At 41.5% G+C, this 72,089-nt stretch overlaps 2 protein-coding genes across 2 annotated transcripts in view; both read left to right on the forward strand.

Annotated features, from left to right (window-relative positions):
- Window positions 1–1,445, forward strand: part of LOC147892513 (uncharacterized) — a 4,620-nt gene extending 3,175 nt beyond the window's left edge. The window contains exon 3 of the mRNA XM_087387503.1: window positions 1,044–1,445. Within this exon, the coding sequence (XP_087243629.1) occupies window positions 1,044–1,191 (148 nt within the window). The 3' untranslated portion in view covers window positions 1,192–1,445. The remainder of the gene's footprint in view (window positions 1–1,043) is intronic.
- A 39,362-nt stretch (window positions 1,446–40,807) lies between these two features.
- Window positions 40,808–43,035, forward strand: LOC147892514 (uncharacterized). Its single transcript, XM_087387447.1, has one exon. The coding sequence runs from the start codon at window positions 40,816–40,818 to the stop codon at window positions 41,929–41,931; it is 1,116 nt and encodes a 371-aa protein (XP_087243573.1). The 5' UTR covers window positions 40,808–40,815; the 3' UTR covers window positions 41,932–43,035.
- The last annotated feature ends 29,054 nt before the right edge of the window (window positions 43,036–72,089 follow it).

Below are 72,089 nucleotides of genomic sequence, written 5' to 3' on the forward strand. Positions count from 1 at the left end.
AATGGCAATCTTTTTTGTGATGTAGAGGAGTTCATTACAAGCGGCTTATCTGATAGAGCCTCAACAGTTGCTTCATTGATGGTTGCCTAGGCTAAAATGCCAGTTCATTACGTCTTAACCCTAGATTCATTGATGTTAGCCTAGGCTAAACTGCCAGTTCTTTTGGGAGTGGTAAAAGGACATGCTTGCACATTCGCATGGGCAGTTTTTTGGGTGGTATATTCAGGTACAGATAATAAGGTCAATATTTTGGTGTAGAAAGTTTTAGCCACTCCATCTTGATCTCGTGTGTTTTTAGAAGGTTGTCTGTAACCGCCACATTCTTGGACTACATTGTGGCATCACATGTCAAATGAAATCGTGCATGATCTAGAACGTTTGGTTATCACAATGGAAATTAACAGCAATGCTGTTTTGAATTTGAGCAGACTGACAGTATGTGTCGTTTGTGTACATAGCCCATTCGGATCATTTCACATGTTGTGCACCACTCTTAACAACAGCACAGTAGAAAACTATCAACTACATCTCAAACAGCACACGCTTATAGAATTGAGTCTGAGATGTGAACTTGTTCTGCAACGTAGACAAGTCTTGATTCAGTCTTCAAATCTACCTTGCATACATTGTGCATGCTTCTACAGGATAATTGTGACAATGTTAACAGCGCATGCACTCATGCATGCATGTGCACATGCACTTGCACGTATAACATCTTCATGGTGAGGAATGCAGGTGGTGTGGTCTGATTGGTAAGTTTACCTTGCAACTCTGCGGCATGTGAAAGCGGGGAAGTTTGTTTATGTTGGCTTGTCAGACACAGATATCCTTAACCACTTTTTGCTGTTTTAACAATGAGTGGGCTTGAAACATCCTGTGGGAGAGATCTTCAATTTAGTTTGAATAAGAAACCAAGTATGTGCCGCTGCATCTTGAAGTAATACTTTAGCACTATTATTGTTCACACATTTCTCCCTACAACTAAAGATACGTGCTAGGCAGGGCCTGATTATTTGTTGTGTGTGTGGCTTCTTGACTCGAAGGATTAATAAGATTGATCGAGCAGCAGGATATCTTGAGAATTACAAGGAAGGTGAGCATTTTTATCAGAATACTTTGAGGAAGTACGTGCAGGACCGACCTCCACAAATCTTTCCTGGCATCAATAAGCAGTACAGCTCTCCTAAGTGACGGCTAATGAGAAAAAAGGAATGTCTTTGTCTGGTTGCTGTAAATGATAGAAGTTTGACCTATGACAATGTTAAAGTCTGAACTTTGTATACAATGCTGTTGAGGCTGAGTTTGAACATTGTATATATGCTGGTGTGTCCTCAGCCTGGCTTTTGTGCTTGAACTTGGAAACTGGAAGTATCAACTTTACACGACGACAGATATCAATGTGGTAGTATATTATGGCCTTCGTCATAAAAGTCGTACTTTCTGAAGCTCTGTTGTGTCTTTGGGTGCTTGATTCTAGATGGGGGGACTCTTCACGTGAAGGTGTTTTTTGCTGTCCAATTGCTCAGTCTCTTGGTTGTTTCAAGTTGTTGATGCTGTTTAGTATCTCCTTCATTTTTAGTTTTTTGATTCATGGAGTATGCTCATTCTGTTGAGACAGACTTGAAGCGGAGAATTCAGCAAATTGGGCATGTTTCTTGTAGATCTCCCTTTAAATTTGTTCGGGTTTTCGCAATGTTACACCTGTCCCTATCCAAAGTCACTACGGTCAATAAGACTCGCTGGAGTCTGGACAAGTCAAAGCATTTCTATGCTTCCCCTGTTGAATACATGATTTCGTTTTAACGAGAGCATGCCATTTTGTGTTAGATGAAACCCAAAATGGTGGGAGCATAACTCAGCACTAGTACGCAACCCGCACGTTGTTGCAGGAGAGAGAGAGAGAGAGAGAGAGAGAGAGAGAGCTCCTTTTGGCACGTGCATGGATCGGTTCTTAAATTGCTAATCAATTAACCTTGATTGGAACCCGCACGTTGTTGCGGGATATACATACATATATATATATATATATATATATATATAGAGAGAGAGAGAGAGAGAGCTCCTTTTGGCACATGCATTGATCGGTTCTTAAATTGCTAATCAATTAACCTTGCATACTTGGATTGGCTTTTGAATATTTGGCGAAGTCTTAACCCATTTATCTTCTCCTTCCTCCCAAAGGTGAACTTCCATCTCCTCCATTCCATTGACCTTCTATCTTCTCCTTCCTCCCAAAGTTGCCTCTTGTCTTTCCACCTCCTCTCCACTCGAAGTCTTCCTCTTATCTTTCCACCTCCCCTCTCCCAACCTCCATCCAAGGGCTCCTTCTTTGTGACACGTGGCAAGCTCTCCTCTTTCAAGCTACCACGTGTCCTTGCTTTTTTTTTTTCTTTGAACATGGTTAATAGGTTAAAGATAAAAAGAAAGGGAGAACACATGAACAAGAACTACTGTAGCATAATGTTGTCAGGAAAATGAGGACTAGACAATGCTCAAAGGTAGCAACAAGGAACCCAATTAAAATATCCCAAGGCATGCTCCCTACTAAACAGCTCATAGCATCCCCTCCTATTGAACAACTGTCCAAAAGTGTATGTCCTCCCACAAAAGTTAATTTATAATATTGTCTTTCAATAAAAGTATCATTTCATCAAGAGGAAATAAAGACATGAACTTTTGAGGTTTAAGCAAAATCAGAGGTTGTGAGTTATGTCCTCTTGGTAATGCAAGTTGTCACTTTGTATTTATTAATGTACTTTCAATTTCCAATGGAGGAGGGTGTGAGACCATGTTTAAGGTTCGTGTGTGGGGCTTAAAATCTTTGAGTAAAGCTCTAGGGGGAAAAGGGGGTATTCAAGACTCAAGGGAAAGATGTGAGATCTGTGTCTCACTTCCTTGTGAAGTGTTGTGACATAAAGTAGTGATGAGTCAATTAAAAACCTATCTTGAATGTATTGAGATTTTTTGTGTTAGAGGTTTTTCGCAATACTGAGCAGCCCCAAATGGGAAGCAAGGCATGCACATGTTGGATATTGGTCAAGGATGCACACTCCATGAATTTCTCCAAGCAAGTTGCACCCTACATTATTGTAGAGGCAGTTCTAATGTGGCATCATTCTCAAAACATGCAACTTCACTATCATGTGTTAGTAGAGCTAGCAAAGCAATAGTTTCACAAATATTAAAATAGCTCGACACATGAGCCAAGATGATATATTGACATGTGGCTTAATTTTAACTTTTCCACTAAATCTTGTCCTTCCAATAATGAGTTGTGTTTACAACTCCATTTGCATAGACTAGGTCACATGTCTGAAGATACTCATCACAAACTCGTATAACAACACATATAGTTAAAACATACTTTGTAAAACCATAAAATGTTTATGGAATAGGGAAGTTCAAAGATGTTGCCCTTGGTATCAAGGAAGGGACTTACATTTCAACCATTTTTCCTTTGTGGTTGGCCATTGTATTATTATTCCATCTAGGACTTAATGGATTATCTTGTTGATAAATTGATGAAGATCGGCTTCCTCAATATCTATGATCATAACAATAGAGAGAGAAGAATTCTTTTATGAAAGGAATTACTCTCTTGAGCTCCTGTTGCTAATTCTTGGATAATTGGAGGAACTTCAACATGGTGGAGTCACCTATAGATGAAAAGGAGGAAGGGAAGGAACCTCTCTTGAGAGAACTTTGTGGGAGCTTTCACTTTTCAGGTCTGAGGTACTTGAAGCTAGAGTTCAGCGGGAAATTCTATGGATGTGTACAAGCACATAAATTGTGGTACCTAACTAATGGTAGTTAAAGAGAGTGAGCCAAGGTGATGATGAGTGCCAACCTAGGTAGCTTTTAGAGAAATCTAGGGCAAACCATGAGACTTGGACTTGAACATCAAGTGATTTCTTACGGTTAAAGGCTCGTTTAACTAGGTGAGCCTAGTAAGAATAACATGAGAGCCTAGTAGGAGTGATGCGTGGGTTAGCTTGGACCTACGATTTGCACCGGTGCATGCTCGATGCCTCTTTCTTATAAACTTGTGGTAGACAAATATGTCCTCCCTTCACTCGTGGGGGGTATGGTTGCAATAGTGTAGAAAGAACCGTTGGTTGACATTGGATGGGGGGGACCAAGAAACAAGAAAAACGAAAAATAGAAGAGAAAGGGGGAGAAAACACAATGAGCTAGTGGGGTAAGAAGAGAGGAATTAGTGGAGGGGTAGGCTTGGGCAATGACAATAGAGCAATAGAACTTAAAATGTAGGTAGCGAAATTGAGAGGCTAAGAGAGGGTTGACTATAGACACATTTGTGGCATTGATATTCCTTGAGGCTTCTAGGATAGATTAGCGTCTACTAAATTATTAAAAGCAAAAAGAGTTACTGAAAGGCATGGTAGCTAGAAAGTAGCTGCTAGTTTTGTGGAGTGTCAAAGTGACTAAGAGTGAATAGAGTTGTAAAATGAACCTTTTAATAAAGTAGACTTCAGCTAATGTGAGCCTCACAGAATGAATATTCTAGAGGGAAAGTTTATAGAATTCAGCCAATGTGAGCCTCATAGAATGAATATTCTAAATTGAAAGTTTATAGAGTTCAAAGGGGCCATTGCCCTGCTTAAGACCTTGGAAGGTATACGCTTGATGGAAAAGGAGAGCGTGTTGCACATAATATGAAATGCTATCTCAAATAGATCCAGTTAGCCTTTGAAAGTAGTCAAGGTGGAAAAGCCATTGTAACCTTGTGAGGGGATGATATAAAGCACCTTCAAAAAGAAATTTGCATTAATTAATGAAAGGGGAAAAGAGTGGAGATAAGAGGCACCCTCTAAGTTTCCCAAATCTGCCTTACTAGCTATTTTTCTAAAGAGATACTTCTTGATTTGGGAGCATAGGCGCTCAAGCAAGCACCATAGTGCATTGTTGTAACATTATGGAGTATTGAGCCACCAACCTGGCAACCTAGCAGAGATGGGGTATTCGAAGAGGCGAGTGTAAGCAGTTGAGAGCAAGATTTTCTCTTCTTCCACTCATTGCAATTATGAATACAGCTGATGGACTTGTACAACTTCCATTATGTACGCTTTCTTGTCTCGTATATTGAGTGTTGTGGTGCTACACGAGAGAGAGAGAGAGAGAGAGAGAGAGAGAGAGAGAGAGTCTTTGTGTTTATAAGTGGATGTGTAAGTGCGTTGAGTGAAGGGAGATTACTTAAGAGGAAGCTTAGAGATACATGAGAGGTTGCCGACACATATCATGAAATAGAGGAGGCATTGGTTCTCCCAATCGAGAATCAGACCAAAGTATAATTTTGTCCTTTTTATCTCATTTGGTATCAGAGCAAGGTTGAGATCTAGCTTTGACAACTTGTGACAGCTCGGTGGTGATTGAGTTGATTAGTACAAGGATTTTGATAACTATAGATTGAACTAGCATGGATCCGAAGAAAGCAACGCAGTAGCAATAGCTTGATGAATTGAAGGAGCACATAAGATCCAATATGCTAAAATCTAGGTGCAAATATATAAGGTGAACCCTCTACTAGCAAACTAGACACTACAATACACAAAAGGGACTATAGATATAGAAAAGAACAAAGCGCTTGATAGAAAAGAGGTGCATATAGATCTATTACAACATCATAATAGTAGAAATCTCGAGGTGAAGGAAAAGGTAGAGATATGATGGCTTAGTGGATGTTGATGTGCTATTGGATTGGTCATTCTTGTTAGAACAACACTTTGATGCCCAAAAACTAGATGACTTGGATAGGATTCAGTTTGCATGGAAGATGAAATGGCATGTGGCCACATGGGTGGCAACACACACAGTAGGAGACAAGAAATTATCTAGAGCCTCCGATGCCTCAATGGCAAGACTTCTATAAATTGTATATAACATTGGATGTACTGGGAGCTAAAAAGATGTAGACCATTGAGTCCATCAATGGGCTGAAAAAGTCAATACAACGAGAGATGGTTTTGTTTGAGATAACTACCCTAGAGAAGGATATCAGATGGCCTTGAGAGTAGAGGAGAGAATTTAGCAAGAAGCAAGCCCAAAAGGCCTTAGTAACTAACATGGAAGGAATCATCCAGTTAGTTGAGGTAGAAGCTAACAAATTGGTTATGAAAGAGAGGAGGACACACAATAGTCCTTTTAAAGAGGCCAAAAATTCCAAAGGACTAGGGGACGATATGCATCCTATGAAAGAGGCCAAGGAAGTGGCAATAATAGTATTATTTGCTACAAGTTTGGGTTACAAGGTCCTTTGAATGCCTAAATTTGGAAAAAGCTAAGACAATGGACAGTAGAGACAATCAGCAAGAGAAGCTGAAAATGGAGCCCAAGACTAGAAGAGTGCCTCCATCACAATAAACATTGTGAAACATACTCATAGAAAGGAATATGGTCTTCCAGATGCGATGCAACATTAGGAAAAAAGGGAGCTCATTTTGGAGACTTTTAGGGTTTTGGAAAAATGTATCTCAACCAATGAGGAGAAGGCCAATGTAACGTAGAAATTCCATTAAAAAAGGCAAAAATATGAAACAGAAAATAGTACTTTATGTTGTTGCAAGCGTGTGGCATTAATGAGAAGATTTGTTTTTTATTCTTTTACGGTTCGCCTGTCGTATCAAGACATGTGGACCTAAAATCGAAATAGAGCTCCATTTTGAAACCTTCCTGCTTGGTGACCCAAAACAACCATCCACTTTCTCTTGTTCTCCGGTGCCATTCTCTCTTCAACAAGCATTCCTCTACTTTCACCACGACGAGCCATTCCATTCTCTGTTCGACAAGCATTTCTTGTTGCATCATTGTTGTTGTGATGCTCTTAAACTTTCAAGACAATAAGCTCCTTTCACCTTTTATTCGCTTGTTCTCAGTTTCGTTCATTTTTGTTAATGTCTTACTATTTTGGTGTGGTATTAGAGTGAGGATTTCAGATGGCAACCAAAAACTTTGGTCGTGCCACTAGGAAACAGTCTATCGCTCTACTTGGCAAAGATGTGGATGTACAAAGTATCTCTTTGCCACGAAGACCTATCTCACTAATCTCATGTGTAGAAGTTTCTAATCCTATGAATGTGGACGGTAGCTAGAAAAGGATAGTAGTGGCGAAAGGAGATTGGGTTCTAATGCAACCCAACAAGCGGAGAAAGCAACAATCAACTAACACTTTTTTGGCTTCTTGGAAGGGCAGAGTGAAAGATTTTAGAGTAAAAAAGGAAGGCACAAGATGTGTTAGAGAGGTTCGGATACAACATGTCTACATGCACCGAGAACTTGTATTATGAGATTATCCTGCTTATCTTCCACACCATAGACCCAATTGTAAGTGTATTTGTGTAATGAAATACTTGAAACGAAATAATTGTTTCTTTCTATGATAGACAGTCTCTTTGTTTTGGTTCAAACATATATCCCTCATCATACGAAGAGTGGCAACCAATGGAGTGCATAGTGGGATTCTTTGATGCTTTACATGGTGCTATTGGGGAGCTATAGTACAAAGGTAGAAAATCAACAATGCTGGCTGAATTGGGTATATTTTTTTATGATCACTTTTATCAATTGATGGACAATGCTCACTCACACGGTTTATTAAAAAAGCAAGATCTCCTAGCATGGAATACAATTAATTGTCCAGTCCCTGATGGCAGCATCACAATCATACAGAGCTAAACTATTTTCGAAAGTACAGCATTCCTTGAAACCAAATATTGGTATCAAGATAGTTAAAATCAATGTTTTCATGCCACTTACAATTTTTGTAGTTTTTTTTAGGATTATCCAATTAAAATTTGTAAGACAATGTTGAATTTCAGAGCAAAAGTGTATGATGAAATTCCAATTCCAAAATTTTTGGATACTAGTTAGGATAGAATGGTGGCCAACAATGTGTATTATGAGGTTGCTCATAACTCCATCAATATTAAGTACATGATTGCCTCGCAAAACTTTATTTTATCTTTTTACTATAAACACAACAAGATGATAGGCACAAAAGTTGTGGCAATGGACCAAGACGAGAGGTCATCAGGTCCAATAATTGAAATCAATGTTATTGAGAATGACATCCTTCTAAAATCCATCTCACTGGGACAATGCTGCACTCTCTCTCAGTTACGCAATGACATTATTATGGAGATTGAGAACAATATCCATAAATAATTTTCATTCATTTTGAACAATAGGAAAGTAAGTTGGTTTCCACCTTGTGTTTCTCCTAATTTGACCACCCTATATTTCTCCTAATTTGATTCTCTTTACATTTGCATAATACATTTACATATTGCTAAATTTTTGCAGATACTTCAAAGGAGCAAAAGAAAAATTCAATGCAAGGACATTGTAAATAGAACAATTCAGATGATACAAAGCTATTGACTCTAGGTATTACTTGTAACCAAACAAAGAAAGTTGACATTTGATGTATTAATACAAAATGATTACAAGTATCATCTGTTTTTCTATTATTACTCAGAATCTCTCTTGACTTTTTTGCAGTGGAGACTTCTTCTGAGAATCTTCCACATGCTGCTCAGGTTGTTGATGTGGATCTTGCTACTGTACATCTTATTGCTACACATCCTCCTTCGGTACTGCCTCCTTGTGCATCGACTCCTCTTGCTGCTTTGGTGTCCCTACCTCCTCATCCATGGACTCGGGCTCCGAGCTCATGCTGCTTTGATGTCCTTGCCTCCTCGTGCATAGGCTCGAGATTTTGTGGTAGCTCTGCCTGGAAAATATCAAGTGTAGGTTCTCCTTCCACATCCTTCGAGAATTGTTCGAGTAGATCATCAACACCGACACCTTCTAGAATATCTTCTAGATTGCTAATGACAGAGACATTTTGAGCCTCTTGTTCAACCTAGAGATCCTCAGGGTCTTTTGAGCCCTCTCCTATATGGATTGTTCGGTCTGGTGTTGGACAAGGGAAAGAGACCTCTGAAGCTTCAAAATTGTCTTTGCTATGAAGCTATGTACATATTCAGAGCATACTCTAAACAATATGGGAGGAGAATCATATCAACCACATCCAAATTACAAAAATGAAACCACTTGGAAATGATTTCGGTTGATGTCTTGTTATCCTTCAACTTGAAAGATATAGCTGGATCAACTATATACACAGAGTCTGACCATGGCACCACATTGATTAGATGGAGTGTTTAAAAACCTTGCACACAAAAGTTATATCACATTTTGATGTAACTTACAAGTCAATAAAATGTTGTTTGCCAAGTTTGGCCATTCCAATACATATGTAGAAGGGATTTGACCATGGCACCACATTGATTAGATGGAGTGTTTAAAAACCAAAATTTGAGATTTTTCTACATCACCTTGTAAAGGATATCAGGCAGAGAAGGAAAAGTTGGTCAGGACATCATGGGGTGTCCAAAAATGCAAAAATCCACCACGGCGCGAATCGGTGTCCAAATGGCCAAATTTGCACTGTGGTGGTTTCTTGCATTTTTGGACACCCCATGACATCCCGACCAACTTTGTCTTCAGTGCCGTGGTCGAATTCCTTCAACATTTGCCAAAAATGGACATTGGAATGGCCCAAATTGTCAAATTCCTTCATCTACCTAATTGAAATCCATGTGTCTTTATAGATGCATCAACTTCAACATAGATAAACATGGAAAAGAAAATATTTACAAAGTAACTTAACAAATGATGGTTGGTCAATATGACAACTTATGTGCCTTGTAGCACAGCTCTGGTAAGACCCTTAGTTAATATATTCTCTATATAATTTCTTGTGCTTTGGAGGAACCTTGTAGGTTGGCTATGTCAATGTAATTTTTAATTTAATCCAAAGGACTTTGATCTTCCACTACATCACCTTGTAAATTTTCATTTTCTTTGTTTATCTTGCCTTTGGAGCCACCTTTTAGGTTAGCTATGTCAATGAAATATTTGATTTCATATCACTAAATCACCTTGAAATAATTTGATGCATTACATGAGAAAATATATATTTTGAAGAGGAATATAAAAATTTCATTTTCTATGTTTTCTTAGTCATGGAGGTTGGCTATGTCCATGTATCTTTTATTTTAATTTTTAGGTTAGCTACTATATCACCTTGTAAAGGATTGATGCACTTCATGATTTCCTATGAAGAAATATAGATTTTGAAGAGGTAGATGAAGGAGTTTGACAATTTCAGCCATTTTGATGTCCACTTTTGGCAAATAAAGGAGGAATTTGACCATGACACAGAAGGCAAAGTTGGTCAGGACATCATGAGGTGTCCAAAAATGCACAAACCCGCCACGGTGCAAATTTGGCCATCTAGAGGGTGTCCAGATGGCCAAATTTGCACCGTGGCGGGTTTGTACATTTTTGGATGCCCCATGATGTCCTGACCAACTTTGTCTTCTGTGCCGTGGTCAAATTCCTCCTACATTTGCCAAAAATGGTCATTAAAATTACCAAACTTGGTCGAGAGTATTATTTTGACTTGGAATATTCATAATAGTTTCCTAAATTAATTTTACAAAAATATATATACAAGTAATAGAACTTAATTGCATGGAATATGAAGAGAATAGTAAAATAGCTATACCTTTTGCGCTATAACTCCGATTGTAAATTTTTTAATTTCAAAATCGAGAGCATGAGTAGCTCTAAGATATTTGACTGGAAAAATAGGGTCTACCCCAAATGTTCAAATTCAATGTAGAAGACCTTCAAAAATCAATCACAAGTTCAAATTCAATGTAGAAGGCCTTCAAAAATGTAATTACTTTAGATACAAATGAAGGAAAAGAGACAAGTTTTCATCTAAAAGGTTCACCTTTCTACACAACAAACTTGGAGATGGTGTATTCAATACTCTACAATTCAAGGCGACATTACCTTATATTAAATTAACAACACATTCAAAATTCCAACCATGACTCAATCAAAATTATTGCTTATGACATGGTATCTTGCAAGGAAGAGAATGTGATAAATTTTACATTTTTGTATTATAATCTCTCCATTAAAATACAAAGACTCTTCATAGCCTATACCTCCACTTTGCTACCTCTAATACATAGAAAAAAGAGGCTTTTGAAATCCCCAAGTAAGATCCTAATACTAATACCATTAAGGACCTCCTCTCAGGGTAGCCAGGCACAAAGTTTTTTACACCATTACCAATGGGATACAATGCAATAGGGGAAGCCATGTGATGTGGATCACAATGATCAAGCTGTCAATACTTTGATACACTTCAGTAGTTAAGTAGGCCATTCTAAAAATTGGATGCGAAAGACCACAACGTATCATCCTACTCGACTAATATAGTGCACCAATGAGAGATCTCAAATGCCTCTTGCATCAATTCAATAACCATTACATTAGCAAACCTAACAAAGCACATTACATTAAAAGACCATAAAATATAAATCAATACATAGGATGCTTACCATCATGGCATTGTCTCCTTTAATGATGCAAGCAAGGCAAATAGGTATAAACTGTAAACTTTAGAATGAAAACTTTATACATATTACCTGAAAACTTTGGACACGAAACCACACAATAAAACCATCAAAATAAAATTCATCAATGCTTTTAATGTCCTCCAAGTCATGAAGAAAACCTATGCAAATTCTAAAATGCCCAACCTACAATTTATGGATAGCTTGTACTAGTCAAACACATTGTTTGATGTTGCACGAGGGATAAAATGGACATTTTCATGCATTTCTCTAGATTCTTGCCTGCTATTTCACCATTTCAAGTAAAGTTGAAGGAATATACATTTAGTTTTCCATGACTAAAAGGTATTCCTGCACATAACTTATAGACAGTCCATTGTCAGTTATATCAAAGATTCCATTACTTCCCACTCCTATGTTAAAATAGGATCTTGTAAAGAAGATAGGCAAGGAAGGTACATAGTCTAAGAAATACATCCTTCCTCTTGGGAAGCATCCAATGCATTTTTCATGTTCTAGAACACACTAGAGCTTACAATATTGTCAACTTCTATCACTTTCTTCTTGATCATGCCTCTAGAACACACTAGAACTCACAATATTGCCATCTTTGGCCACTTTGGTCACTTTGTTCTTGACCATGCCTCTAGAACACACTAGAGCTCACAATATTGCCAGCTTGTGTCACTTTCTTTTTGACCATGCCTCCAGAACACACTAGAGCTCAAAGCATTACCACCTTGTGTCATTGTGTTCTAGGCCATGCCTGTTGGGAAAACAATAGCTGTAGGAGAGGAAAGAGCAGTTGTATCCTATATGAGAAGGAAAAGAAAGAGGGAAAAAGCTCCTGTAGGAGAGCAAAGAGTTGATGTAGCAGAATCATAGTGAACTTGCCTATGAATGATTCAACTGGTTCCCACTCCTCGAGGTCTGAAGGGAAAACATCTACCACCATGAATAAGAGCTCTTAGAAACCAAACACAAAATTTCCAAATGGACTCATTACACTTATAGGTGAAAAAGGTACATAGATAGAAATGCTCACAGTGTAATGGTATCCTAGATTGATTAAATGATGGAGGAAGCCACATATCTTTTCCCATGTAAACATGTTGCACTTTTGCAAGCCATCCTTTCTTCCCAAACTTGAACTTCAAGACGAGCCCCTTCCACTCATGCAAGATGTCACCTCTCTTGCTCTTGGGAAGCTTATGTGGACCTTTGGCCGATCCTTTCATCACTATCCAGTCATTTAAGCTGTAGATGCAAGGGATCCACTCATCCAATCCATTTCTGGTGTTGTGGAAGACACAAGAGGTCACAACATTGTGGGTCTTGTAGCCTTTCTCCTCACCATGCTTGCAGAGGTTGCAACAGCAAGAATGGGACTTCTACACAAGGCAATGCAGCTCCAACATAGGCACAAAAGAGGGAGAAGGAGAGGGACAGAGTAGCAGCAAGAGGCACAAGAGAGGGAGAAGGAGAGGGATAGAGTAGCTCTAACAGAGGCACAAAAGAGGGAGAAGGAGAGGGACAGAGCAGCAACAATAGAGGCACAGAGGAGGGAGAAGGAGAGGGAGAAGGAGAGGGACATAGCAACATCAACAGAGGCACAGGAGAGGGATAGAGCAACTCCAATAGAGGCACATGAGAGGGAGAGGGGAGAGAGAGAGGTGCTACAGCAAGCAGGCCAGAGCAAGAAGGAGCAGAGAAAGAGGGGGAAGAGGGAAAATGCATGGGATTTGGCTCAAATCTGAGTGATTTGGTAGGTTGGACGAGAACAATGGGGGCAGAGACCCTAGAAAGAGGGAGGGGAGAAGGAAAATTTGCCAGAAGGGCCCTACCATCCCATTGAAAGCAGTTTTGGGCTCATGTGGGGGAGGTACACTTGGTAGGAGGGTCAAACATGGGTTAAGAGGGGGGGGATGGTTTGGGTGTCCCTAGTGTAAGGGGAGCAACCAATAGGGGCTCTCTGCAAGCCTACCCACCCTCCACCTCAACATACCATCACCCCACACCTTCTAGCACTCTCATTGGTACACCTCAAATCACTCTCTAATACCTTGAAATTAGGAAACACTAATTGGAGGCCCTTTTGAGACCCCAATTCTCCCCTAATGCTTGCTAGCATGTGCACAAGCTTCCCCTTCTTTGAGGATTTTGATCTGGATGGAGCTGTGGTAGCCCTTGCAATGTTAGGTCCTTACCCTTTCCTTCTAGCTATTGCTTTGGTTCTTGCCATAGTCTATTGTGTTCTTCTTCTGGAAAAAATCCCAAACATAACAAGGAAATAAGCTACCCAAGTGTTTGCTTGAAAACGCAATATGGTGCAAAAATATGGAGAAAATGTTGAAATTGCATTTTTCAGCAAATATTATTTTACATACTTCAGCAACACACACCATGCAAAAAATTTGCTAGAAAATGCAATATGGAGGAGAAATATAAAGAAAAAGCTAAAATCACATTTTTGAGCGAATTTAGTTGAAGCATAATCTAATCAATTAGTTGGACTCCACCATCCTCCTAGACCCTAGAATGTTGATGAGATGTGCAACAAAAGCAACTCATATAGTGTCTTTGAGAGAAAGCTATGGAATGGTCATTTCACCTTAACAATAGGAAAAACCAATGATTGGTGACAGATTACTTACCTAGGCTTGTGTGTAGAGCTGGAGTTAGTGAGGTTGGAGCTGGGGAGGTGTGAGATGGAGCTGGGGAGGTTGTGGTTGGAGCTGCAGTGGGTGATGGAGTTGGTGAGGTTGGAGCTAGAGCTACAATGGGACTCTGTGATAGAGGTGGTGAGGTTGGAGATAAAGCTGGTGAGGTAGTGTGGTTGGAGCCACAGGTGGTGAGGTTGAAGGCAAGTGAAACTAGAGATAGGGATGAAATGAGGGGTAACTTTGCTTAGAGGTAGTTTGTCTCGAAATCTATGCAAGCAATGATGAGGAAATAAATGCACAGGTACCTAGAAGACCATTTTCCACACGTGTGGTTGACAAGACAGATGTGACATGCATTGAAAACTGTGCCCTTTCATCTTATCTACACTTTTTTCCATCCCTCTAGTAGTTTTGATCTACACTTTCCTCCATCCCTACTCTACATCCTTATCTGCATCACTGCCATCATCCCCCCCCCTTACTCCCATCATCCCCCCCCCCTCGCCCCCCCTTACTACACCTGTACAAGAGCCACAAAAAAGTCACCAGGGCCATGGACAAGTCACCAAAGCCAGCCATGGACATAAAAAATCTAGGTATTCATATATCCCATTTTGGAATCTGCTATATTTGTGGGCAGTAGTGTTTTATTGATCTGTGATTGTCTAGACCTTACCTTTCCTTAGATCCCAATCCTTGCTCCATAGATGACAATAATATTTTCTAGAAAATGCGATTTGAGGCTCTATTTGGATAAAAACACCCGATATCATGTTTATTCACAAAACATGCTATGTGTGCTAGTATTTGATAAAAAACACAATTTGGAGCAGTTTTCTTGAACAAACATGAATATCGTGTTTTTGAGCAAATTGTTTCTGCGAGAGTCTATAGAATGTTTGAGAAAGACCAATTTACAAAAGGTACTAACCTTATTAGTATGTAGATAACAAGAGCTTCATGGGTGACAACTTGATGGTTGTCAACTTGATGATCTTGAGCTATAGTGGGTTAGTGTGATAGAGCTGGTGAGGTTGTGGATAACAATTTAGTGGGTGTCAGCTTGATGGGTTGAGCTAGAGCTGTGGTGGGTCTCAATGATGGAGCTTGAGCTATAGTGGGTCAGTGTGATAAAGCTGTAGGATTTGGATGACAGTTTGATGGGTGTCAACTTGATGCGTTGAGATAAAGCTATAGTGGGTCTAGGGGAAGGAGATGGAGCTATATTGGGTCAGAGTAATAGAGCTGTTGAGGTTGTCTATCACAAGCCTATAGGGAGGAAGATGAAACTAGAGATGGAGAGAACAAAGGGAATGATTAAGTGTGGCAGCTTGGTCTAAAAATAGGTGCATGCAATTGTGGGGGTTAAAGGTCACTGTGCCTTTACCCCGGTTATGTACAATACTCAAACACATATATAAATGAATGAAAAAGAAGATTAGGATGGTTCTGCACCCACCAAAACTTGTGGCTCTCTGTCTCTCTCTCTCCTTCTTCCGTTCTTGCTTCCGTTGAGATCACTCTCAACTGGTATCAGAGCCCGGGTGATCTAGCTGAGCGTGCGTGAATGCTTGAAGCTTAGCAGCTCTGTGGGAAGAAGGAGAAGCTCTGTGGGAAGCTTTGTGGGTGACTTTACTTGCATATGAGTGCAGAGACCTTGTAGGAACCTTTGGAAAAGTCACTTTGGCTTTGCGAAGTGGTTTTGAGAGCCTGTTAAGTGGTTTCAAAGAAAAAGTCGTTTTTTGAGCTTTTCCCTGTTTTGTTCGATGACAGAGACTCTGTATTGACTTGTAGAGGCAACTATTGCTTGCTTTTGGTGTCCACTTCACTTCAGGAGCTTGGAAACACCTTCATTCTTGAATCTGGGATCATTTCATTGGATTTTTGACTCACTGTGTCAGTTTCTGCGTTTTTTGCCTGGGTGTTGGAACTCAAGTTTGGAGCAACCATTTGCAGATCTATCAGTTTCGGTGGACTCAGGAGGTCCTAAAACTTCTATGTTGCTCATCATTCACACTCCAGTGGAGTTTACAAATAGCTCTGTTTCCAAAAACGTTTTTTAGTCCGTGTGTTGGACCCAGTGATTGAGACCACGGTTTCCAAAACCGTCTGTCCCATTGCATTTCGGACGCCTAAAAACCCTTACCTGTCAGTTCTTACACGATTCGGTGGAGGGTTTTCAGAGTTATAGATCTCTGTGTATTCGATTTCGTCTCTCTGTTATGCATTTTTCATTCTAAGGTTTTGAAACCTTAGATTTATGCCACATGGCAGTGGATAAGTATTGACTCCCATTTCTCACTCATCGGTTGGGATTTTGGAGTTCTGGCAGAAGAGAGATATTTGCAGATTTTCTTGTTGAGTCCGATTATGCAATGGCGTCCATGTTTTGAGGCATCTCAGGTTCTATTTTCAGTAGCGGTCATTACCGTGGGACTATGATTTCTTGAGCATACCTTATGCAGATCACTCTGGTTGCAGAGTAGTGTGCGCTCATTCGTGGTATGCATTGGGTTGTAGTGGATGATTTATAGGCCATTTGGATGCATTACGGTCCTTATTGGATGCGCTGATAGGCCTAAATTGCCTTGTGGAATGCTATTTTTTATGGATGCTTTGCACATGGATGCTATTTTATGCTGAGGGACAGCTTTGACAAATTGTAGGTGATGCATTGATAGTGCTATGCTCTCTTGGATGAGATATTATTGATGCATATGCTAGTGGATGGTGTTTATGCTTGAGTCATTTGGCACTTATTGGCATTTTCTTTTGGGCCAGATTTGCTCATATGGATGCATAGTATATGCACATGAGTCAGATGCATCTTTTGATGCTTTGAGCTTTGAGTTTTGGTGATATTTCACTCTATTGTGGCATACACATTTAAGTGCACCTAGTATTTGGTGTGATTCTCTCTTGCAGGCACTAGCATTTGGGATTTTGTTTCATTTGCATCATGGCATCCTCTTCCACGTCTGAAAAGGAGTTTTTCAGCATTAAAAAGTTTGATGGGACAAACTTTTCTTTGTGGAAAGAACAAATAAGGGATGTGCTTATTCAAAAGAAGCAGATTAAACCCTTGGCAGGGATTGAAGCTAAGCCTATGAATATGTCTGAGGATGATTGGAATGAGTTGGATGCATTAGCAAAGTCTACTATTAGACTTCATCTTGCAGAGTCAGTTTATTTCACAGTAGTAAATGAGCAGACTACGCAAGATTTGTGGAAGAAACTGTGTGCCACTTATGAGAAGGAAACTACCTCTAATAAAGTTTACCTCATGAAGAGGTTGTTTGAGCTGCAAATGAAGGAAGGGGTCTCCATTGCTTCTCACTTGAATGAATTCAATATTATTTTCAGCCAGCTTCAGGCTCAGAAAATAAATTTTGATGTGGAGACTAAGGCAATATTTCTCTTATGTTCATTGCCATCCTCATGGGATACCTTCCATACATCTGTCAGTAACTCTGCACCTAGTGGAGTACTGAAATTTGATGATGTTGTGGGTAGCTTGTTGGTCGAGGAGATTAGACGGAAGTCTATGGATGGCAACAAGTAGGATGCAGCCTTAAATGTGCAAAGGGGCAGATCACAGTACAGGGGGAAGTCCCAAGAAAGAGGGAAGTCTCGTAGCAAATCCAGGGCACGGAACATTGAGTGTTACCACTGTGGCAAGAAGGGCCATATGAAAAAGGATTGCTACAAGCTAAAAAGAGAGCAAAAGGATAAGAAAAAGAATGCAAATTGGGGTGCAAATCAAAAGGAAGAGAGTCCAAGGGAGGACAAAGGAAAAGTGAAGATCGAGGAGATCAATGCAGTCACACATGATAGTGACAATGATGTTCTCTTCATGTCTAGTTTATCTGCAGAGTTGCTTACCACTTCAGATGATGCATATTCCCAGGATTGGATTTTGGATTCTGGTGCTTCATTCCATGTTACTCCCCATAGGGAATGCTTCTCCACTTATGACAGTGGAAAGACAGGTTGTGTGCATCTTGGAAATGACTATGCATGTGACATAGTGGGAGCAGGTGACATAAAGTTGTCTTTTGCAAATGGGTCTGCATTTGTTTTGAAACATGTGAGACATGTGCCTAAGCTGACCAAGAGTCTTATTTCAGTGGGTCAGCTAGATGATACTGGTTTTCACACCACTTTTGGCTTTCGGAGTTGGAAAATTCAGAAGGGCTCTATGCTTTTGGCCAGGGGTGCCAAGTGTGGGACTTTGTATCCCTTACATGTATCAAGGGTATTTGATCATGTTGTTGCAATAACCAAGCAGCCAAGCACTTCTTTGTGGCACTGCAGGTTGGGGCACATGAGCGAGAATGGAATGCAACTCTTATGCCGTTTGGGTTATGTACCGCATTTGAATTTCTCTGATTTTGAATTTTGTGAGCATTGTCTCTATGGGAAGCAGACTAAATCAGCCCATAAAAGAAGAGGAAAGAAAGAGTTTGAAATGCTTGATTTGGTGCATTCAGACATATGTGGTCCCATGCCTACACGGTCATTAGGCGGGGCTGAATACTATGTGACATTCATTGATGATGCAACTAGGAAAGTGTGGGCTTATGCTATAGCTCGGAAGAGTGATGTGTTCCAGGTATTTCAGAAATGGCTGGCCTTGATTGAGAATCAGTCAGGTAGAACGCTTAAATGCCTACGAATTGACAATGGTGGAGAGTATCTCTCTCATGACTTTCAGCATTTCTATGATACACGTGGGATTAAGAGGGAGCTCACATCCCCTCGGACTCCAGAGCAAAATCCAGTTGCAGAAAAGATGAATCGTACCATTCAAGAAAGGTTGCAATGCATGCTTTCCAATGCAAGTCTTTCTGGTGGTTTTTGGGCTGAGGCAATGAAGACTGCAGTGCATGTGATCAATAGATCACCTAGTAAGAGTTTGGATGGTGGTATTCTTGAAGAGGCATGGAGTGGCAAGAAGCCCTCTTACTCTCATTTGCGTATATTTGGGTGTGAGGCATATGCACATGTGCCAAAAGAGCTTCGAAAGAAGCTAGATCCTAAGTCTAGGAAATGCATCTTTCTGGGTTATGGTGAAAGTGGAGAGATGGGCTATAGTCTCTCGGATCCAGAAGCAAAGAAGATCATATGCAGCCATGATGTGGTCTTCAATGAGAAGAAGATGCAGAAGGCACCCATGAGGGATGTGGAAATGAGGAGAATCACTTTCCAGGATGTGAATCCACCTACATATGTTGATAGACAGCAAGCTGTCCATGCACCAAAAGTGCAAGAAATGGTACCACCAAGTACTCCCACAGGTATACAATCAAGGGTAGATGATGAATCATCTATTGGTGGAAATAATGAGCCAAATATGGCTAATATGCAAATGGGACAGCAAGCTGAAATGCCTTTGAGAAGATCATCTAGAGTGTCTAGACCACCTGATAGGTCTGTTCTAGGGGTAGACTATGTGATGCTTACTGATTGCGGGGAGCCTTCTTGCTACAGAGAGGCTATGATGCGTGAGGATCAACGCAAGTGGGAGTATGCTATGCAATCAGAGATGAGTTCACTTATGAAGAATAAGACTTGGGACTTGGTTTCTTTGCCACATGGAAAGAAAGCATTGCCATGTAAATGGGTCTACAAAATGAAGGTCACAGGTGATGACGTGCCTAGGTACAAGGCCCGTTTGGTCGCTAAAGGATTCAAGCAAGAGAAGGGTGTGGACTTTGATGAGATATTCTCTCCGGTTGTGAAGATGACCACACTTAGATGCATGCTTGGACTAGTGGTAGCAGAGGATATGGAGCTTATGCAGATGGATGTCAAGACAGCTTTCTTGCATGGGGATTTGCATGAGGAAATTTACATGGTGCAGCCGGAAGGCTTTGAAGAAAAGGGCAAAGAGCATTTAGTTTGCAAGCTGAAAAAGAGTCTCTATGGTCTTAAGCAAGCACCTAGAGAATGGTATCAAAAGTTTGATGCTTTCATTCGATCCCGAGGTTTTAGAAGGAGTGAAATCGATCACAGCCTGTACACTAAAAGGGCTAAGGATAATAGCCTGATAATCTTGGCACTATATGTGGATGATATGCTATTGGCTAGCAAGAATACTTATGAGCTAGATGCATTAAAGGCCAAGTTGCATGAGGCCTTTGATATGAAGGATTTGGGATTTGCAGGTCATATTCTTGGTATGCGCATCACGCGTGATCACAGTAGGAAACTCCTTTGGCTCTCACAAAAAGAGTATGTTACAAAAGTATTGCAGCATTTCAATATGGAGGGGGGGAAGGCAGTGAGTACTCCATTGCCTCCATATGTGAAACTGAGTCATACAGATAGTCCCAAATCAGATGAGGAAAGGGCCATGATGGCCAAGGTTCCTTATGCATCAGCAGTTGGGAGTCTTATGTATGCTATGATAGCTACTAGACCAGACATTGCATTTGCAGTGGGAGTTGTTAGCCGGTATATGGCTAATCCAGGAAAGAGGCATTGGGAGGCAGTTAAGTGCATCATGAGGTACATGAAGGGTACCAAGGAGATGTGCATCTGCTTTGGTAGAGGAGACATGCGTGTACTTGGGTACACAGATTCAAACTATGCAGGGCTTCTAGTTATGTGTTCACCTTTGCAAGTGGTGCAGTGTCGTGGATGTCTCGCACACAGAAGTGCGTTGCTTTGTCTACCACAGAGGCTGAGTATGTTGCAGCCACAGAGGGTTGCAAGGAGGCTATATGGCTTGATCGGCTAGTGGGAGATTTGGGGATTCATACAGGTGTACCGACATTGCATAGTGATTCCATGAGTGCTATTCAGCTAGCACGGAATCCGGTCTTTCATGCAAAGACCAAACACATTGAGGTCAGGTACCATTTCATCAGGGAGGTACTTGAGGACAAGCACATAGAGCTTGTCAAGGTTCATACAGATGATAACCGTGCAGATATGCTGACGAAGAGTCTACCTAGTCAGTGGTTTGAGTATTGTCGTGTATTGATGGGCATTGGATAGTATGCTCACTGGTTGTTCTCCCTTAAAGGCACATTGTCCTTTAAGTGGGAGGTTGTGGGGGTTAAAGGTCACTGTGCCTTTACCCCGGTTATGTACAATACTCAAACACATATATAAATGAATGAAAAAGAAGATTAGGGTGGTTCTGCACCCACCAAAACTTGTGGCTCTCTGTCTCTCTCTCTTCTTCTTCCGTTCTTGCTTCCGTTGAGATCACTCTCAGCAATCACTAGATACTTAACTCACTAGTACCTTGAAGACCATTTTTGGCATGTGTGCTTGACAATTGTGACTTGCATAGATATCTGTGCCATCTCCTCTTATCTTCACTTTTCTCCATCCATTCAACAATTTCGAATCTTCATCTTCTTTCTCATCTTCATCTGGACAACACATTAGACTTTGTCCTTTCTCCCATCATCATCCCCACCTACCTATACTTGTGCAAAAGCCATGGAGGGAAAGGATACAGGTACTTAAATACACCATAGTTTTGATCTACCTTTCCAAGTGTCTTCTTGATCTATCTAATTCTACTGCATCAGCTATTAGGCATTTGCTTCATCTTCTGAATGATCAAGACAACTATCTTGAAGATTTACCTGAATTTGTCTCGGCCTGATGTTTTATATGAAGCCTGGAGATTAATACTGTGTGGCCAAGGAGTTTTCTTGAAAATGCGATTTGAGCCTTCTTTAGCTTAGGATTATCCCATATCGTGTTTTTGAGCAAATTTCTCACTGTTGCTAGAATTGTTTTTGTATCAATAGAACTTTTTACTAGAAAATATGATTTCAGTGTATTTAACTAGAAAGATAGTCATATCACGTTTTTATGCAAACTTTCAAAGAGGAGGAGCTAACCATCTAGGTGATGCAGGTGATGCAGCAAGACCTGTCAGGGAGACCATTGACCTCTCAGCTTATCCTGTAAGTGAGGAGGAATCTCCTGGTAAGAATATCTTTATGAGTGCTTCTATTTCTTTTTAGCTATATGTGTAGGACTCAATTTTAATTTTGTATGATGCAGTCAAGAGAAGAAAGCCCAATGACAAGGGTTCAGACAAAGGTGGATAGTTAGTTGTTGCTAAGGGAAAGGAGAAGGAGGAAAAGAAGTCAACCCAATTGTATCTCTTTGATTTTCTACAAAGGTTAGAATGCCAAATGCACTATCACAAATACCATGAGATGTTCAATAAGGAGATGGATTTGCAGTCTCTTCAGCACAAGGATTTTCTTTTAGAGGTGTATGAATCCTTCCACAAGCTGACAGTTGAAGGATCAAAAGTTGTCAATAGCAAGAGTTTTTTACATATCAAGGACATTGTTGCAAATGATAGGATGAGGTATCAAATGCACAAGCTATTTGACAGTTTTGAAGACTTCCACAAGGGAATTTGCACTATACACAAGGGCAATTGCAGGATACTTGAAGAGTCACTTGCATTTGCCATGTATGTACACTATGCTAATGGATAAGTTGAGGACCCAAAGGATAGCAATGAGGAAGAGGAAACAAAAGATAGGTAAGACCTACCAGAAGCAGAAGAGTAGATCAACCCAAAAGAGAAGGAGCTTGCAGTTGCAGCATTGGACCTAGTGTAAAAATGAGACCCTAAGAGATGCTATCATAGTGAATGACGTTGAGGCTGAGAGCTCCAACCTCATTGTGCCCATTCTTCCCTCGTTCAATATTGAGGAAAAAGAGTATGTCTTGTTGTATGACATACAGTACCTGTTTAATTTGAGAGAAGATCATGCAATTTCCCTTATTGCACAATCTTGTAGGGTTGAAAAGGAAGTAAGGATTGATGACAATCCTTTGTTAGAGCTGGAGGACAAATTCAATCCTTCGGAAGCATTGTCCATCTGTTTTGAGCAAGCCAAAATGTATGAAGAGGTGGATGAGATTATCTTCTAGGAAACCCAAGCACGAATGAACCTCACAGCAAGCTTGGATATTAGTTACAGCAAAATAAGTAAGAGCAACTGCATTGTTGCTAAGCAATATGCTAAAAATCGGTATCTTTGTAGTAGATAGGTCTTTCATATAATGAGAAAGGCTTGATAGTTTACCAAGCCTAGGAATTCTACTTCCAGCTACCCTCAGGAGGAATGTGTCATCTTCAACGAACAACTACCATACGCAAAACACACTTAGATTTAAAATAGACCATCAAATTGCATATCTTTTGGGTGGTCATCCTATATTGTGGCGACCGACCCAGTCCGCCCAAAACGGTCGACTGGGGGTCGAAATAGGCAACCGACCATACAATAAATCCGGTGCACAAAATAGAGCAACTGACCTATGGTCACAGGTCACAGCTCAGAGCCATTCAGGATCATCTGAGGCTCCAAACGAGCCCCACAACCCCAAAGTGGGCTGCCCCGAGAAATGCTCCATCTACCCTCAGTGCGGTCAGTCAAGGGATGCCTTCCTGCACTTGCATATAGCCTAGTTGGTGGTGTGCCAACTCTATCTGAAGCCGTCCAACCATCAAGCCACACATGGCCCCCATCTGGTATCCAAACCAGGACCTACCAGATAACTGAGCTACTCAAATGCCTTCTCCTCATATGGGGGGCTTACAAGTAGAGTTAGCTGGTTCCCACATAGTTACATAAGAGTGGAGCATTGATATCTAACACCCCCCTCAATGTCCACACGCAAGTGAACTTACTTTTTTGGCCCAATGCCAAGTCAATGAAGATGCCTCTCTAGCAAGTCTCTTCAAAGAGCCTTCGTGAAGATGTCCGCAGCATTCTCTGTAGTTGGACAGTACACCAAGTCGACCTCTCCATCCATCATGAGCTCGCATACAAAGTGATATTGAATCTCAATGTGTTTTGTGTGAGCGTGGAACACCGGGTTCTTTACAATCGTCATGCAACTCTAATTGTCACATGATAACTACGTAGGCTTGTTCTGCACTGCACCCATGTCCCCCAAAATCCTCCTCAACCACACTACCTTGCAAGAAGTAAAGCATGCAGATTTGTACTCGGCCTCGGTAGAAGAAAGAGCAACTATGGGTTGCTTCTTGCTGACCCATGACACAACTCCAAATCCAAGTGAGAAACAGTACCCTGTCACTGATCTCTTACTGTCCATGTCTCTTGCCCAATCCGAGTCACAGAATCCGATCAAGATGTTGCCCTTGGTATAGGTGATGCCATAATCAAGTGTGCCTTTGATGTATTTTAGCACCCGCATCCCTGCCCTCCAATGGTTTTCCCGGGGCTTATTGGAAAACTTGCTTAGTACAACAGTCGCAAAACTGATGTCCAACTGTGTGTTACACAGGTAAATCAAGATGCCCATAAGCCTTCTGTACTTTGCTTCGTCCACCAGTGATGATGAATCCTCGTTTGAGAGCTTTGCATCAACCTCCATAGGGGTACCAACTATCTTGCACTCAGCCATGCCAAATGCCTTCAGTATCTCTCTAGCATACTTCAGCTATGAAATGAAGATCTGTTTCAGCTCTTGCCAAACTTCAATCCCCAAACAACGATGCACCACTATCAATGATCCACGGTTCATCCGCAGGTACATGAACTGTCTCCGTGCAAATCTCCTCAATTGTGACGAACGGCTCTATAGGTGCTGCCTGTGCACTGTTGCTAGACTCTTTCTTTACTCCGTTCTTCTCATCTACAATCTTCTTTCGGCACTCATTCTGCTTGTGCCCTGCCTTGTTGCAATAGAAGCACTTGATCTTCTTCTTTCTCTTTTTATCATCAGAAGAAAATGGGTTACCAGAGTCCTTACCCTTACCTTTCTTTGATCTAGTCTAGAAAGCGGAATCTTCTCCAGTCCTCGTCTTTTGATGCATCTCCTCCTCCAGAAGCATCACGTTGAAATCCTCAAAGTTGAGGGGCGGATTTCTGTTTTGTGTATTCAGTGCCGTAACAAGACCATCGTACTTTGGTGGGAGAATCTGTATGCACCTTTGTGCTAGATTCTCACTAGTGATGGTGATGCCAATCGCAGTCATCTGATCGCGTAGATTCTTCACCTTGGTGATGAACTTCTCTGCCGCTTCAGACTCAGACAACTTCTCGTTCGCAAGTTGAGTCTCCAGATTCTGAATCTGCGTTTGATTCATGGTCTTGTATTGATTTTTCAAGACCCTCCATGCCTCCTCTGTTGTGGTGACATGTTGAATTAACGCCATGACGGTATCACTAACACTGCAGATAATAGAACACAACGCATCTGCATTTCTTCTTGTCCATGCGAGAATCTCATCCGTAGTTGGTACTATCTGTTGTCTTGTATTGGCTGGATCTAGTCTCGCAACTGGCCTCACATCCATCCCAATAGTAGTGTCCCAAAGCTTGTATGCACTTAGGATGGTCTTCATTTTGAACTTCTAGGATGGATAGTTAGAGCCGTCCAACTTTTCGCTTTCGCCGAACGGTGGGATTCGTAGTCTTGTGGGCTGGGCCATCTCTCACAATCTTCTCGCAAACAAAAACACACTACCAAATCTTCTTGCTAGATTCCAAGCTTTGATACCATGTAAGAAAATATAAGCCTCATTTCGTCTCTCTCTTTTCCATTTTCCAAGCATGGTAGACATTCCTGTGTTCTGTGAATGGGTTTAAGAAAATCCAAGTGAGTATCTTGTGGCCTTTAAGCGCTGTTGTGTTTCTCTCAACTTTCTTACTAAAGATATATGGTTGTTGGTTCTTCCCACATTCTTAGATGATTTTTCCAAGGTGTGGTACAAGAGGCAGACTGATGAAGTTCAAGAAAGCTGGCCCCATTTGACTGTAGCATTAGTCGAGTATTTCGACAAAGAAGAGGAGCCCGAGAATGTTCATCTATTGATAGTGAGGTTGAGGCAAGAAGAAGGAGAGAAAGCGCATCGATATGTGGATCGAGTGGCTGGGCTCTTGGATTGCCTAGTAGCTATGCATCCAGATAATGAGGGGTTTGTTGCCGGAATGACTTAGTATGTGTTGATCCATATGGTGTCTGGTTTAGCTGATGAGTTTTGTCTCAAGTTGAAGTGGAAGGACCCGAAGACCATGGAGCATGCAAATGAAATTGCAGTGAAGTTTGATAGAATGTTTAGTGGTTTAGCCATCATTCCTCCTTTCCCTTTTGCAACGACAATCAAGGTGTCTCATGGTGGATCCATCTTAGCCAAACCTCTTCCTCCCCCATCTTCTCCCCCTCCTCTGCAATATGTATCCCCTACCCCTATTGGTGTACCTCCAACTCCTGATATTGTGAAGATTATTGATGAGCTTCGCATTAAATTGATGGAATTAAAAAGGCTACTCCTGCTCCACATGATAAGACCCAGTTGGTTTGTCACAGTTGCAATCAAAAGGGGCACTACCACTTAGAGTGTCCAAATGTTCCTCAAGTGCATCTCATGGAGACCTCCAGATCAGTTACGGGGGGGTCAGATAATGATGAGATTGAATGTGGCAATGATAGTGAATCAATTCCCTCTGGAAGCTATAGTGAATCTGCCGATGATAATGAGCCATATGGACTTCATATACCCTACAAGATTGCATTGAATCCTTCAGGTTCTCTTTCTCCTCCTTTGGATTTTTCTTATGATAAAGAATTCGAGGGTCTTGATGGACTATTCGATGATGAAAGTATCAATGAGCTCGAAGTCTTGATAGTAGGGGCCGACAATGGTGAAATCCTCACCCCTTCTTCTCCCCTTGATGTTGTGAGTCTCTTGGAACCTAATGTGATTATATGTGGTGATAGCATGGTAGAGATGTTTGAAATGTGCTTAGAAGATGCTTTGATGGATATTGTAGAACAATGCAACCAACTATGGGTTGAGCTTATTGATGAGAAAGTCATGGTGTTAGATGAAGTATTGAGCAATAAGGATGAAGTTGAGGCCAAGAAGTTGATGGATGTGATGCATGGTCTTGATGGATCTCTTGATGATTTCACAAGGTATGATCCCATGATTGATTTGGAAAGGAGCTCTAAACTATTCTTGCAAGAGTCAATGTGGGATGGTGTTTTCTATCAAATTATAGATTTCCCTCCATATGGGGGGGAGTATGTTTTGGAGGTCCTTCCATCCCAAACTGGGGGGAGTGACCCGCTCCTGTGTGCTTTGATGTAGCATCCGAGTTTTGTGGCCCTTTTGAGTAGTAACTAGTTTGTATTTGATCTAGGGCTTGAGGAGATGGCAGTGACACCACAGATTATTTTTGATCGAGGAAAGTATAATGGTAAATGAACATAGACTCTTCGATCTGTTGAGGTCCAAGATCATTTCCAAAAACCACATGAGAGGAAGGTGTTCAACAAAAGGGATCTCAAGCTTTTCCTTGTTGTGTTTTTTTTCCCAGGGATGAAATGATGTGCATTTCTTGCCTAGGGGGGGGGACTATTATGGATAAATTTGACCAATGAAAAAGGCATAAATATGTGTGTGTACTTGTATGTGTGGCAATAGTATAATAAAATATGGTGTGCATAGGGCCCAAGGTTGAGGTGACAGGGCATGACCATGTGCCACCCTTCCACGTAAGAGGACCCACAAGGTGTGTGGTACATAATCCATGGTAGTAATATTATAAAATGTTAAGGTGGCATGGCTCCCCCATGTGCCACCCCTCCACCTAGGGGGTCCCATGCCTGCATTTAGTGAGATATGGCCCAAAGTCCATGGGAGAAGTAATATAAAATAGGTGGAGATGGATATTATATTGGGTTATTCCCTCCATATAGGATAGGCCCATGTGGGGGAGGTATAGAAGGTCCAAGAATGCAAGTTAAATAATGGGGAAAGTAGGATGAGGTGGCAAGATTCCTTGTGCCAACCCTCCACTTGTCCTCCTAGATGTTTGAACGTATTATAAAATTGGGAAGAGACCAAGGGAGTATCATAGACTTGGGATATGGGAGTTGATATATGTAGAAAAATGTGGCCAAGCATTATCGCACACAATTGAGAGTGTGTAACCGCCTAGCCCACATGGGAGACTCTTCCACACACACCATGCATGTGGGAGGATGCATTTATTGGGAGAGACCCTCTCTCTTGGCTATAAAAGGAGGGGGCTCTTCCTTGATTAGACATGCTCATTCTTTGTAAAGCCACCTAGCTAGTACTTTGATTTCCCCCTTCCCTTCCTTTCAAATAAAGCATGGCCCTCTTCCCTTGATGTCTTTATCTTTACATTCCTCCTCCCATCATGTACATGCTCTTCTTTCCTCTCTCTCTCTTGGCTATAAAAGGAGGGGGCTATTCCTTGATGAGGCATGCTCATTCTTTGTAAAGCCACCTAGCTAGTACTATGATTTCCCCCTTCCCTTCCTTTAAGTCTTACACACCACTCCTTTTGGTGACTTTGGGCACTTTCTCAACTTTGATTGAGCACCTTGGATGCCCATGTGGTGCATGGTTGCTTGCCTCATAGAGGGCAACCATTGCTTTCAATTCAAGGCATTAGGGAGTCACCATAAAAAATTGTGAGGAAGATCACTCGACTTGGTTTCCATTCAACATCCATTTCACCTATCAGAGGATGATCTTTTGGAGATGGTGACTAGTGGCTAGTGGTTAGTATCACAACCTAACAATTTGGGTTGCAATTGATGTAGCCTAGTGATGGGTGCATTCAAGACTATTTTCTATGACTAAGCATGTGAAGCAATCGTAAACATCTCAGCACCTTGTATTCAAGTCTTTGCAAAGTTCAGCCTTGCATTTCGATGTGATTTAGACAATACACTCCAAAATACTTAAATGTGACATCGAGCTGCTCTCCTCCCCAGCTTCCTCCCTGCCCATATCCTCCATCTACCCTCCCTCCCTCAGACCCCTCTTAGCCAGCCTCTCCCCTGCCTCCTACCCTTGTCCCCTCTCAGCCTAGGTCTTGGCCTTTGAATCTACAAGCTTTGTCAAGCCTGCTTGGTTTCTCACCTCACCATAATCACTCATGTGACATTGACAATGAAGAAATTCAATATTCACCTAACCTTTAACAAAGGAAAGCCTTAGTGGATTCTTCACCTTGTTGTAAGGGAAGACACGGAGGGGGGCTCAAAGGGGGGGAGGGGGGTGGTTGGGGGTAGGCATCAACATAGGCATTGTAGTTGGCTTGCAAAAACAATACTTATCTTGGTTTGGGAACTCCATTAGTTTTTGAATGGGGGTGGGCCTTGCAAGAGGAGTAGCATGTCTTTTTACATTGGTTGGCCTTTCTCCTTGACTCAAGGTGCTCATTGCATCTTTGCCCATGCAGTCTTTGACACTAGAATGTGGAGCCAAGAAATTTTGAGTTTGGGATAGGCACATTGCAACCATTTGATGAGGGTTGCGAGGGAAAAATGGGATGTTGAGAGACAAAGGATAGCTTTTCTCTCAAGTAGGGGCTCTTAAAAGAAATCAAGAACGAGCTTGCTTAGTGCTCGAGGTTGACCATGGTTTGAGCACATGGATTAATTCCAAGGGCCTATTTGCATAGGGCACAAATGCACACACTTGGGTGCTCGATGCACCCTCGCATTGGCTCACACGTGAAGCTTTGAACAAGTGCCAGTGCCAGTCTGAGCGCTCGCATAGCGGATGGAGCATTTTTTTAAATGGTGGATCCATTTGAGCACCCAAGTGCTTGCGCTTCGTGTCATTTTGAAAGAGCGTGAAAAGAGATGTGCAAAGGTACTTGAGCTCTTGTCGTCCACCCTTGCTTCTACTCTCTGGTACTATTGTCCTCTTATGTTGTCTTGGGTGTGGCCAAATGCAAGTGGCAGTCCACAGCCACTTGCTAGGGCACCACATTTCTTTATTGTGGAAAGGTGGAAACAAGCCCATAGATATCTAGTTAGGTTCAATCTTCCTTTGATGTGTTGTGAATATGACTTTGTGCCCAAGAAACCCCCTCAAAACCCTCCTCCTCTATAATACACATCATGCACGCCCACTCTCCTCATCCTCCTCCTCCTCTTCTTCTTATTCTCAAGGTGTTATCTTGCTCACTGCACTCAAGGCTCCAGGTGACCATGCTCTGAGAGGGCCTCCTCGTGCATGCCAGTGGGGCTGGCTCAACCCCACTGGCATGGAGGATTTACATCCCCATGTCTCCAAAATGCTACACCCAGTATTTTCCCTAACATTGGGCCGTTGGCTTGGCTTTGTGGATTTTAGCACAGCATTCCACTGCCCAAGCCCTGCGATTGGTGCACAAGCTTGAGCTTCTTTCTAACTGGCTGAAACAACCTGCAACAACCTTGTCAGGTCCTCATTACTCACAAGTAGGAATCAGAGAGCTTTTCTCATGGGGACATGCATTTTGCAATGCAGGCTTAGCATCTCGGTGGTGCGAGAGTTGGAGCGTGTAGAATGAGCGAGCATGAGGAGGTGGTGGAGAGAGCAAAATGGGTTGCAACTTGCAATGCCAACAACAAGAGGAGATGATATAGGGATGCAGGCTAGAAGAAGCTCTTGTTGTTGATGAAGAGTGAATTGTGAAGATGATGAAGAGAGGAAGGCGTGTATACTTACTCATCTAAAGAAACCCCTTCAAAAACCTCTATTGTTCTTCTTTTTCATCATCATCATCATCATCTTCTTCTTCTACTTCTCAAGGTGCTGTTTTGCAACAGCTCAATGCCAAGCTCACCCTCGACCATCGCTTCACCCCTCTCGAATGCTTGCAAGACGGGTGAATGTCTGAAGAATATCAATTTGTAAAAACTTGATGATTAAAATTGATCAACATTTTAAAATATTGTAACATTTAAGATGCAGCACTCAAAACTCTTGTAAATAAATTTACACAAAAAAAGAAAGTAATAATACAAAATACAGCATCGGACCATAGTATAATTCCTCGCATCATCTCCAAAATCCATTAACAAACTTGATATATATGTTATTCAACTTATACGAGAATTCCAATATTTGCAACCAAGGATCCGCTGAAAATGTTGCTCTAATGCCAAGAACTTCACACAATTGATGGGCCTAAGGAGCATTGTAGGTTGGACATGCACTCCTAACCTTTAAAGTACTTACCAGGCATGCTAGGAAACCGATGGTGACATGAGAGTGCATAATAACCGGTCTTCGTATCAAAACAGTCTTGGCATGTAGGACATAAAGGTCCATCATCCACAAAAGTAATACGCCTAGAATGGTAGAGTGTTTTCCAACAACTAGGCCCACAAAATAAGGTTCCAAGTTACGAACATGGCCTCCTTCTTCAATATGTTGGAGTGTGGTCTATGCATCTTGCGCTTGTTTACAACTTGCAAAGTATAGTGGCACAGCCCCACTGTGAGGCTTCTCTGACTTGATTATAATATGCATTCTCCCTCATAGCTTGGTGGTGATAGTGTTTGATGGACCACCATCCATGTGAGGCATCGTTGCAATCCCAAGCTACTGCTACATCATCATTTGAGACCACGCTGTTGATGCGATTGTACTTCCAACCGTTTGGATCATGAAAGAGGCTTGCATTATCAATTGCACGAGCTTCTTCTTTTCTTGTTGGTAGGAGCGTAGCATCAGCCACATCCATTATATGTCTAATTGCTATCATCACCCTCACATTTTGGTCTTGTGACTGCAATGTCTCCCTTCACCGAGTTGTCGCTAAGAGCTCCGACAGCATCTATGAGAAAGTTGGCAATTTCTCTAAATAGCCATTCAACATCAAAACAATATGACTCCGGTGCCCATGCGCCCCTGGGATTTGGATGTGTATTTGTATTGGCATACACTTTTGGCGCTAACCATGGAAATGCCTTTGGAGGAGAATAAGTCAAGTCTTGCAAATACCTATGTTCGATCCAATGGAGGCTTCCTTCCCAATCAGTAATCCCTATTCGGACAAACTCGTCATCCCCTGTGAAGTCCAGCATGTAGTTGGTTGCCTGTAGATCGATGTGCACATATCTTTGTTCGTATTGCTCTCAAACCACTGGCAATAGTAGCAGCAGCAATGGACAAAGCATATGGTAGAATAACTTTGCTTGCAACCTAGTGAGTGGAGAGTTCTAGTCAAAGTGAGGTTCTTCTCTTGGATGTGTGGTCTTAACCCATCTCACATATGTTCCACAACGTTGTGGGAGACACATCATCATATCGTGCACACTTCCACCATTGAAAAGTGGAGTGACGACCAAAAGCTCTTGGGTGTGTGAGTACCCCAATACTCGCAAGACAGCTTTATGGAGCACTGCCATCACTAGCTCATTCTTTAGTGCTATATGAGTGTGGGCATCATCTCTATTACTCCTCTTGCCAGTGTACCATGATGTTGGCCTAAGACCTGGTACACCCATAGCCTGTATTCCGAATACCTTTCCTTCTCCCCTTGCCCACCGGTTCATGCAAGATTAAAGCTTCCAATGGAAAGTGCACTGTGTGAGAGCACATGTCAGCAAATGTTGTACATACTTCTATCTATGCCCTCCCTTTAGCTTGGGTTGGATTGGCATTTGCATCTAGCCCACTAGCCATCTTGGTCATATGGATCAGGGCACTGGCTGTTGTCTTTCTAACAGCCCCTTTCTCCTTCTTCTTTGTTCTTCAAGTAGAAACTGTTAGAGTTAGCTCAAATGTCCACCTCTCATGTAACCCACCAATATTCTGTGTACCCAATGTTGTAAGGCCCCCATATGAGGAGAAGCCATGATGGGTATCAGATATTGGGAGGGATCCCCAGTTTAGACACTGGAAGGGGTCTTAGAGTAGACCAGATGGTTATGAGACGGCTTAGGAGCCAAGAGTAGATACCCGTCTGCACAAAGGGGGGGTTCAGGGGGGCGATAGCCCCCCCGATAGCAGGGGGTCCGGGGGGCGCAGGCCCCCGGTGGGGGTCTGGGGGCAAAGCCCCCAGCGGCAGGGTCCGGGGGCTACCGGTAGCCCCAGGCCCGACGGTATGACCTATGCGCGATCCTTCATCTGCCCGACGGCATGTTTTCTGAAGGGTCGGTTGGTCTTCCAGGCCGACTGTCTATTAGGCCGACTGCCTATTACAGGGCCGACCGTCAACCACTTACACTATATAAGTGGCCACCCCCTATCATCAGATCACCAGTTCTTCACGCTCATAGTCCTCCGTCCAGCATCTGTCTAGATCACCATCGAAGCTCTGTCTGTAGAGCGCACGGGTGGACAGCCAACCATCAGTTGTATCAGCAGTTTGGTATATCAGAATTTTTTGTATTCTCTCCAGCTTTCCATCGTGTACTTGCGTTTTGTTGTTATCTTCCGCTGCGTACTATTTTCTTACAGAAACCTACGACGTCTTCCATTCAGACGTTTAGAGTGCAAGCTTCTCCTCTCCATTGATAGGCAAGATGGCATTGTTTGTCTCTGCATATATTTCCCATTGACCTATAGGATCTCCCAACACTCGAGGGAAATATTGATCAACTATCAATTTAACATCCAACCATGACATTCTCCCACATCCTTGCCAACTCATGTACACAAGGTCAAATACTCGGGTTAGAATTTGATCACATAAATATTTTGAGGTCGCATTGGTCCAAATTTCTTTGTCACACTCAATCCTACCAAGTGTGCAATCGCTAACTTATGAACAAGCATGAGAATGAGAACCTCAGTCTTCAACTGGGCTACTTCATGCTCTTGTGTTGCCATCAATGATGGAAGTAGTGATCTAGTGAATGCAACAATCATTTTGTAAGCACTCAAACTACTTTAAAATAAAGAACACACAAATTACACATGCAAATTTGTAATGCTAATGTAATTTAAACAACTCACAAGCGTTATGCAGCATAATTAATTGTCATGTTCGAAAATAACTTTTACAAAAGTTCCGATTTCTAGAATAATAAACTACTAAATACGTTTTGCTTTCTAAGGCAATGGAATATTATGTCACTTAATTTGTAGCTCACTACATTATCCACTATATTAGCAGCTCACTACATAGTCTACTATTATAGAGCGAATATTGTAAAGTCACTATCGAATGTCAACTTATCAGTTGGTGGAAGCTAGAACACGAAACATATAACAACATCACATAACCAAGATGATCTAGATTAGCTTTGCCAATCACACATCCTGTTGGAAAGGGTTGTTATTGGGATGAACCAACCGACAAAAGTGGGCTATCATCCGGATAAAACTCGGCTCTACTAACACCTATGTATATAAATAATACATAGATAGATATGATATATAAGAAGATTGAAGTGGGGGAACCAACTAGCAGATGCGAGCCATCACCCGGCTCAATCTTTATTATGCTCTTAGAAATGTCAGTCGAGGCAAGGTGATTCCGACCGGCCAAAGCGGGTCATCTCCTAGCCTTTCACTGATACACAAACATGCATCTCTCTCTCTCTCTCTCTCTCTCTCTCTTCTCTCTCTCTCTCTCTCTCCCTCCCTCCCTCTCTTTTCCTCTCTCTCTCTCTCCCTCTCTCTCTCTCTCTCTCTCTCTCTCTCTCTCTCTCTCTCTCTCTCTCCCCCCCCCCCCTTTCCCTCTCGCTCTCGCTCTCCCTCTCTCTCTCTCTCTCTCTCTCTCTCTCTCTCTCTCTCTCTCTCTCTCTCTCCCCTTCTTTCTCTCTCTTTCCCTCTCTAACATCCTACAATAAGCCAAGGGGAGATGATTCCGACCGGCCCGCTCCAAAAGGTATTTGCCTTTGAAGACTTGCATTACAACTTTATTATGCATTTAAAAAAATGCAAAACCTATACTTACTTGATCCAATCAAACATAAACACTTTAAAATTACAAAAGATGTACAAAAAGAAAGGGAATTAACCCAAAAAATTGAATGGATAAATGTAAAATATTCATAGTTGCATTGCTATTAATTGTGTTAGCCCTATGTTTATTGATTAACACATGCCCAAACAAAAAATGTAGGAACATGCATTGTATATACTTCAATAAACATGGAGCTAACAAGCACATTTACACATCAAGGTATTGATATAAATCTAACTCACAACTCAAAAAATAGTAAAGCATTCTAATTTTTAACAGATATAGACCTCCAACAAATAATTACAGAATATTTATAACATACATAGAAAACATATTGCAAACATTAGCAACAAAATAGACATTATATTGTTAGGTGACTTCAACATTTATATGTCTAAAGAAACATCCTAATCAAAAAACCTTGAAGAGACTGTTACATCGACTGAATAAGAGGGCTCCCAACAACTATTCACCTCCTAGCCACGGTTTCGTAGAGTGCCCCTCTTTTTTCTTATGTGAAATCCTTCCAAGTTCCCTCTTCTCTTTCTTGTTGGAGCTCTCTCTCTAGAAACCTCCATCCTAGCCCAATGCCTACACATGGCACCATGTGTCCTTTTTGGACCTTTCAACTTTAGCCCTCTTTTGGGCCTACTAGTGCAACCTTCATTTAATGCCTAAACATAGGATCCCTTGGGTCTTGGTCTTCGAATTTGCAAGCATTGTCAAGCCCTCTTGGTTTCTCGCCTGACCATAATCATGTTGAGATATCGAGCTCCACTCGCGATATGCCAGGGTGACAGTTGTGCATTTATGTCACCGACTTGTTAGCTACAGATGCGGTTGGTACACCGCCCACAAATAATAGTTGGATGACAGCTATCCTTATCTACACCAGTTCATGGCTCAGTTAGTATGCCACCTTAGTTAGTTGAGTTTGGTTTGAGACCCACATATAGGGTTCTTCTATTTCTTTGTACTAGAGTTCTTTTGGCTTTCACAACTAAGAAGAGGAAAACTGTTTTTAGCCTCCACCTTTGTGTGTATTCCCCCATTGTGTATGTGAGAAAGCTGCAAGTGAGACTCCTTCCCTCTCTCCCACTATCTTCACATGGTATCAGAGCCTTGTTCGTGGTAAGGAGCTCAAGAAAGCAAACCAAGTTCGCAGTGTCCTGGTAAGAGGACTAGTGTTGCTTTCCTTTTTCAAGTTTGGGAGCAAATCTCTGCAGGTAGCACAGCCGGAAGTGCAAGAGTGCACTGTCTCAGATTGAGACACCCTTCGCGGTGTGACTTTATTTTTCTGATTCAAGGTCATTTCGGGGCCCGTTTTAGAGGCGGAAGTTCTCCGCAGGCACTCAGAAAAAGGCCCTGTTTTTGCTGTGCGACCACTGTTCTGCAGGTCGGTGAAAAGTTGCCGCAGAAATTGCATCGTATGCCTGTGCGCAGAGATATTGGGAGTTGCAGAATCATCCTTATTGCTTGTTGATGCAAAATCGTCACTAGGAAGTGACTGTGTGGTCAAAAACCACTTTCGTCAGGTTTGTAGATTTGCCCTTGTGAGGCAGAAGCTGTGTTTTTTGCAGTGACAGAATATTTTGCAGTGTTCTATAATGGCGTCTGATTCTCTTTCACAGATTGTCACTGAAAAGCTTGACAAGAATAACTTCCAAGCATGGAAGTTTAGAATGACGAATTTCCTTATGGGAAAAGGCTACTGGGAGTTCATTACAGGAAATGAAGAAGAACCAATTCTTCCTAATGTTCCCAATCAACAGGAAATGCAGGCATTTAAAGGATGGCATGAGAGAGCCAGAAAAGTTATGTACTGGCTATCTATCAGTATTTCAGATTCAATGATTGTGCATATTCAGGATGCAAGTACGCCAAAGGTGGCATGGGATACTTTGGCTAAAATGTACAGCACAAATACGCAGGCCAGGAAAAAGCAGCTCAAGCAGGAGCTGCACAATGTGCAGAGAGAAAATATGAGCATCAATGACTACCACATGAAGGTGAAGAAAATTGCGGATGCACTTGCTTCCATTGGGTCGCCAGTGGATGATGATGATTTAGTTTCTGTGACCTTGAATGGTCTAGGAAAGGATTATGCACAGTTCCAGACATCCACTGCCGTCCGTGAAAAATTTCCTGATTTTGAGGAGTTGATTGCTCTTCTAATTTCTGAAGAGCAGAGAAATGGTGGTGCATCTTCTTTAGGAGGAACTTCAAAAGAAACTATCTTCTACTCAAATGCTGGAAGGGGTAGAGGCAGAGGTAGAGGAGGCCCATCTGGAGGCCGTGGTAGAAATCAGAATATGCAGCAAACTCAAGAAAACCAGTCCTATGCAGGAGGACGTGGTAACTCTAGAGGCAGGGGGAGCCAAAGAGGTCGTGGTGGATGGCAGAGAGGCCAAAATGCAAACAGTAATGTTGAATGCTACTATTATGGTAAAATGGGGCATATGGCTAAAGACTGCTACAAAAAGCAGAATGACATTATGAATGGAAAATTGCAGCAAGGCAATTATGCATCCTCTAGTAGACAGGGTGATGACAGAAATGAGCATTTGTTTATGGTACAGCATATGACAAATTCTGTGACAAGTGCAGGAAGAAAGCAATGATGTGTGGTATGTTGACTCAAGTGCGTCAAACCACATGACAGGTCATGCTGAATGGATGCAGGATGCAAGGAAAATGGAGAAACCAGGATTTGTGGAGACTGGTGATGATACTGCACATCCTATTGTGCAGATTGGCAAAATTCCTTTGTCTATGCAGGATGGGAAAAAGAAATACTTATCTGATGTATTTCATGTCCCGAACATCACCAAGAACATGGTTTCTGTTGGTCAAATGGTTGAGCAGGGTTTGCAGGTCAGATTCAATCCTCATGGATGTTTTGTTGAGGATATGAAAAATAATGGTCGCTTGATAGCAAAAGGGAAGAAGAAAGGCAGGATGTTTACGCTGGATGCGGACATGCCTGAATTGAGTGCAGTAATGTTTGCACATGGGACCGGTGTAGTTGCAGATATTGATATCTGGCATAAACGCATTGGTCATGTTAATGTACAGCGACTTAAATCAATGCAGGCCCAAAATATTGTTGCAGGATTGCCTAAATTCAAGGTTGCAGAAATGCATAAGGTGTGTGAAGCCTGTTAATTTGGAAAACAAGTAAGGAAACCATTTCCTAAGCATGTTCAAGAGAGTAAAAAGCCATTGGAATTAATCCACTCTGATGTGTGGACTACTAAAGCTGCATCTATTGGAGGCTATCACTATTTTGTCACATTTATTGATGACTTCAGCAGAAAACTTTGGGTGTATTTTATGAAAAAGAAAAGTGAAGTGTTTGGGCACTTCAAAGCTTTTAAAGCTATGGTTGAAAAAGAAACAGGCCTGCAAATAAAATGCCTAAGGTCAGATGGAGGGGGAGAGTACCTCTCAAATGAGTTTGCAAGGTTCCTGTAGGAGCATGGCATAAAGCAGCAATATTCATGCAGTCATACCCCACAGCAAAATGGAATTGCAGAAAGGAAAAACAGGCATATTGGAGAGGTATCTCGGGCCATGCTAAATGAAAAAGATCTACCAGATTTTTATTGGGCTAAAGCAGTTGCTACAGCAGTTTGCATAATGAGCAGTTTACATAATGAACAGGAGATGTATACTGGTAGGAAACCAGATATTTCCCATTTGAAAATTTTTGGTTGCATTGCCTATGTTCATGTGCCAGATGAATTGAGGTCCAAGTTGGATCCAAAAGCTGAGAAGTGCGTCTTTATTGGTTATTCTCTGTAGCAGAAAGGGTATAGATGCTATAACCCTTCTACACGTAAGTTCACAGTGAGCAGAGATGTTTTTGATGAGATGAGCAGCTGGTATAAACCAGTAAATGTGATGATTGATGTAGATGCACAAAATGGTAATGCTGCACAAAATTCACAGCCGCAATCACAAAATATCAGTGGACCTGCAGTGTCCTCTAGCAGTGGTTCACATACTTTGCCATGGACAGGTAGATTGAGATAAGGAGAATCTCCTCAAAGCAATGCAGATAGTGGTATGCAGGTATCACGAAAAGGAAAAGAGAAGGTAGATCAGCCCATGTTTGATGTGAATGCAGGTCACTCTTATGTGGATGGTGAATCCAGTGGCTCAGAACAGAGCATTGATGATGAGTTGGGTATTCCTTCTGTTGTTACACCTGGAGTAAGGAAGACCAGGGATCTTTTGAGAGCACCTGGAAGTGAGCCTATTTTGCGCAGGTCTACCAGAGCTAGGTATCATGTGGATAGGTTGAAATATGATGGATTTACAGCCATTCACTATGCCTATATGGTCAAAGTGATACAGGAACCAGAACCCATTTCTTTTGAGCAAGCCATGGGAAAAGAAAAATGGGAGAAAGCCATGGATGAAGAAATGGATGCCTTGGATGCAAATGCAACATGGGAATTGGTGCCTTTGCCTAAAGACAAGAATGCAATTGGCTGTAAATGGCTTTATAAGGTGAAGCACAATGCAAATGGTTCTGTGAACAGATACAAGGCAAGATTAGTTGTCAAAGGGTATGCACAGACATATGGCATTGATTATGAAGAAACATTCAGTCCAGTTGCAAGGATGGCGACTGTAAGAGCAGTCATTGCTATGGCTGCATCAAAGGAATGGTCTTTACATCAGATGGATGTAAAGAATGCCTTCTTGCATGGTGATTTGCAAGAAGAGGTCTATATGGAGCAGCCACCAGGTTATGTGCATGCTGTTCATCCTGAGTTTGTTTGCAGGTTGAAGAAAGCCTTGTATGGCTTGAAGCAAGCACCTAGAGCATGGTCTGACAAGATAGGACAGTATCTTGTCACTATTGGCTTTCAGATTTCCAAGGCAGATTTCTCACTCTATGTGAGAAAACAGAGAAAGGGATTATGCTGCTTGTCATTATGTTGATGATTTGATCATCACAGGTGATAGTGATGAAGACATCCTTCATGTGAAAATGCTATTGAAGCAGAAGTTTGAGATGAAGGATTTGGGAGAGCTACGTTATTTCTTGGGCATTGAGGTGATTAGATCACCAAGTGGGATACAGCTCTTGCAGAGGCAGTATGGACTGGACATGCTGTCCAAATATGGGATGACAGGCTGTAAGCCTATTTCAGTTCCTTTGGAGCAGAATGTGAAGCTGAGCGCAGATGCAGGTGAGCTTCTGGAAGACCCTACTATGTACAGACACATAGTAGGAAGTTTGATTTACATGACTATTACCAGGCGCCAGATTTGAGCTATGCTGTTGGGTTGGTAAGTCAATTTATGCAGGCTCCAAGGAAACCGCATTTGGATGCGGCTAGACGCATACTCAGGTATGTGAAGTCCACATTGCAGTATGGACTATTCTATGAGGCTGGGGTTCAGATACAGTTGCATGGATACACTGATGCTGATTGGGCTGGTAGTATTTCTGATAGACGATCTACCAGTGGATATGTGTTCTCTTTTGGGAGTGCTGCAGTCACTTGGAGCAGCAAGAAACAGCCTGCACTCGTGGCTTGAGGTGACCATGCTCTGAGGGGGCCTCCTTGTGCATGCTAGCCCCATTGGCATGGAGGATTTACATAGAGCATTTTCCCTGGCATTGGGCCGTTGGCTTGGCTTTTTGGATTTTGCCAACTCTAGCCCAGCATTCCACTGCCCAAGCCCTGTGATTGGTGCACAAGCTTCGAGCTTCTTTCCGACTGGTTGCAACAACCTTGTGAGGTCCTCAGTACTCACAAGCAAGAATCAGAGAGCTTTTCTCATGGGGACATGCATTTCGCAATGCGGGCTTAGCATCTCGGGTAGAACGAGCGAGCGTGGGGGGGGCGGTGGAGAGAGAGCAAAATGGGTTTTGCAACATGCAATGGCAACAACAAGAGAGGAAATGATATAGGGGATGGAGGCAAGAAGAAGCTCATGCATGTTGTTGTGGTTGATGAAGAGAGAATTGTGAAGATGATGAAGAGAGGAAGGCGAGTATACGTACTCATGTCAAGAAACCCCTTCAAAAACCTCTACTCTTCTTTATCATCATCATCTTCTTCATCTTCTTCTGCTTCTGCTTCTCAAGGTACTGTTTTGCAACAGCCCAATGCCCAGCTCGCCCTCGACCATGGCTTCTCCCCTCTCCAAATCCGTTCCCTCCTCACCCTTCCTTTCTCCCATAATCCCTTCTTGCTCACTTCCCATCGTAAGCTCGCCTCCATCCTTGCCCTTCTCAAAACTCGTGGCATCACTGGTAACCTCGCCGGTTCCGTCCTCCTTCGCTGCCCTTCTCTCCTCTTCCTTAGCGTCGATCATGTCAAACGTAAGTTCGAATTTCTGGAAACCCTTGGCTTCGACCGATCCTCTTTGGTCCGGTTGCTCAAGGTCGCTCGTTGCTCCTCCGTCATGAGTGTATCTTTGCTCAATTTGCAGCAGCATGTGGCCTTCCTTCAGAGCATGGGCATGGACATGAAAAGTATTTGCAAGTTGCTCAGGGTTTTTCCCAGGTTCTTCCTATTCCACATTCGAAGAAATCTCGAGCCTAAGCTCAAAATATTGCAGAACCAAGGACTCAAAAAGAACGACATTTGTTACCTCTTACGAACACGTCCTAAGTTCTTGGATTTGTCCGAGAACCAGGGCCTGACCAACCGACTCCAACTGCTGCGCCACTTCGAGTTGGAGCTGCATTCCAAATCTGGCCTTCGGGCCTTTGGTGCTTGGAGTAGCTACAGTTCTGAAACCTGTCGTGCTAGATTTGAATTCCTTAAAAGTCAAGGGATGTCACACGCGGAAGCTCTGGAGATTGTTCAAAAGCAGCCCACTGTGCTAACCCTTCGACAGGAAGCTGTCAAGAAGAAATTAGATTATCTTGTCCAGGTTTTGAAATATGATGTCCATGTACTGCTCAAATGTCCCGCTTATATGAGCTGCAGTCTGGAAAAGAGGATAAAACCTCGATTCAATACCATAAAGCAAATGAAAGAGAGAGGCTTGCTTAAAAAGGAACTCGCGTTTGCTACCACAGTAGGAATGTCAGAGAAACGGTTTTCAAAACTCTTGGAGGGAAATTTTTGTGGAACATGAAATGTGGTGATTGACCACTTGTCTACCGCTTTATTTGCTCAGTTTGTTGCACAATTTGAATTGAGTAGTCTAATCCGAGTCTGGGAGCATGCATCCGAAGTGTGAAAACAATGATCGGCATGACAGTGCTTTTTTGACAAGCTCCTTTGCCGTCTTGCCAAACAATAACTTTTTGAGACCGTTGATTTAGGGGTGTTTTGGCTTTCAGTCATCTGACCTCGGTAGTTGCAAACTGCACAAAGCAGAGATTCAGGGACCAGTGTCATATATGGATTTAGTTTCAGACTGCTAGATCTTACAGTGTGGTTTCGTACGAGGAATTTATGAATCACTGTCAAATGGCACAAAAGGGTGAATGCAAATCTGTCTGGCACTTGCTTCGGAATCTTCACTGTGCACGTTGGCATGCTCTTCCTTATGTTGATACCTATCTTCAAGATGCACCCTTGTACCGGAATATGTCATCGAGAGAGTTCCGATAAGTATTCCTTTTGCTCTGTTCTCATTTCAAGCATATTCTGTCAAAGTCCGGATACATAAATGCAAGAAATGGTGGAAAGTTTTGGGCAACTCGTGACTTGTCTAACTACTCACGTCTGTTATCAGATTGAGTAGTTTGATCTAAGCCGGGACCTTATGTACAAGACTATGAGGGCATGTGAGCTTACGACAATGGTCTTTTCAGACACCTAATTGCCATTATGTCAACCTTTACTTTTGTGACGGTTGACACTCATATTCCTGGCTACTTCATATTGGAAGGCTATCTCAAACTCGCAAAGCTAATAATTCTGACAGCACTTCTCATCCAGAGTTCATGGGGGGTCTTCGTCTCGTTAAGCCTTTGCTCTTTGTCTGAAACGTGAAGTCTTTCTGGCATGCATTGGACTTTTTGGTCTCTGTGAATGGACGAGTGAGTTATTCGATATGCAGCGTCATTATACGATTCATTCCGTCGTCTACTGCTTCGATTCGATTTCTTCTCATCCTTTGTAGTTGGCAAGAGGATTTTTGAGACCCGCGTAGCTTCTGTTGCCAGTGAGCCTGCAAGAAGAGTGGTGTGGTTGTAGCTTCGCATAGTCTCTACAAACATCGATACTTTGGCCGACCATGGACAAACGCATGGGTTGAAGTGGTGTAGTTCTAGCTGTGCATAGATTCTGCAAATATCGGTGCTCTGTGCGACCGTGGACGAACGCATACACTATTTCTGTTCGCATCTTTCTCTTGAGTAGCATATGCATGCGAGTCTTTCGGGTTTCAGCTGTTGCTTCTCTTCGGGTCTTTCTTTGGCAGACTATGTGCATGCGACTCTTTTCGATTTGAGGTGTCTGTAAAGTCAAAAGCCCTCCCTTTGGAACGAATCTTCTGGTCTTCGTTGAATAAACATACGATGAAATAGGCACTCACAGTTCTGTTGCTCCTTCGATCTCATTGTCTTCTGATGTTTTCTATGTATCTCTTGGATAATTGAAAGTGATATCTGTTCGACTGGTGATCGAAATGTCTTGTAATCGACTGGTATCTGTTCTGCAGCATAGCTCCAAGTCAAGTGACTGAAATCTCGTTGTTTGGGTCTGATACATTCTTTCAGAGAAATAGTGCGTCTCCTAGTGTTTTATTGGACTCAAAAAAGAATGGTTTTGTGATGCATTCACGAGTTTCTGGTTCTACTTAGTGAATGGCAATCATTTGACATAGAAAGTGTCTTTTGGTTGCTTTAAAAGGCGAACCCTCTTGCTCTTCTCTTCGATTGACCTGTCTGCTCGCTTTTGTTCGTTGTCTTGCGTATCTGTCTTAGTTTCCAAGAATATTGAGGTTTGTATATGATCCACCATTCGACTATAGGTGCTTTGGATGTTTGCTGTGGCTTCCATTGTGCGTTTCCTACTGCATTTTCCCCTTTGCTCCTATGCTAACGAAATGTTGTGAATGCTCTTTGTTCAAGGATCGGGCCACTCCTTTCGTGGGAGCAGTTACGTTGGCTTGCTTTGGAAACATTTTGGTGTGCCTTATTTATATTTCTGAGGAGCATGCAGCAGCGACCATATTTCAGCATTCTCTGGCTCCATGTGCTTCTCTGCGTTTTCTACTAGAAATGTTGATAGAAGTTTGTTTCGAGTTCTATTTTCGTTCAATCAAATCATAAGTGTGACAGTCTCGTGGCTGTGTTGATTTCCTAAAGAAGTTTGCATGCTGTGTTAATTGAGAACAGTGGTAGATAACTTGATAGCAGCGTTGGTTTTCTGAAGAAATCAATTCAGTTTCCCTTCAGTGGTTTTAGGTTTGCTGTTACTTTCTTTTGGGAAAAAAGAGAGAGTAACTACGTCTGCTTTTCCAGTAAATCAATAAAGAAAAATGAAATAAGTTCTACCAGAAAATCTGTAAAAGTGACTCTGCTGTTACTTTCTTGGGCAAAAAAGGATTGCAAGAAAGGAATAAGAAGTCCCATATTACGTAACAAGTCGATAAGACATGGAGAAATGAATGTTGGGAAGCTGTCTTGAACTTTTTCCATTTTGCTGAGTTGTGTAAATCTGTTGTAATTGTCTTCGTTAAAGAACAAGGAATGCTGACTTGCGTTAGACGTTACGAAGCGATAAAAAATAGGTGTTGGGATGCTATGATCAGCTCCTCTTAGACATCCTATCATAGTAGAAGAGTAGCTGTCAGCCTAAATCTCTTTATAATATCCACACTTTGCTTGCAGTTTACTTTGTATCGAACATCAAACGGGTGAAGATTATATGGCAGCAAAGAAATCTGAAACCTATGATGATGTCCAGCCAATGGATATAATCCATGGTAACTGCTTTAGAGAAATCTGAAATACTTACATCGATTTTTTTTCCCCAAAAAGATTCTTTTTAAGTATGAATGAAAGCCGCAAGAGCAAGCTCAAATGCGGGAGTACATCATGTCAAGCATGAGAGAAAAAACAGATTAAAAGGAGCTAACAAACATCCAAGGTGGAGGCTGAAAATGCCACCTCAACCCTGAAGAAGACTCAGAGAAGAATGGAGATCCTCTCTGAGTCTGAAAAAAATCTCTCTTGGCTGTAGCTGCTTAAATCTTAAGCTTGCTTATGAATTCTAAAAACTTACCTTGAGACACTCTTGCTCCCAGATTCTGATAAGTTGTTGAGCATCCCTCTAGCTAAGAGTAATTCAAGAGTTTGCGTTGCGTTTGAATCCAATATCATAGCTCCAACAGGAGAGTCTAGCTTACCAATAACTCCTGAAAGACCCATTTGAGTCGACAAGCTTCAAATAGACATTCATTGTACCCTAGCTATAGGAGAGCTGTCAAATTTGCAGCTTCATACAAGCAAAATCATGCTGCGATAAAAGAAGGTTAGAACTTGCAATTTTTAATTGCAATAAGTTAAAGCTTGACATAGCTTTGATTCCTTGTCGCTAAGACTTTGAGTGAATGCAGGAAATGAAAAATGCACTGTAGAATCTACCATTGTTCTGTCTAAATTGGACTTAAACAACACATCTATTGTTGAATGCGTCCAGCCTCCACTATCTGTTGAAGGGTTTCCAATTTTAGAAATAAGTCAGCTTTTTGATATTGTTCTCAGATTTGCATTTGAGGGCAAAGTCTTGGTGAAGTACGGCTCTTTCCATGCTGGAAAGGGTCCTTGGTCCAAACTCTTAAAGGCTGATCTTACTGATCGCAAAGCTGAAGAGACTATTACACTTGTTGTTTCTGAAGTCTTCTTGCCAAGATTCGCAGATGCTGTAGAAGTTGATGCCTATTTGCACATACAAGGGGCCGTTCTAAGAGCAAAAAATCACAATTATGGTGGGACTTTTATCTTTGCATGTTGATGCCACCACAACGATTATTAAGGTTGAACCTTTCCCTTATCAAATCAAATTCTTGCCAGAAAAGACCATAAGCGATTTTCTTTTGGAAGTCACAGCAACACCTAAGGCAAGAAATTTGTCTATTGAGGCTGCAATCATTGTATTCGCAGTGGTGAACATTGCCGCTGTGTCCAAGACTGCTGGAAGCCAAGTTGAACAGCTCACAATTGTTGACAGACTGCTCTCAACGGGTTGAGTAACAGTAAATTCTAAACCTTTGTCTCCTCTCTCTCTTAGCAGAATTGCTTCAGCGTGTTTAAAGCCCATTCTTGTGTTTATTCCAGCTATCTTTTGTACTAGAGAGGCATTATGAAAACCGTTGGGATGGTAAATGAATTTCAGCAAAAGGGCTTTGCAATGTATGTAGTTCATAACATAGGAGTTTGGAAACAAAAGAGCAGCAACACTCTTTCCATATTAGATGGAAAAATTTTAACGCCTCTATCCAACTGTTGAGTTCTTAGAGATGAAGCTCAAGGAAGCATTTGCTTAGCAGGTTTCAGAACTTGGTTATGGCAAAAAGATAACTTTCTAGAGTTTCGCATTGCATATCATTTATTTTATCTTACCAGCTTGTAATTGACACTTTGTAGGTCTTTGAAACACTCCAAATAGCAAAATTGAATAGTATTAAGATTGAACCCTCTTCAACAATTGCAAAAGTGTCAAGGTGGGTTGGCAAGGGACAAAACATTACTGTTACAAATGCAATCAGCATGCTGCTATTAGTCAATCAGCTACTTTGCAAGGGAAAATTACGAAGAAATTGCTCACCAACAAAAGTTCTACTTAAGGAAAGAATGTTGACAAAATACTTGCTTTGGATGAACCGATTCTTTCACTTTATGCCAAAAGTTCTTTGAATGCAAAAGTAACACTCAGTGCTTTCAAGAAAGTTGGAACCTTTTCAATTAACCTACAGGCTCATATCATTGACTATCAGCCTAAGATGGATTCACAATTCAGCAACATCACACAGTTTACCTTGCTGTAAAAATCCAGCTTTCAAGAAGTCCTTTTTTGGAGACAAAACAGTTTTCTGCTCTTGAAGAAGATCACTTTTGAAGAAGTGTACAGCTCTCAGCTTTTTGAGGAGGCAACAAAGTCTTTTTTGGGAATAACATTTTGCTGTTAATTGGTTTAATTCTAGTTTGGAGAAACTGCAAGTGGAATTCCTGCAACTTTTTGAGATGGATCTTTTTGCAAATATGTAAAAGTCTTTGTTGATACTACTTTGTAATCAATCTTATATATTCCACAATCAAATTTGCTAAGAAGGAATACACTCTTTTTTGAAATACATTTCTATCTTTCATATTGTATCTTTTTGGCAATAGACTGGTCTTTGATATCGTATGTCGTCGGAAAATATTTGCTAAAAGTTGTGAATTGACCTTCGAATTCTTCTATAACAAAGTTCCTCCTCTATAAGTGCAATACACTGATTCAAACTTAGTTAGCCAGCCTTATGCCTTCTATGATGCAATTCTTGACTAATGTGTCACACTTGTGATCACTAACAATTACAATTTAATACTAACGCTTCTAGCTTCCACTCCGACTTGCATTAGAAGCGTTGTTGGTAAACATGGAACATCTCAACGTGGAAACTGTAGGTGCCTTAGATTTTGATCTAAGCTTCTTTTGATCATTCCCTTTCAATCGAAACATTTTCTTGGTCTTAGCTCATCTGCTTGAATATGAATAGTGTCGAAAACTTGATGCCAATGTTGGTCTCAATAATAGTTGCTCAGGTCTAAGCGCAAAAGGTAGTTGCACTATCATTTTCCTAGGTCTACGAAGTGTGCTTCGACAATGCAAGCAAGGGAATTGGCTCCCTGAGGAGTACGCCATCTTGTGTAGCTTGTTGTAAAAGGGAACAACCTATGGTACTAGGGATATTGCTCCAACATTTAAGCAGCTCTACTCGACGAAAACAAACAAGCTCAAATGTGCAGTGAGAGAGCAAGCACATCTCAAGCGACATCGAGGCAGAACCGCCAGATTGCAACAGGTATTGCAACTCAATGGAAAAGCTTGAAATATGCTGACCATATCGTTGACACTCTTTCCAACCCTTGTGCTTCTTGCAAAAACCTCTTCTTCTTGAAACAACTATACGAAGCAAGTCCAACTGCAAGCAGTATGCTTAGGGCCTTAGCACATGGATGGGGCTAGCATGGGTTTAGGATGGGAATCTTTTTGTCATCATTACTCTCATCCTAGAGCAAGTGGGAGCAAGTGGTCTAGGATGGATTTAGAATGGGAGTAGCCACTTTTTCTCACATCTTAGACCACGGCCTCTAGACCTTGGCAGCCAGAATGGATTCCCCTTTTTTAGGGATTCAAAAATATGGGAGGATGACATGTGTCCTTGTCCTCGCATGGTCCCCACCTTCTAAACAATTCAAATGATGCTATGTATCCTTTTCCACCTAAACCCATCTCTAGTTCTTTTTCGGTTAGCACATGATGGGATGGGAATAGGATAGAAATATGCATGGGATCACATTTTCCCATTCCCATCCTATTTCTGTTGAGATATGATGCCATGAGCACATAGATTAAATGGCAAAGGTATGTGATAAGGAATGTATTAAAGTAGCCACCCTAGGATATGGACTACATGATGTGAAGATGTGGATTGAGGATATCCACAAGGAGAGATGTGGATGAGAGGATTCCACATGGTTTGACTATTCAAAGGGCACTGTCTATATAAGAGGCATGTCATGTATTGTTGAATACACATTGCAAGAGATATAGATTTACTATCTCCCTCTCATGTCTTATTTAGTGTGCTTTGAGCCTCCTTAGTTCTTCCGCTGATCTTATGTGCACTAGACTTAGTGGCGATCATATATTGGATCTCTCTCATGGTATCAGAGCATAGGTTTAGCTCTCCTAGTTTAGCTCATTAGTAGTTCACTAGGATTGCTCCCATTCCTAGATTAGGTTTAGATCTTGAGAGTTCTTTATTTAGAGAGTTCACTTCATTGTCAGCTTGAGTGTTCCTTGGAGAGAGAGAGAGAGAGAGAGAGATTTTCCGTCCCCATTGTTCTTGTGAGAAAAAGGTAGGGAGAGAGGTTCAGAAATTTGATTTTGAGAGAAAGGTACGCTTTAGACTTCATTTGTGTGAGTAGATTACTTCTCGGGTCTCCATAGCTCTAGTCGTGAATCCGCTCCTTAAAGCTCAAGGACAACGACCTCCAAGGCTTCTCTGCAGCACCCAAGGACTCTACAACCAAGGCTCCAAGACTCCTCTACACTAGCAACGACCTAGCCACAGCAGACTGGCAGCTCCATTCAGCGCACCTCCAGCGACTAAACGAATGCCCAAAAGCTCATGCAGCAACCTTTTCAGATTTCGCTTTACTCAGAGACATACTCGTACTCAAAATCAGATATGCACTACAAGGCTTCATGCCCAAGCGAAGAGAGCCGCCATCAATGACTACTCTGCATAGCACGGGCTCTCCTCGACTAACAGTCGTTAACAACCGACCCTACAGCCTCCTACGGCTAAAGCTCCTATGCGTGTCCAAGTCTGTTGCTCAGCCCAAACGGCTCCTCCCTACTGACAACTGCTCCACGGATGAGCCAGTCGCCAAGAAACGTCCGGCTCCAGTGGCTCTTCAACATAGCACCACAACTACCGGTATCTCCCAGGCGCAGGCATAACAACATCATCACATGCTTAAAACTCTACACAACCAGTGACCACCATGCCTCAGCGACTCCTCTGACGCCCAGCCTCCATACGCCTTTACGAACTAGCAGCTCTAAAGCTCTAAGTCCCGCGGGCAGCCTATCTACAACAGCCTTGTTTGCTCTTCGACGCCTCCAGAGCCACGACTGGGCAAAACATGAGCTGGATTATACCGAACCTTCCATTCCAATGAGCTGCTGCACCTCCAAGCCTCACATCTCCCATAACACACTCAATAGATGAGCCTCCGACTGCAAACGGACGACTATTCAGCGCTTCTCCTCCAAGCATCTCCACAACGGACTCCACGGGCAACCAACGCCCTCCGTCAATGAAGGCAACACAGTCATGCGGGCTCCCAGATCCCACAACGCTCCTGCAAGCATTCTCCTTTGCATCGCCATAGTCGGCCACTGCATCGCCTTCTTCATGGCTTCACTCCATTGCAAACGCTCTGCTCAAATCTTTTCACTAAGTCTCTCTAAGGTTCTAAATGTTAGACACGTGGCAAAAAGATAAATCTTAACCATAGTTAGGGGTGGTTCAGTTAGTGGGGTTAGGTTCAGATACTTGGACCATAGTTAGGTTTGTTTGAACTCTGGGCTAATTCAGTTTAGTTAAAAGTGTGCCATGTGGCATAGGGCTACCTCGGCACAGTAACACCTTGCCAAGAACAATTTGTAAGCTGCATGTGAACAGCCTATGCCACATCATCAAAGGCTCCTTTTTTTATCAAAACTTTGACAAGCCGTAACTTGCAATCCAAGAGGAATTTGCACACGCTCCAAAAAGAAAAAGTGATCGTCTTTTCGAGCTCTATGCGCTTGTCTAGTCAGAATCATTGTTAGCAATTAGACACTGCCAATATTGAAAGAAATCAATTGGTAAGACCTTTGCAACAAATGCTAAAGAAACACATGAATGCAAAAAGTATGCCAAATGCACAAGTGCATGAGATGACCATAGCACAAAGCATGGCATCCACACATAAAGCATTAAGGCACATGGAAGAACAAAGCATCATGCATCAAGCAAAGAAGCGAATGCCATTGACATGAAGAATTGAAAAGCAACATCCTTGCCACCTTTAGCCCATATGTTTGTAATCAAACCTGACCACCTGAGAGTAGCTATGAAAGCACCTAGGGGAGGTATTAAAAACCACACTTGTCCACCTTAAGTAGCAATGCATACAGTAAGGGGCGGTGATGGATTTGTAACTCACATCTGACCACCTTGCTGTAGCCAATGGATCATGGCACTAAAAAGAGAACCAAAAGACATATACACGAATAACTTCAATCTGCGGCTTGCATCATTATGGGATGCAAATACTGACGTACAATTCATCTTAAATCCTCACGGAGCAGTGGCATACTGCACGTCGCACATGACAAAAGCAGACATTACCATGACAAAAGCAAACATTACCATGACAAAAGCATTAAAAGAGGCCTTTGACTACAACGTTAAAAACAAACTTGGTACAATCAAATGTCTACGGAAGATTGGCAACACACTGATTAACACTCAAGAATTAAGCTCCCAACAGATTGCCTATATTGTGCTATCTTTAGTTCTTCTAGATAGTTCTCCTTCATGAACACCAATTTCCAAGAAGATAGGACACTTCTACTGAAAAGAAAATCAACTTTGCAAAATATGGCTGACCATGACACCAACATATTCTTCGAGGACATTATTCAAAAGTATTCCAAATGCCCACAAGCATTGCAAAACATTTTCTTAGTCGAATATGCAAGCAAATACAAAATAATAAAAGGCAAGTAAAGACGAGGAAGGAACAAATAATATGATTCGTGCACTTCAACTAGCACAAAGAACTGGATCGCTTCTACCATGAGAATTGCCTGCTCTATATCCCCTTTAACCATACTGAGAACACGTTCATGGAAGCAGACAAGACATGGGCAGACATATATCATGAGCATATAGCAACCATCAAACAGAATAGAGATAAGTTCACCCAGACGATACTTCAAACGACTAACAGTAGCAACTTACTAGAAAAATCAAGAACATCATCATCTAGCCATTATAGCTAAAGACATTGGGACATACATAACACAACCCAAAACCCATCCAATGCACAGACACCATTCTCATAAAACATACAAACTAATGCCAAAGAAAGACTACCATGACACAATCAAGAAACTAAATCCAAAGTAGTGACTCCTGCACGACAATATCATGCTTCCTAAGATACTAAACCCAATAGAAGCGATTCACCTTTTCCTCACTGGAGGTGATTGCCCAAGCAAGAAATTTACCTTGTAAGCAATAGTGCAAAGGTTGCTCCGCATCTATGCACGAGCAATTCAATCTGATGCCGACTTCCTGAGCGCACTGATCATGGCATACGCTGGTAAGGCCACATTTAATGCAAGTGGGATAATGATCCTTTTAGCTTTGCACGTGCCACTTGTAATCCATTTGGTTGGAAACCTTGCAGGCGAAAGCCTCGACAATCTTAGTGCATAATACAAAAACCTAAGACTAGCTATTTTCGATGAGGCATCTTAAATCATCCAAATCATGCTAAACTTGACCGATACAAGACTTTAATCAATCAAACACAATAATGCAAAACCATTTGGTGGATTGGATGTCATATTCCATGGTGATCTATGCTAAGCAAGCCCAATTAGAGCTGTATGTATATTCAAAAAACCCAAAACCATAACTAGCATATTCCAACTATTGTACTGGGAAGAGAAGATTCGCTGCTATGAGCTAAGAATGACAATGTGACAAAAGGACAAAAGATTCATAGAGACATTGAATAAAATTAGAGTCGTTGCAATACGACAACAATGACTTACAATATCTAAATGACACTTTTCTTCATCAACCGCCATCTGACACCGATATTGCCAACCTCTTCTACACGAATGCACAGAAAGAGAAACACAATCAGCATATTTTCAACATCCTACCTAAACCGGCTCACATTTTCCATGCAATTGTAAAAAAAAGCAAGACATTTGGCAAACAAGCTAAAGCCCCTGCAAACCTTTTAGTGACGTGGCTGGCTTGCACACAATTCTAGCATGAAGTAAGGAATGATAGTTGAGATCTATAGTGGTAACATAGAAATTCTTGATGGACTAGTCAATGATGCTGACAACACATTTGAACAAGCTAGCATTGGTGCGCAGCAACCAATCATATGGATAGACTTTCACAACACCACCATCGGCTCTAAAACCCGATACAAAAAGCCACACTTGTACATAGACACGATCATGCCTACATGGATGTCAATACGATAGATCACAAAAGAATTCCAAGTTAGCAAGAATTTTTTAAATACAATAACGAGAAAGCAATTCCCAATACAACCGGCTAATGCAAGAACAATACATAGATTGGAAGGATTAACAATGACAAGCCTTGCTTTTGACCCATAGAACACACAAACGCCTAGAAAGAAAGTATATCAAGGTTGACAATGAAGTCTTGCAAGAAATCACATGCCTATAATCAGACGCAAAATGGGAATGCTTGCAAAAAGACTTATCAATGTACATCAACACACATATCGTCATTGAGTCTCTAAATACACTTTGATTGAATGTGCACCTCCAAGACATTCTGCAAGACAAAAGTATAATGGGTGCTGACATCTTGTGCCTCCAAGGAACAAAGTAACGGCCGTGAGGTAACATAAATTTAACCAACTGTGATGAGCTATCCTTCCACAATGGACATGGCCTCTCAGTGTTATACAAGAAGACACAAACACTAATTGTACACACCACTAGCACACAAGACAATGCCGAGTTGATAAGTGCACCCTTTCAAAATGAAATGCACTATGAACTACACATAATATCTACTTTCAAGTCACCCAAGGAAAGCACTCAACACCTCATAGAAAGCTGTAGGATTGCATGCACGATTGAAGCTCAAGCCCCAGAATGATAGTCGAACTATGTTCAAGAAATCCTGACATTCTAGTAACAATGGAAACACACAATCCACTCATCATACTTGGAGACATCAACATCAAATAGCTTAAATAAGAAAGTAGATTGAACATCCTCATCAATGCCCTTTGACAAGCATTGTGCACCCAAATAATGAACCAACCAATGACATTTTACCAATCAACACTAGATCACATTTGGACTAACATCAAAGACCCATCAATAATATCAGGAACAAACCATTGCTATTGGACAAACCACTCCAACATTGTTATCTCTATGCCAACATGGACTTAGGTAGTAGCACAGAATGTGCGTGTAGAGTAGCGGCAAAGCTCCGCTTGTACTTGCATAAGACTAGGAATAATCTCTCTTAGGAATCCTCAACATGCAAGTTCTACTTGCGATTCCTACATGCAAGTTCTACTTGTAATTCCTACATGCAAGTTCTACTTGCAACTCCTAGATGCATGTTCTACATGCAAGTCCTACATGTGATTCCTACATGCAACATGCGAGTTCTATACGCAACTCCTACATGCAACATGCAACTCCTAGATGCAACATGCAACTCCTACATGCAACTTGCACCTCCTACATGCAACTTCTATATGTAAGTTGTACATGTAGAGAGAGAATGTCTTACATTTCCTACATCCAGAAAGAGAAGCTCTCCAACTTGTATAAATAGTCCATAATGGAATGAAGCCCACACTCTTTGGGGTATTGTATCGAGTTCTACTTTCGTATTTCAAGCAATTGTCTCCAAGTGTCCATGCTTCCTTGCACTCCACCTCCAAAAGCATGTCCTAACCTTGCAACTTCTCCTCCCAACCTTGCAACCCATCCTCTCCCTCTCCTCCTCTCCCCTCCTCCTCCTCCTCAACAATCCTGTAACATCGAGAAAGACTTGGAGGGCGTTGGAGGTGACCATCTCTTCCTCCCTTTCAATTTCCTTCAAAGTTTTCCATCTATCAAGTTCCCCCCCCCCCCCGCCCTCCTCTACCACCACTTTGTTCTTCAAAGTCCATTCTCTCTCCACCCCCCACTCTCCCATCTTCCCCCTCTCAGTTTTCCATCCCTTCCCCCCTCTTTTTCGTCTTTCTCCTCCTTTAATTCCGTCATTATTTTTAGAATTTTGTCATGTTGTAATTTTTAGCACCTCCCTCTTTCTTCCACCCTCTCATACCCTTTTTTCATTAACCCCTTTTTCCATTTTGTCCTCCCCTCCTCTTTCTTCATCCTCTCTTTCCATCCACCCCTCTACTTTCCCGTACACCTCTCATTTCCACTCCCTACTCCCCTCAAATTTCACCCCCATACTCAATTTATCCCTTCCCTTTACTATATGCCCTCACTTCCAGTCACTTGCTTGTCAAATCTCTTCGGAGGCTCAATCCATTACTTCCTCCCATCGATCCCATGGATCTGCTTGCAATATATTATGAGAGCAGTTGGTAAAACCATTACTTGCAATACTTTATAAGGGTCGTTTCTTTCACACGAAAAACGTTATCTCTCACTATATGCTCCACTTGGAAGTCACAGCCCACTTGCAAACATGCTGATTTCTAGGTCCCGTGGTCATTTTTGCTACTGAGAATCATAGTTTGAAACCGTAGCATTGCAATAAATGGATCATCAATGATTTTCTTTCAACACACACGTCCCCATGTGCCTATTCTGCACTCCTTGGTTTTGTGCAACCTTGACTTGTAGAGTTCCATCACTAACAAGCTACAGCTCAACATAGCAAATAGTTACCCATTGTTAAATCAAATGATGTTAATGCATTATGGCAGGAACAATTTTTTTAGTCTCGGTTTGTCATGCGACGTGAAATGATTTTAAGGCCTTTTGCTATTTCATCCACATTTGAGAATAGTGTCACTCCTTCCTTAGTACTGGAGTCTATAGCTTTTTCATTAGCTCCACAGCAGCCACCTTCATGATTTATTTACTAACAAAAAGCATAACGTACAACAACATACACTCTTTTGTTTTCCTTCTACTATCACAAAGGAATCAAATTTTTGGTGTCATGTATTACTTCCATTCAAGTGATGTATAATCCTTTTCTACTTGATTTTTGTAGCATGGCACACGCTACCTTCTTATGTTGGGAAAGTGCAATCATGGAATTGTGAGGAAAGTACATCATCTAACAGGCTAAAATGAAGCTCTTGAAAGTGCTTGGTCAGTTTGGATCCAATATGTACAGCTTTGGCTCTTTGGATGTAACCTTAGGGTGCCATATTTTAGATTTGTTTGATAAGGCCCACATACCTTAGGATGGGTACCTTCCCTTATAGGTATCATGTGTACTACCACTTCTGGTGAAATTCCTTTCATTTCCTTGTATGACCATGCTAGGCAGTCTTGGTATTCCATTAGGAGTACTTTGAGCTTTGTTTCATCTTCTTGTGTAAGCTATTTTCCAATGAAAACCAAATTTTCTTCCTCCCCTTCAAGGGTAAGGTTTATTGTGCGAGTTTTTGCCAGTCCCTCATAGATTGGAGTCTCTCTAATGCTATCGGTTTCTTGAACGTCAGATTCCCTAAGTGGTCTTGGCATTGCTATGGGGACACTACCACTTGTGTAGTTCTTAAAGTACTCCGGCACTTCTCAAAGATCAGCCTCTGATGGTGTTGAACCAGCCTAACACGTGCTATGGGTATTGGGTGGCGTAGTATCATTAACCAATTTTTGAAGCTCTTGGGGACTTTCTTTTTCTGAAGTCTCTTTAGCGAGCTTCATTCGCACATGTGGCTTATACTTGCAAAACCTCTTACATTGGGAACTGTGGGGTAACTTTTCCACTAGCAAAGTATTTCCAAGTAAGGGTTCATTTGCTGTGCATACTCTTTTAATTCCATCAGGGAACCATTCAAGAGGAGGTGGCTCATATTTTGAGGGAGCTGGCTTGGTAAAATACAATTCGACGATCCTAGTTTGGACTCGTCCAAGCTCATTGAAGTGTCCGGCCTTGGTTTTGTGACGATATCCTCCTTCAGATTTCTTGCAAGATCTTCTGTTGCTGTTATTCAACTTTGAAGTTTCAACTTTGGGAAGCTCGATCGCCACCATTAGGGCATGCAGAATGGCTAAGTCATTGCCAAATAGTTGACCTTCAAATTGAGCTTTCTCAGCCTCAGTTTCAAGTTCCCAAGGAAAATCTAAGTCCTTATTGGTATGCTTGCCTTCTTCAGGTTCATTATTCCACTCGAGGTCAACCATAAAGAATGGCACCTCTAGATTGATTGGTTCTTCATGTATGAGTGGAGGATCTACCTGCATGACCTTAGCATCAAGATGGGGTCTAGTGAATGCCAATGCTTGTATCCAATTGTTGACATTGCTTTGTGTATCGCCTGCTATGGCATGTTGTTGCAGTGGAGCTAATTTACTTGAGATCATTATTGAATAGGTTTCATCCGATGCTCTAGGCATAGTTGGTTTTATTGCTCCTGTCCCCACATTGACACTTACTACGGTGTCGTGATTTTGGATTGTTAGTCTATCAGTTTCCCAATCATGGAGGACTGATGCTTCATACAACCAAGGACGTCTCAGCAAGATTTGATAGGATTTCTTGGGGAGATCCAAGATTTTGAATTGAAGGGAAAAGTGGACTCCTATGACTTTGGTTGTGATATTATGCTTGCTGGCCCTAGACTTTGATGGTCCACCCCAATAATGCCGATTGGGATGTCAATCTTAGCCTCATTTTATTGTGGGACATTTTTTTTCATGGGACAATCCATACAGGCATGGCCTATGCCACAATCTTTGCAGAGTGGTTGGAAAGTAGCGGGGCTACCACGATGAGGGCACTCTGCAACCTGGTGATTCTCTCCACAACTGTAGCACTTGATTGGTGCTTGATATGTATTGGGCCGAACTTGATTTGCATAGACTGGTATTAAACCTTCTGCTCCTTCCATATAGTACACTGGGTACTCAGCTTCATACTCAAATGGAAAATCCACCTCCTCAGCTTGAAGTTGTATTGAAACTATTGGAGGTGCTGGTTTTGGCGCTTTGGATATGGTCATGGATTTAGATTCATGAGTAATTGCAAAACTTGGGTCCTAATGGGAACAGGATTCACAGCCTCGGAGCTAACCTGGAGGCTACAAAAGGAGCAGGAGAGTTAGGTGGAGCCAAGCTAGTGTAGAGAGCTTTGAAAGCTCTCGGATTGCGGGGTCTTGCATTTCCTCATTTGAGCTCTCTGTCTTGTCGGAGCTAGAGGGGTTTTCCCATTGAGGCCCTAACACTGAGTGAGATCTAGGAAGGGAGCTCTTGGGCCGATCCCAAAGTAGGATGAAAAATGGGCCAAGCATAGCTCGAAACACTGTCCTTGGGCTTGGGTTCCTTGGGCAAAATTCTTCTAGACCTCAAGTGCATGTATGATATTTCCACGAAGGTATACTCTAGCTCAAATTTAATTCTATATTTTTTGAATATCCTAGAGATATCCCAATGGACGTAGGGATAGAAAGTTGACACGTATTGGTGGGATGGAATGTAGATGGTATGCCCACGATCGTGGGGTTAGTGCTAAGGGGGTGCTTGTGCAAGTGCCGGTTGCCTGTACATTGGGATGGGTATCGGTTGGTATTGTTGAGGTTGAGGCGGGTTGTTGTGCATGTTGAAGATGTAACTATTTTCATCATGGCCATCGACTACGTAGATATGGCACCACAACCTTGGCAGTGGATTTGCTTGTGTAGTGATCCTAGCTCTTAGGACCAGGCATTCATTAGCTGTATGATTGGCCATGCAATGTGGACACTATACATTTTCTCACCGTGGATAAGTCTAAGGTGGTGGCTGAGACATGTGAAGATTTTGTTCCATGGCTTGCATCATTTCTTCTTTTAGCTTCATGGTCGTGGCCTCTAGGCAATCTTCATTAGATGTTTTGGCAGTGGACTTGGATTTTCCCTTTTTAGAGCACCTATCTTGCGCACTGGCTCTTCCATCATCACTGCTGGTGTCAGAGTTGGTCAGGCCATCCTCGATGTCAATGGCTACTGCACGAGCATCACTGAATGTTTCATATAATTGCTAATCTTTTTCATGTTTTTGCGAACTTTCTTCCTACAATGAACCAGGTCATGAGGTACTTAGCATCGGGGCATGGGTCACATTTGGCAAAGAGTTTCATCTTGCCTAGGTACATGCCTACATCTTCTCACTGACCTAGTTCAAGCTTGCTTAGTTGGAGAGTGGGATCATCTTGTAGTATCTTTGTTTGAAAGTGCCTCTTGAATTTAATTTGCAACAGGTCCCATGTGGCTCTTTCTTCCACTAGGAGGTCTAGGTACCATTTTGAGGCTTCATCGATTAAGGCCATGGGAAACCATGCGACCTTGGTTTAATTGGATTGATCTCCCCCGACTAGCCCGGCATGTAGCATCAAAATGCTAGAGGAATCGGGCTGGATCGCCCCTACCATTGTATTTGGGAAGTTTGAGTTAGCCTAGGGGGCACCTGCCTTGATTGTTATTGTTATTTAGGCCAAAATTGTTATGAGGGTTAACGAAATTGTTCCCATCTGCTTCGAGTTCAAGGTCACCATCATCGCAATGGATCTCGGCCATGTCATGTCGTGGAGAAGTCAAAGGGATTTGTTGAATTTCAGGGGGGGAATTTGGGGTAGAGGGTTGTCGGAGACATAGGTCAGAGTGTAGTTGCATGCAAATTTGGCGAGTGGTGGAATGGGTGCCTCTGCCACCACAAGTGTGGGTGTTGATGTAGGTGTCTTAGGGGGTTGGAGATGCATTAGTGTTGTAGGGACTATCATGTTGATAATGTGTTTGGGCATTAAATGAAGGGTGCACTAGTAGGTCCAAGGGCTAAAAGTCAAAGGTCCAAGAAGGACACATGGCATGACATGTAGGCAATGGGCTAGGAGGGAAGTTGGTAGAGAGAGAGCTCCAATAGGAAACAAAAGAGGAAACTCAGAAGGAGTTCACATAAGAAAAAGGAGGGAAAACCTATGAAACCTTAATTAGTTTTTGGGAAACCTCTTGTTCAATCTGTGTAACATTGGTGTTAGAGCTTGTTTTAATAGAGCCAAGTTTCAATGATCTTTGCTACTATTACACAAAGAACATTGCTAACCTACTCAAGTTATGTTGCCATTATCTTGGGCAGTTGTTATTCACAACCCACAACCCGTCTAATCTGCACCTCTTTTGAAGTAGCTTCTTCTCTTTAGAAGCAATCTAGTGTGAATTGACACATTGTCCCAGAAATCAATCCCCTATTTGTAGAACGTGCCATCAATCATCGCTACGCTATTCTTGTGTAGCCTATCAAGCCTGCTGTCACTGCAATTGGACAAATAAAGCTCAAGCTTCCTCGGTTCGGAGCTCGTGAACCTTCAAATTTTGCAATGAAATTTATAGACAGTAATAATCAAGAGCCGAGGTGGCGTGAATCTAACGACTTGCTCAAAGAATCACGTCATAACTTCTAGTGGGCTGATCCGATTTGCTTGATGCAACAATATGGAATTTGTGGCGAGAAGAATGAAGACAGGTGTCTAAAGCTTTGAAGGCCATCATAGGATGGTGTGCAATTTTGGAATGGAAGATAATTGTGAATTCTTAAGATATGATCAATGGATGCCAAAGCATGAGGAATCATCCCTAGTCTTGAAAGCTTGTGATGAAGCTCTAAGCGTTGTGTGGCATCAGCCTATAGAGAGCTTATACAAAAAGCCAAGTGACATGAAGAAGTAGCCATGCCCGACATGAATACATAGAGCTCTCAGAGCCATGTCAAGATCTAAGGTTCCAATACCTTTAGAAAATCCACATCATCAATTCCTTTTTCCCCTCTTCTTCTCCAAAGTCATAAGGGCCACCTCATAGACCTTTTGCCTAAAGTTTTTTTCTCACCTTTCAAAGGGTCTTTCCCATTTTCCAAAGGCGCTTCCTAATATCCTCTCTCTTTCCAATCTCCTTAGCCTTGCCATAATTAAAAGAAGAGAATCAAAGCTCACATTGAGAAGTTCAAGATTGAAGAAAGCAAAAGACCGGGATCAAAAGGCGAGAATGATAATTAAAGAAAAGCATGTCGACTTCAAAACCTAAATCCAAGACCTTGAAAAAATACCAAGGAAGTGAACTTTGCATCGTTCTCTTTGTTATAAAGCTTTTTTGCTTTATAATTCTAGAAAATTCGAATTTTTAAAATGATGAGCCTAGAAAGAGAGGAGACGATCAGGGAGAGAGAGGAAAGGGCTAGAAAAGAAAAAGTGATAGTTGAAGAGGAAACACATGAGAAATTGCATAACAAAATTCAAGAGTATAGCATGGAAATGGAGGATGTTGATTACGATGATTATGGAATTCCATATTCAAAATTCATTAAGCTAGAAATTTGAACACAAAATATAGAAAAGCAGTTAGGGACAATGAATGATACATTAAAAGCTCTAGCTGAAGCCATATCTAGGTTATTGATTCTCAATCGGTAACTCCTATGGTGCAGTCACTGACTCCTCCTAGTCACATGAACCAAAAACGAATTTAGACAAGCAAGAAAAAAGAAGGTGATATACAATATGGAAAGAATGTCTGGTTAAGTGGAAAGATAGACCTAAAGAGAGTTCAATAGGGAAGGGGTAAGCAATCTCTAGAGGAGGTTTCCTAGTTTTGTTTTTGAGGACATAAACCATTCTTAAGGGGAAGGGAATGTTATGTCAGCCAAATCGTGGAAGCCCATAGTGTGATTATGGTGAGGTCATCAGAAAGTTGGAAAGCATAATCGAATATGCGCAATCGAGGTTTATATTTTCAAGTCTCAAGGTTTGATCTAGCTATTATGTGCACTAATTCACGTCAATATATTTTAATATTTCTGCATTAACTTTACAAGTCCCCCTAATCCATTGAAAACCACGTAAATCACTTATACCACTTAGTTCACTTAAATCACTTAGTCCACTTAAATCACTTATACCATTTAATTCACTTAGATCACTTAAATCCATAGAAAATTACTTAAATCAATTATACCACTTAGTTCACTTAGATCACTTTAATCACTTAAGTCACTTAAATCACCTAGTCCACTTAGATCACTTATACCACTTAAATCACTTAGTCCATTTATATCACTTATACCACTTAATTCACTTAGATCACTTAAATCACTTAGTCCACTTAAATCACCCATTCAAATCACTTATACCACTTAATTCACTTAGATCACTTAAATCACTTAGTCCACTTAAATCACTTAAGCCACTTAAATCATCTAGTCTACTTAGATCACTTATACCACTTAAATCACTTAGTCCACTTAACTCACTTATATCACTTAAAAAATCATTGCAGAAGAAGAGTACTATAAAGTTATATATGAACTTTACAATGTACATAATGATGTAGTAGGATCCACATCTACCATTCCCTGAGTGCTTGGTCCTGCACCTTGCGAATCTATATTAGTGAGGTCCTCAAAATCAAAAAATATCAGTATCCTCAGCTGCATCCAAATCTCCAAAGGACTGTCTGTAGCGTGCAAGCTCAAACTCCAATGTCTGTATGCATGCTTGTAGGTCCTCGATCTCTTTGGCTTGTGATGCAACACGATCTTGTAACTCCTCAGCAGTAACACCTTGTTGACGGAGAGGTATGGCAGATGTGGCCAAGTCAACAAGATCACTGTGTGCCTGGGGAGTTAGCACACGAGGTCTCTAAGACACGGGGGCTCTGTTCTCTATCCTTGCTCAGTTGCGCTTTGCAGGATGTCCCTTTCCTATTCCTCACAAGTGATGCTTGTCATTCTAATCCACGCATCGATGCAAGATGCAGTAGACATGCACCTGTTGGATGAAATACATGGGTATTTGCTGGTTATTGGGGATGCTTCCTTCCACCTCTATGCATCATTGGAGAAGGATGTGGGCTAGGGTTTTGTGCCACAAGTCTAACAACTTGGGCTGTGCATATTTATTCCTAGCACTTCCTAAATGAAGAAACAAGGTATTTCTTACGAACTCTGATGGGCACAGTCTCTATACTTGTCGAAGAGACCAAAATAACTTTCACAGAAGTTTCGATCCCTAGAATAATAAACTACTAAATACGTTTTTCTTTCTAAGGCAATGGAATATAATGTCATGTAATTCGCAGCTCACTACATAATCCAGTATTATAGTAGCTCACTACATAATCTACTATTATAGTATGAATATCGTAAAGTCACTATTGAATGTCAACCTATCAGTTGGTGGAAGCTAGAACACAAAACATATAACAACATCACATAACCAAGACGATCTAGATTAGCTTTGCTAATCACACATCCTATTGGGAAGGGCTGTTATCAGGATGAACCGACTGGCAAAAGCAGGCCATCATAACCCGGTTTTACTAACACCTATGTATATAAATAATACATGGATAGATATGATATATAAGAAGATTGAAGTGGGGGGAACCGACTGCCAGATGTGAGCCATCACCCAACTCGATCTTTATTATACTATTATAAACATTAGTCAAGGTGAGGCGATTCCGACCGGCCAAAGTGGGTCATCTTCTGGCCTGACTGATACACAAACATGCATCTCTCTCTCTCTCTCTCTCTCTCTCTCTCTCTCTCTCCTTTCCCTCTCTCTCTTTTCCTCTCTCTCTCTCCCCCCCATCTCTCTCTCTCTCTCTCTCTCTCTCTCTCTCTCTCTCTCTCTTTCTCTCTCTCTCTTTCCCTCTTTAACATCCTACAATCAACCAGGGGGAGATGATTCCGACTGGCCCACTCCAAAAGGTATTTGTCTTTGAAGACTTGCATTACAACTTTATTAAGCGTTCAAAAAAATGCAAATCCTATACTTACTTGATCTAATCAAACATGAACACTTTATAATTGAAAAAGATGTACAAAAAGAAAGGGAATTAACCCAAAAAATTGATTGGATAAATTTAAAATATGCATCGTTGCATTGCTATTAATTGTGTCACCCTATGTTTATTGAATTACACATGCCAAAAAAAAAACTATAGGAACATGCATTGTATATACTTCAATGAATATGAAGCTAACAAGCACATTTACACATCAAGGTATTGATATAAATCTAACTCACAATTCAAAAAGTAGTAAAGAATTCTAATTTTTAACACATATAGACCTCTAACAAATAATTATAGAATATTTATAGCATATATAGAAAACATATTGCAAACATTAGCAACAAAATAGACATTATATTGTTAGGTGACTTCAACATTTATATGTCTAAAGAAACATCCTAATCAAAAACCTTAAAGAGCCTGTTACACTGATTGAACAAGAGGGCTCCCAACAACTATTCACCTCTCCTAGCCACGGTTTCGTAGAGTGCCCCTCTTTTTTCTTATGTGAAATCCTTCCAAGTTCCCTCTTCTCTTTCTAGTTGGAGGTCTCTCTCTAGAAACCTCCACCCTAGCCCAATGGCTACACATGGCACCATGTGTCCTTTTTGGAACTTTCAACTTTAGTTCTCTTTTGGGCCTACTAGTGCTAAGTTGCATTAATTCGCTCGAATTTTTTTTCGATTATTTCGATTCAAAAAAATGCAAAAAATCACGATTTTTTTGAACTAAAATGAATCCAACAATTTTTCCTAATTTATTCGTACGAATAGGTGAATAAACCTTTATTCGTATGAATAAACCCTTATTCGTATGAATAAACCCTTATTCGTGTTATTTGTACGAATAAACGTAGTATAAACTTGAAACAATTGTTATTTTTGGTATTCGTACGAATACATCCAGCTGTATACTTGAGCCACCTTCTTGCCTACCTGCCACCTCTTGGTTGCCTACCTGCTACCTGTTGCTTACTTCCATACCTACCAGCTCTTGTCATAGGTACCTTACTGCACCTTACTTTTGTTATAGTCTTTCATTAGTAATCAATGTTTCTCTCTCTTGTTTTGTTTAAGACTGGCACTCATCTCTCTTAGGAGAGTTGTGTGTTGCAGTCTTTTTAAATTGTTCAATATTTATTTTGTATTTTATTTAAGTGTGTAGACAGGCTGGCACTCATCTCTCTTGCGAGAGTTGTGTGTTGCAGTCTATTTTTATCATGTTTTGCAATTTTAATTATAATATAAATAATTATCTTTTACCTGAGACTCGCACTCATCTATCTTAAGAGAGTTGTGTTGCAGTCTTAGTTTGTATAAAATGTTTATTTATAGGAACTCTTGGGCTGGCACTCATCTCTCTTAAGAGAGTTGTGTGTTACAATCCAAGCTTAGTGATGTTTTCATAGATGCTTATTCTAGCACTCATCTCTCCCTTGAGAGTTGTGTGTTATAGTCTAAGTTTAGAGATGTTTTCAAGTACTTAGTTTGGCACTCCCTTGATAGTTGTGTGTTGTAGTCTAAGTTAGATATCATGCGACATTGTCTTAGACACTTAGTCTGGCACTCAACTATCCCTGGATAGTTGTGTGTTGTAGCCTAAGTTAAAAATCATGCGATGTGCTTTTAGACACTTAGTCTGGCACTTAACTGTCCCTTGATAGTTGTGTGTTGTAGTTGAAGCCTAGTGTTAGATGGTGAAGTCCATGATTAGGTTATAGCCAGGATATTTTTTGTGTTTTGATTTTCTATAGTATGTTACATGATTTGAGGCTTGAGCTTGAGTTGAGAGGTTATAAGTACTTTCTTAGACTGCTTGCATTGATTTTCTTATTGCATCTGGCACTGAATTCTTTTTTGAATTTTGTGTTGCAACTTACTACATATGAGATGGCTCACACAGGTGAGAAGAGGAAGTGTCAACAACCTGATCTCACAAAGTCTCAGAGGAAGGTGCTAAAAAACGAGAATGTACACTTCTTAATGAATGTCGATTAGGACATCATTGAGACAGCTTCCCAAAATGGTGAAAGTGGTGTATTTGGTGAGGACAATGGCAGAGCATGGACGGAGACCTTGCATGATCGATTTCCAGATGTTTCACAGTAGAGTCTATAGACTAGTATTTGTACCACTTAGCGATGGAGGGCTGACAATGCCTCGGTCAAATAGATCGAGACATAAACTCATGTTCACACACAAAGTGGGAGGGTCCTGTTGTAGATGCCAGGGTCATGTACATCAAGAATGTGTGGCGAGGTTACAAAGGCAAAGGAGCTGCCTCGACCTCCCTTCCATCAATGCACCCACACCCCCAAGCATAGCCACAACCATGAGCATCAATGCACCCATGCCCCCAGTCAGACGCTTACCTACCTCGAACATGATGGAAAGTGACCATCTCCGGTGTTTCACAGAGATGATGTGAAAATGCCTACTAGAGCTCCATGGGTCCATCAGCATGTATTTGATATTTTAAGTGCACTAGTTCACATTATTTATTACATGCACCAACACAATGTCCTGCATAATGATTTGCATGCGTAAAACTTTATGCTACACGTATCAAAGTCATTCGAGGAGGTGTATCTGGGCATTTGTGATTGGGGAATGATGACCCCATGCAGCACTAGAAAGCACTATCCTACATTACTTAGTGACAGCCCCAACACTATGCGAAGCTCCATTGCTAGGTTTCATCACATTGCTCCAGAGTGAGTGCCTTTGCACCAATCCCCGACCTTTCGATGTTGCACAGGATGTGTATGCCATGTCTCATCACATCCTAAAAATCTTGGACATTTGTGCACCATTGCCAAATACGGGCCTGCAGAAGCTCTAATCGGGTGTTTACGATGATTTGTGGTTCAAGGAAAGTCAACCAAACCGAATAGACATCCAAATACTACAAATTTTTGTGGGATTTTTTACATTGCTCCAAGATGTGGTATACAGCTCAGTCCAAACCCGCTCAGTCCAAACCAAGGACTTAGACCAGCCAATGATTGAGTCTTTCTTGGATGCCGAGATGTAACATGAGTGACTGATCATGGAACTTGTAACATTTTTAGTTTTATATATCATCCAAGTTTGGATCCATTCCATTGTTTAAACAATTTGAATCTTTATAGTGACATGATAAATGATGTGATAAGTAATGTTTAAATATTGTTTGTATAAGTAAATGATGCAATAAAAATGATGATACAATTGTCAAATATGATAAATGATGCAATAATTAATGTTTAAATATTATTTGTATAACTAAATGTTGCGATAAAAATGATGGTCCAATTTTAAAATATGATAAATGATGCAACAATAGATATTTAAATATTGTTTGTATATGTTTAAACAAAGGGCCCAAAACCAGCACCGAAAAGTGCGACAAGAGCAGATCTAACATTTTCAATCATCATAGTTCGTGATGCTATGTTTGAATATTGACGAGTGATGAGTGACAACGAGCGGCTCCTTACTGAAGTGAATCATCTGAATGCATTGCTCCAACAGTCTGGACACAAGCAAGACACCAAAAATGTGTACGAGCAGCAATGCTACATCTCCATTGCATATTGTAAACAAGCACGAGATGCACAGGCCGCAATCCAACATATTGAAGAAGGAGACCATGTTCGTAACTTGGAACCTAATTTTGTGGGCCTGGCTATCAAAAAGCCCTCTACCATTCTGGCTTGTATTACTTTTATGGATGTTGGACCTTTATGTCCTACTTTCCAAGACCATTTTGATACGAAGATCATTATTATGCACTCTCATGTCACCATCGGTTTCTCCTAGCATGCCTAGTAAATACTTTAAAGGTTAGGAGTGCATGTCCAACCTACAATGCTCCTTAGGCCCATCAATTGTATGAAGTTTTTGGCATCGGAGAAACATTTTTAGCGGATCCTCGGTTGCAAATATTGTAATTCCCATATAAGTTGAATGACATATTTGTTAATGGATTTTGGAGATGATGCGAGGAATTATACTCTGTTCTGATCCTGTATTTTGTTATTACTTTCTTTTTCTGTGTAAATTTATTTACAAGAGTTTTGAGTGCTGCATCTTAAATGTTATGGTACTTTAAAATGTTGATCAATTTGAATCCTCAAGTTTTTACAAAAAAACCATCTATTTCTAATCCATCCAAGGTAGCTATTTGGCACGCCCTTGTGGAGTAATCTCCACCATGTGGTAGGGACCCATGCCCCTATATTTAAGCTTACATTTCATGTTGCAGATGCTATAGAGGAGTGCGGGATATCCTTCCTTGAGGTCCTTGTTTTTGAGGCTGTGGTCAAACCATATTTTGCATTGTGCCTTCTCCACCGGAAGGCTATAGGCTGCACACAATCTTGTCTCATCTAGCCATTCAAGATCGATTAAACACTCCACCAAGGCATTTTTGGTGAGCCTTTCCTTGATTGTCATGCGAAGGCTGGGCACTACATATTCAATTGGCATAACTGCCTCCACCCCAAAGGCTAGGCTGAAGGGGGTGCCGTTCATGGCCACTTTATAAGATGTTCGGTAGGCCCTGAAGATGCAATGAGCTTGTGCTCCCAGTCAGTATGACTGGCTTTTGACCATGTAAGTTATAATCTTGCAACATGTTTTGTTCGAGCTCTTAGCAAGGCGGTTTGCCCTGGGATAGTATGGCGTCGACTTTCTATGTATAATCATGAATTCACTAGATAGGATCACTATAGTTTCATTGAGGAAATGAGTTCCTTGGTCACTGACCAATTCTAAGGTGGCCAAAGCTAGCTTAAGGGTTTCAAAGGATTTTTGACATTCCTCGGTCCACTCAAAGACTACTAATAGCTTGTACTGGGCTATGTCTACATAGAATAGAATGAACCTTCGATAGTAGCCTGTATGGCTTGTAAACCGCTACATGCCTTTGGCATTTGTGGGGGGAGGTAATTCTAGAATGAGCTTGATCTTGTTGTAGTCCGTGGAGATACCATTCTTGGGCACTATGTGGCCAAGAATCACACCGTGTTTGACCCAAAATTAGCACTTGAGGGGATTCAGGGATATATGGTACAACTGATACCTTTCTAGGACCAGTTTCAGGTATCTTAGGTGATCATCCCATGTTGAGTTCACACACACATAATCCAAGAATACTTCCACAAAGTCCCTTAGGCACTCCTTGAAGACAGTGATCATCAATCGTTGGAAGGTGGTGGGTGCATTGGTAAGCCAAAATACCATTACTTTGGCTGCATACACACCCCACTTGGTTGTGAAGGCAAATTTATGTTGATCCTGTGGGGCGATGGACACCTGATTATCTTGAGAATCCATCCAGGAAGCTATATTCTTACTTTCTGGCTACTCTTTCTAGGACATGTTTTGTGAATGGCAAGGGATAGTGGCCGTGCCTGGTAGTGGAATCGACTTTTTTTAGAGCGAATGTTTCAAACATTTGTTTTTATTATGGCATACAAAATTTCAACACTAATATAAAAGTTTAGGTTCTTAACTAAACTAACTTGAAAAAATCATCCATGTTAGGGAGGCTGATGCACTGACCGGACATCATCAAGCATGGGTATCATGTGTTGCATGACCTTAGCGGGCACACTCTTCAAATCTATGTATTTCTAGGGCCATAGAATCTGACACAACCAACAAGAACGTGTCCCTAAAACTATTCCAAACATGTGGGAAGGAAGAGGACAAGAGGGAGGTAGATGAATTTTGGTATGCCCCTCTCCTCGAGCCAGAGTTTTCTAAGATTTGGATGCACATTCTGGCAAACATTGATGTCCTAGAGAGAATAGGTTCCAATTGACAACACCCAGGAAAAAAAAGTTGAGCCCGATGGCTCCCCTTAGAATGTTTAACATGCTCAAAACCCACGAGGTGAGCAAGGGTACAATAAGGGTCAAAATGGACCTTGACTGGCTAACATATGTGGGGGCCACTACCACTCACCATGAGTTCTCCTCCAATTGGGGAGCACATCTAAGCAAGTTTACCTCCCCGATCAGCTCCAAAAGTGCCATGAAGGAGCCCCCCTCAGGTCCAAATCTCCCAACTCCAAAAGCTTGAAGGTTCCTACTCTAGGGCCAAGAGGAATATCCCCCAAGGGGGAGTGGAAGAGGAGGATAAAGAAAAGAAGGATCTACAACAGGTACCACCCCATTACAAGGCCTACACAATCGAGGATCACAAGATCTTATACCAGTAGGCCCAGAGAACTCAGGAAGAAGGGTGCTTCCAAGGATATGATGGCCCTAAGGAGGTAAACCTGGTGCTGGAAGAGGAAGACCCCCAACTAGTATTCATCACAGATGATCTCACCCCCAATCAGGAGAATGCTTTAATAGCCCTCCTTCGAGAGTACAAGGACTGCAATCCTTTTCTGGTAAGAAACCTTCAGCTGCACATTTCAGAGTTTTTGGATGTGACTGTTTTGTGCATGTCTCTGATGCTACGAGGATCAAATGGGAACCGAAGTGCTGGAAGTGTATTTTCTTGGGCTACAGTGAAGAAGCGAAGGGTTACCGTCTCTATAACCCTGTTACCAAGAAGGTAATTGTAAGTCGCGATGTGGTCTTCTCAAAATAGCCGCATCAATCGGAGGAGGATGCTTCCTTCCCAGACAACCAGAAACAAGATTTCCATCTAGTACCGCCACCAACAGTAGACCAAACTCCCCCAATGGTACTTGGGAGGATTCAAGACAAAGAAGATGAAGAAGAGCCTATAGAACCACAATGGTGACGGCCATTCTCGAAGTGGGTAAAGGAGCTTTTGGATGGCAGAGAACCTCTAGCCATTGAGGAGGAACCATCTGAACACCACCGGTCCTAGAGATTAGAGGAGTAAAGAAGGGCGCAGAGATGATGAGTCATCTGATGATGATTTTGACAATGATACTATTATCAGGACAGTTAAAGCCACACTAAGAGCACAAAATTCGAGGAAGAAGAGTGAGATAAGTAGAAAAGCTTTCTCATTTCAAAATTTTGATGGAAAGAAAAGAAGCACGCACTGTCTTGTCTTGGATCCAGTCAGCTAGATGATTATTTTTCGGGGGATAAATTCTCTGAAAAAGATAAGATTAAATGTGCTGCAAATCATTTAGTAGAGAGTGCTGCACTTTGGTGGAACATCACTAAGCACAGTAAAAGGCGACCAAAATCTTGGAAGTCTTTTTAAAAGCTCATCAAGAGAGATTTCCTTCCCTCACATTTCAAAGCAAAAGCTAGACAACAATGGGATACTTTTAGGTAGTTCGATAAGGAAATGATCTCCACATATACTAAAAGATTTTGGCAAACGTTGATCCAATTACAATCCTTGAAGAAAGTTAATGAGCGAGATCAATGCAAAAAGTATGTGGCAGGTCTAAAGTCTAAGTTGAGACCCGAGATTAACATGTTTCATCCACAATGAATTGTGAAAGGAAGAATGGGATCCCAAAAGAAGGAAAAGATCCAGAACGGCATGTACCCTTCCATAAGAAAAAGAGATTTGATAAAAAGCCCTTCTTTAAATCTAAAAATGGTTTTGCTTCACAGAAGATAGATTTTTCCTCAAAGCCAAACGGTGGGACTTTTCCAAAGAAAGAAATAAGGTGTTTCAAATGCGACAAGATGGGACACATAGCCACTGAGTATCTTGAAAGAAAGAAAACCCTGACGGTGAAAGTGCACATGATTGATGACGAAGCAGCCAAGCAAGAGGGAGGTAAGTATAATTGTCATGCTCTTCTAAAGATGAAAGGTTTCATTAATGGCAAAGACGTTGTTATTTTGCATGACGATGGTAGTACACATGATTTCATTTCGGAAAGAACCTTAGCAAAGCTAAACCTAGAGTCTTTCCCATCTAACTATAAGGTCAAAGCTACTTTTACCAAAACAAAATACAATTGCACTAGAGAAGTCAAGAATCTTGAAATCTCAATCAAACCCTACAAGGATACATGAGACTTTCTAGTGGCACCCCTACAAGGAGTGGACATCATCTTAGGAATGCCATGGAGGCATCAATACAATCCTAAGATAGATTACGATTCACATCAGATGTGGATTGAGAAGGATAGACAAGAAATATGTCTGAAAAGCTCAATGAAATCTAAGGTCGTCCTTTACTCAACCACACACAAGCCAAAAGAGCAATTAGAAAACGTGAGAAGACATATCTTATTTTCATGAATACGGTAACGGCTACTCAGCCAAACACTAAGCCTATGCACCAAAAATTTCTTTCTCAAATTTTTGATTGTTTCTTAGAGGATTTACCGCCTGGACTACCATGTTCTCGATGTGAAGATCATAGGATAGAAATCCTACCGGGCAATACTCCACCTTGCAAAGCTCCTTATAGAGTCAACTAGCTAGAGCAAAAGGAAATACAAAAGCAAGTGGAGGAATTGATAGAGAGAGGATTGATAAGACCCAGCAGTTCTCCTTATGGAGCACCTGTCAAAGGAAATACAAAAGCAAGTGGAGGAATTGATAGAGAGAGGATTGATAAGACCCAGTAGTTCTCCTTATGGAGCACCTGTCTTATTAGTCAAAAAGAAAAATGGAACCTATCGAATGTGCATAGACTATCGTGCACTAAACAAAATCACAGTGAAGAACAAATATCCAATCCCTAGGATTGATGATCTTTTGGACAAATTGAAAGGGGCCAAGGTCTTCAGTAAGATAGATCTCAAATCTGGCTATCATCAAGTTTGTATGGTAGAAGAGGATATATAAAAGACTGCCTTT

The sequence above is a fragment of the Dipteris shenzhenensis genome, chromosome 16, assembly GCF_047967505.1.
Source record: "Dipteris shenzhenensis isolate YYH24624 ecotype China chromosome 16, Dip_SZ_1.0, whole genome shotgun sequence".
Lineage (NCBI taxonomy): Eukaryota > Viridiplantae > Streptophyta > Polypodiopsida > Gleicheniales > Dipteridaceae > Dipteris > Dipteris shenzhenensis.

Coding starts and splice junctions, on each gene's coding strand:
- LOC147892514 (XM_087387447.1), top strand. CDS start 40,816: ATGATGAAGAGAGGAAGGCGAGTATACGTACTCATGTCAAGAAACCCC.